General features: G+C 53.5%; 3 protein-coding genes across 13 annotated transcripts; 2 read left to right on the top strand and 1 right to left on the bottom strand.

The window, feature by feature from the left end:
* The first annotated feature begins 9,284 nt into the window (after positions 1-9,284).
* On the top strand, positions 9,285-48,436 carry Ccdc13 (coiled-coil domain containing 13). 10 transcript variants are annotated; one of them, XM_042281973.2, is made up of 17 exons: positions 9,296-9,395; positions 10,012-10,138; positions 13,521-13,744; positions 15,027-15,175; positions 17,330-17,472; positions 18,519-18,608; positions 23,149-23,265; positions 24,272-24,376; positions 27,157-27,318; positions 30,480-30,656; positions 31,366-31,572; positions 34,752-34,879; positions 36,303-36,386; positions 37,290-37,412; positions 45,597-45,748; positions 47,071-47,185; positions 47,875-48,436. In XM_042281973.2, exons 3-17 carry the CDS (start codon positions 13,527-13,529, stop codon positions 48,032-48,034), a joined length of 2,130 nt encoding a protein of 709 aa, XP_042137907.2. In that variant the 5' UTR covers positions 9,296-9,395; positions 10,012-10,138; positions 13,521-13,526; the 3' UTR covers positions 48,035-48,436. The 10 variants fall into 10 exon arrangements, with proteins under 10 accessions (XP_076433546.1, XP_076433544.1, XP_076433542.1 ...); XM_076577432.1 differs by having other exon boundaries at positions 9,298-9,395; positions 30,480-30,578; XM_076577430.1 differs by having other exon boundaries at positions 9,298-9,395; positions 30,480-30,578; positions 47,071-47,213.
* Positions 48,437-53,313: 4,877 nt separating this feature from the next.
* Hhatl (hedgehog acyltransferase like) lies at positions 53,314-61,499 on the top strand. 2 transcript variants are annotated; one of them, XM_006982899.3, is made up of 12 exons: positions 53,314-53,446; positions 54,906-55,024; positions 55,429-55,496; positions 55,902-56,015; positions 56,135-56,329; positions 56,588-56,797; positions 56,948-57,116; positions 57,445-57,589; positions 57,686-57,721; positions 60,481-60,682; positions 60,983-61,124; positions 61,281-61,499. In XM_006982899.3, the coding sequence occupies exons 2-12, from the start codon at positions 54,919-54,921 to the stop codon at positions 61,403-61,405; spliced, it is 1,512 nt and encodes a 503-aa protein (XP_006982961.3). In that variant the 5' UTR covers positions 53,314-53,446; positions 54,906-54,918; the 3' UTR covers positions 61,406-61,499. The 2 variants fall into 2 exon arrangements, with proteins under 2 accessions (XP_006982961.3, XP_006982958.3); XM_006982896.4 differs by having other exon boundaries at positions 53,364-53,446; positions 60,980-61,124.
* Positions 61,500-61,911: 412 nt separating this feature from the next.
* On the bottom strand, positions 61,912-67,205 carry Klhl40 (kelch like family member 40). The gene is made up of 6 exons (XM_006982901.4): positions 65,983-67,205; positions 64,993-65,153; positions 64,591-64,698; positions 64,315-64,500; positions 62,933-63,079; positions 61,912-62,154 (listed from the first exon to the last, which is right to left on the bottom strand). Exons 1-6 carry the CDS (start codon positions 67,132-67,134, stop codon positions 62,043-62,045), a joined length of 1,866 nt encoding a protein of 621 aa, XP_006982963.3. The 5' UTR covers positions 67,135-67,205; the 3' UTR covers positions 61,912-62,042.
* Positions 67,206-68,966: the final 1,761 nt, after the last annotated feature.

Here is a 68,966-nt window from a genome sequence, read left to right as displayed (position 1 = left end):
TTTGAGATCTTTGGCAGCAATTAACCATGCAGCTCACACACGATTGAGCTGGTATGATAATGAGTATTCAGAGACGGGTAATACCTGGGGGGCACTCACCAACCTAAGACAGAGCACCTGTGTGGCCTGGGCAGGCGTCTTCATGATGGGTAAGGTGACCTGCTGACGTCCCACGCAACCCAAGTCAGAAGCTCATTTTTAATAAAAGGGGGACCTGCATGGCCCTGCCCCCCCCCCCATTTTGGGTAACTGTTGCCTTGCTTGCGGACCTTGATCTTGATATCCTCTCAATGCTAATTCCCTGCCAGGTTCCACCCTCCTGAATGCCTAAGGGAAGTTCCTTGTCTGCATATCCTGAATAATGGGTGTTAACAGTTTAGATGCAAGATTGTAAAACATCAGTAGCGAACTTCTGCCCTCCGGGATTCTCCCATTGTGCTGTAAGCCTGTAATTAAGACCTCCTACCCGCTTCAAGAAATGACATTTGACATTTAAAATTTACATATATATATATATATAATTGAATGAATACTGTGAATGTAATCTATGAATACCACAAATATGATTAATATCATGAGTGTAAGTAATGAATATCATGAGTAATTTAAAAAATAAATTTAAAAAATTAAAAAAAAAATAGGAGCTGACAGAGGTAAGGACTTGCTGTGGTGGCCTCCTAAGGTTGGAGTGGAAGTAGTGGCTGTATTTAATAAGATTAGGCTGCAGCTTGCATGTCCTAATCAGGGACTGTATGATCTGGACCCAGCCAGCGCATGACGTGAGAGCCTGGACTAGCCACGTTTCTGTGGTCCTGTCTAGCTGCTGCTAGAACAAGTTTGAGAAAGTTCTCCGTTTTTTGGCTTCCTGCTTTAGTGGTGTGCTGCATTTTGAGAATTTGTTATTGAACACCTCGGCTCATGGTTCTGCCCCTCTGAGCCAGATAGGTGTGTCTTCTTCCTCTAAAGTGGGGACACTATCTAGGATCAGAGAAAATAGGAAGTTCAAGGGCTTAGCCTCGCATGGTATGCTTTAGTAACTCAGTACATGGCTGCTGTTACTATGATTGTACTGAGTATATGTTTAAAGATCACAGCAAACATGGCTGCCAGTGGAGGAAGCAGCTGGAGCATCTGGCTGGTGCAGAGCCCAGGGCGGGGATTGGAAGTCTCCCCAGAGAAACAGCATTCTGCTTTGGCCCTTCAGGGAGAAAATTCTCATCCCCATGTTGGGTATTAATGGAGTGTGGCGTGATTGTTTCAGGCCTTTCTTCCCAGTTACCTATCAGGGCACAAGGGTCTTTTTCATCCAAAGCACCTGGGATTAGTTTCTGGCTCAGTTAATGCTTGTTGAATTCATTAGAGTAAGTCTTATCAGGTTCCCGTTGTCTTCTGTCCATGGTTTTCCATGTCCATGGATTCATCCAACCACAGATGTGAAATACTTTATTTTTGTGTCAGTACTGAGCATGTGTGGATTTCCTTTTCCTGTGGGGCTCCTAAGGGTGTAGTGTAACAACTGTTACGCAGCACTTTGTTGCATTAGACAGTGTGAGGGACGTGGGGAAACCTGGAGAATGTGGAGGATGTGCAGCTCATGAGCAAACCCCCCACTGTTTTGTTTCAGAGACCTGAGCACCTGCCTGAAGGTTTGGGTGCCCACTGGGTGTTCCGGAACCCATCTGCCACTGCCGGGATGCCGTGTCTCAGCAACAGTGACATCTGGTGGCTAGAGTCGGTTCTGACCACATTTACAAGCTCCCTAATGGAGCACATCCGACATGGAGAGGCCTAGCTACTTGCTGACCGCAGTGGTCATGGAAACCATGCCCCTGTGTGTAGATGAGGGCCTGAAGCCCAGAGTCCCGGGATTCACAGTTCAGGTTCTGTCCCTATGTAGATCTGCAGCCCACTCCCTCATAGCTGCAAGGCCAAAACAAAGTCAAAGGGTCATGGAGTAGAAGGTGCTGCATATCAAGCAGCAGAGCCTAGGAACCATGTTCTCCATCCTGGATTTAGGAGAAAAGGAAGATAAATGAGTGCCATGAGGCCTGTGAACCTGGCCAAGCTCAGGAAGAACCAGCACTGCGTGTGTGCCTGAGTCCCGGGTTCCAGGACTCTGCTTTCCCCTCAGCCACCTGCGTGGGGCAGAGACAAAAGAGGAAAGTTACCGTGAGTGGGTCAGGCTGAGGCCATCCTCTCTCTCCAGTATTCTGGTCTGTTTCCTGTGTAACTGGATGACTAAAAGTTCATCTTCAGCAGAAGCTACTGTCTACCTTGCTGATGCCCGCTTCAGGTTTACATTTCTGTCAGCAACTCCTCCAGCTTCCACCATCTCCCCATGCTCTGAAACTTAGCCATGTCCTTCCTCCTGTTCTTCAGCGGGCCAGTCACCAGGCCCTGCCAGCTTGTCTCACATCTGTCCCCTCCACTCCCTGTTGCCTCCACTTTTAACGTAGGCCGGGAATCTGTTACTGTCCCCTTGTGCTAGTGAAGATTTGTAGCACGAATCTCAAAAGGTCTTATTAATAAAAACAAACCCGGAGCCAGGTACTAGCGTGAACACTGAAAGATCAGAGAAACAGAACCAGTCACAGGCACCTCACCTCGCCAGTTCCTCAGCTGATCCTGTTTCCTCAAACTAGAAGCCTCTGAGTCCTCATCCAAATGGATCTCAGCTGAACTGCTGCTCCAAGCCTAAAAGCTTGGTCTTCACGCCTTATATACCTTTCTGCTTCCTGCCATCACTTCCTGGGATTAAAGGCATGAGTCACCATGCCTGGCTGTTTCCAGTGTGGCCTTGAACTCATAGAGATCCAGACGGATCTCTACCTCCTGAATGCTAGGATTAAAGGCACGTGCTACCACTGCCTAAACCTATGTTTAATATAGTGGCTGTTCTCTGACCCCCAGATAAGTTTATTGGGGTGCACAATATATCAACCACAAAGATTCGTTTGTCTCAGCTCTCTAAGGGGGAGGCTGAAGAGATCCACACACAAACTGTCCGACTGGAAATGCAAGTCGAATGCCAGTAAGTGTGTAAGGCACTCGGGGCCCAGGCAGCAGAACAATTACCGAGATCAGGTTGTCTCCATGTGTGGCTGGGGATGTGGCCCAGTGGTGAAGCATTTGTACACTGTATTTGAGGCCCTGGGTTCAATGTCCAGCACCAAAAAGAAAGAAAAAAGCTACATAAAAACATTAAACAACAAAAACCCATGACATGAGCTGAGAATAAAATAGAGAAGTTTGGGAGGGAAATCGCAGTGTATTCCCAGTCCAGTCCAGTCCATTGTGCTAATGGCTAGGTGAAGGGCCAGGGTAGATCTCATCCAGCTGGGAGGTCACTGGGTCTTGTCAGAACACTGAGCAAGTCAACCTGTGATGACTGAGCTCTCCATATACACAAACACATTTTAGACGTCGCTCCATTGGTGGAATCAGATCTTCCTGTAACCAAACTGATGCACCACTAGAACAAAATGTTCCAGGGTCTAGAGAAAGCTGGGGGCCAGCGAAACTCGGATCCATCACAGGCTGAAGAGGCAGACCTTCCATCAAAAGGCTGGAGTCTGAAGAAATCGAACTTTTAATCCTCTGGGGCTCCTGAGTAAGAAGCTGAATAATCAGTAAGGCTTTAAAATCTGAGCCAAAAATGCCTCAAGGCTGTTGTCTCTGCTCCAAATCTGTGCTCACAGCACCTCTGTGGTGGCTCTTTGGGCCCGATTAGGGTCTGCTCCTGGGGAAAGAGCTCTGGATAGGGGTTCCAACACCCAAATGTAAGCTTTTGGCTCAGTGTCCTGTTTACATGCTGTGACTGGGACCCAAGAGATACCCAGGCCAGGGTAGATTGGATTTTGGACCTCCGGAGCTGAGGTGGAGCTGGATGGGTGGGTGCCTTGGCCTTTAAGCTTCAGTAGAACTCCCATGTGAAGTAGGACAGCTAGGGATGCAGTAGTGTAGACCGTGGGTGCTTCCCACACTACAAAGCTCTTCCACAGCTGGTTTGATAGCAATGGGAATACTGCTGTTTGAGAAAATGGAGGAAACCAGAGACATGGCTCAGTGGTTAAGAGCAATGGCTGCTCTTCCAGAGGACCCAGGTTCAATTCTAAGCACCTAGATGGCAGCTCACAACCATCTATAATTCCAATTCCAAGGGATCCAATGACCTCTTCTTGTCTCCTCCGGCACCAAACACTTAGTCACATAAAATAACTTAATTTAAAAAATAAAATGAAGTTTGTGACTTGGCTCATATCAGAGTCACTTTTCTGTTCATTTTAGTTTCTCATTAAGCAGAATGACTTTATGCTTATTATTTGTAGGAGGAATATAATTTCAGTGAGGGAAGCCTATTCGATGACCTTTTTATCTTCAAAAAGATAAATCACAAGAGCTGGGACGTTGGCTTAGTTGATAAAGCGCTTGCCTTGCAAACCTGAGGACCTCAGTTCAATGCCATGAACCCTTGTAGAAAAAGGCAAGTGTGGTCCTTATGCTTGTGATCCCAGTGCTGGAGAGGCAGGCAGGCAGACAGCCAGATTGGTGAACCTGGGGCCATCGAGAGGCCTTTCTGTTGCTGTGGAAAATGCTCTGACAAGCCAGTCAGGAGGAAGAGTTGATCTTAGCTCACAGTTCCAGGTTCAGTCCATCACTGCAGAGCACTCAAGAGCAACGAGATGAACGCATTCTTCCCTACTGCCCAGCTTACTGTTTCTATCCTTCTACAATTCAAACCCCTAACCCAGGTGTCACCCACAATTAAACAAGACAGTAGCCCACAGGCCACCGTAAATTAGACAGTCCCACTGAAACTCTCTTCCCAGGTGAGACTAGACTGTAACAATTGACAAAACTATCACATCCTGTCTCAAACCGGATGAATGGCTTCTGAGGATCAACCCCAAGGTTGGTGTCTGGCCTCCACAGGCATGCACACAAATAAGTTTGCTATGAGATTGCTTCTCCCAGAAATGTCAGAAGCTAAACCCATGAAGTCTCACCAACATGGCTGCCTAAGCATGAACTGATCAAAAGGATTTCAACAAACATGCTAACATGGAGAGGGAGAAGTTCACAAGGCCTCAACCCTGGACAAAGAACTACAGGCAACTACAGAATGCTGAGGCCAGGAGAAGTAGTCTCCTCAGAGAAGAGCACACATTGTTTGTCCACTATCAAGTGGTCAGTCCTGAAAACATACATACAAGTGGCATTATTCAATTAAAAAGAGGCCATAAATTTGAAAGGAAGCAGAGAAGGGTATGTGGAAAGGTTTGGAGGAAGGAAAAGAAAGAGGGAAAAGATGTAATCACTGACTCTGGCCTGACAACTGGGGAACCTGCATGGGACCGAACTAGGCCCTCTGAATGTGGGTGACAGTTGTGTGACTTGGACAATTTATGGGGCCACTGGCAGTGGCACCAGGACTTATCCTTCGTGCATGAACTGGCTTTTTGGAGCCCATTCCCCATGGAGGGATGCCTTGCTCAGCCTTGATGCAGCAGCTTGGTCCTGCCTGGCCTCGATATGGCCGACTTCCTTGACTCCCCCAGGGAGGCCTTACCCTCTCTGAGGACTGGATAGGAGGATGGGTGGAGGAAAATTGGAGGGTGGGTGGGAGCAGCGGGCAGGGGAGAGGGAACTGTGGTTGGTATCTAATGTGAAAAAAGAAATCTTAAATAAAAATAAATAAATAAATAAATAAAATGATAAAAAAAATCAAAAAATATTTTAAAAAGAGAAATGTTAAGTCATGTCCCAGTTGCAGAATATGAAGAGTCAATGGGAATATCAAATGTTTAAGATGTTCTGTTTTCTTTTTCTGTTTGGTTTTTTTTTTTTTTGGTTTGTTTGTTTGTTTTTTGTTTTTTTGTTTTGTTTTGTTTTGTTTTGTTTTTGGTTTTTCGAGACAGGGTTTCTCTGTGTAGCTTTGCGCCTTTTCTGGAACTCGCTTTGTAGCCCAGGCTGGCCTTGAACTCACAGAAATCTTCCTGGCTCTGCCTCCTGAGTGCTGGGATTAAAGACGTGCACCACCACTGCCCGGCAAGTTTTTTTTTTTTTTTTTTTTTTAATTAAAGTTTTTTTTTTATTATGTATCCAGTGTTCTGCCTGCATGTATGCCTCCATGCCAGAAGAGGGCACCAGATCTCATTGTAGATAGTTGCGAGCTACCATGAGGTTGCTGGGAATTGAACTCAGGACCTCTGAAAGAACAGCCAGTGCTCTTAACCTCTGAACCATCTCTCCAGCCCCTGTTTTCTTTCTTGTGTTTAATCTGAGTATTTTATGTTTCTGAAAATATGTTAAATAGTTGTGATGAAAGCATGCTACGTAATCAAGGGCCAGTGAGATGGCTCAGCAGGCAGAAGCGTCCGCTGCCAACCCTGATGACCTGAGTTCCACCAACTACAAATCGTCCTCCACGCATATGCATGGCATAGGTGCCCCCAACAAATAAATAAAATGTAACTTTAAAAGTTAAAACAGTCAAGCAGTATTCTACAAATACTGGTTAGCGAAACGGGGTGCCGGGACTGGAATAACAAAGTGAAGATGGATTCACATTCTCTTGGCTTCTTGAATGATAGAGCATCGAGTTTATAAACTACAGGACATTTTCAGGCTAAAGAAAATAAATGTTCCCGGTCTTGTGAGAATGGGTTAGTAGAGCGTCCTTATTGAAAGCAATCCTTAGGAGCTGCAGGGATGACTCTGGTTAAGAGCGCTGGCTGCTCTCACAGAGGACCTGCATTTCACTTCTAGCACCCATGTGGCAGCTCACAACTGTCTGTGGCTCAGGTTCCTGAGGACCTGATGCTCTCTCTGGCCTCTCTAGGCGCAGGCTCGCACACGGGGCACAGACACACACGCAAGAAAACACGCATACACATAAAATGATTCGGTAAAAAGCAATCCTTCAACACAAAATATTTTACACACACACACACACACATACACACACACACACACACACACACACACACACACACACACACACACTGTGGTGCTGGGGATGGAACCAGGGCCTCATACATGATAGGTAAACGTCTAGTACATCTACATCTCCAGCCCTTTCTCTCTCAGGACAGGTTTCCCTGTGTATGTAGCTCAAGCTTGGAACTCATTACAGAGCCCAGACTGGACTTGAATTTGTGAACCTCCTACCTGTTCCTCCAAAGTGCTGGGTTTGCAGACAAGTGCATCCATGCCCAGCTTGAAACTTTCTAATACATACCCTAGGAGCCAGATTGAAATTCTGTATCTTCTGATGCAACGTATTCTCATCTTCATGGAAACCTGACTTGCTTCTGGGGACATTGCTATTCAGAACCCTTGAGTGCATGTGGCTCCTATATCCCCATACCACAGGTTCCCTCGTGATTATGAAGTGAATGAGTGATTCATGCATGCTTCGTGACCCTGCTGCTTTGAGGTGCTGTCTACTGAACCCATTCTGCCTCTTGGCTGTCCTGCAGGTTTCCAGGTCTCAACCTCAGCTCAACACACAGGCAACTGAAGAGCAAAAGTCCTCTTAGTGTGTGCTTTCTGGTCACACATCTCAGCACATCTGCACTAGGAAAATGACCGAGGCACCACGGCCAGGAGAAGGCAGTGTGTAGTGGGTGTGGTTCCCTTGGAAGTTTAAATTTACCGAAATGTATGCTAAAGAAGTTGTGTGGAAGCCTGGAGATATGGCTCAGCAGCTAAGAAGAATTCCTGCTCTTCCAGGAGGCCCAATGTCTTCTGGCCTCCATGGGCACATGCACACAGGTTGCAAATACACATACACACACACACACACACACACACACACACACACACACACACACACACTGACAACGCAGCTTTATGAATGAGATGCTGCACACCTGTGCACACTGCTGCACTTCCAAGGGGTGGGCAGGGAGGTGCAGTGCTGTGAGGGCCAGTCCTGCACCTTCACGGGTAATGACGTGGACTCACTTTATGTGGTTAGGAAACAAAAGAAAAACAGCTTCGATACAGCTGAGGGCTTTCACGTTACGAAGGCTTGTGAGCGTATCTGGAGGCCTCCCTTGGATCATCTTCCCTGTGCTTTGCTTCCCTTCATGGCTCTGAAATACAGCAATGTCAAACTGGGAAGTGCACCGTCAAAAATATTTTATTTATTTATTTATTTTTTCGAGACAGGGTTTCTTTGTGTAGCTTTGCACCTTTCCTGGAACTCACTCTGTAGACCAGGCTGGCCTCGAGAACTCACAAAGATCCGCCTGCCTCTGCCTCCCGAGTGCTGGGATTAAGGTATGCGCTACCACCTCCCAGCTGTCAAAAATAATTTTTAAAAAATGTTTTCTTTTAAAAACAAAACCAAATTTCATTATTTTTAAAACTTCTAAAGATGCAAAATAAAATAAAATAAAACGCACTAAAATTCTTCCATGCAGATATAATCCCTCGTTTGTTGTTTCATGTATGAGTTTCCTTAGTGATGTGTGCACATTTGCATGGGTGCGAATGTGCATGGGGAAGACAGAGTTTGTCCTCAGTGTTTATCCTCAACTGCTCTCTGCCTGTCGTTAAGATAGGATTTCCAGTGAACTTGAAGCTTAGAGATTTGGCTAGACTTGCTAGGGTCACGTTGTTGTCATCCGTGATGTATCCCATAATCACTTCTAATATTCCTGTAGTTCTGTTCTGTGCACCATTTGAAAAAAAAAGGATTTTTTTTAGATTATTAATGTTTGGCCTGCTGCAATCATCATAACACAACCTTCCCACCTTGTTTCATATTTTCCAAGGATACTGTGGGTAACTACGCTTTCCAAAACCCTTGCAAGCCAGTAGGATATGCATCCTTGTGCAGAACTTTTTAAGAGACACTGCACACTCGTGGTGGTGCAGCTCGTCATCCAGCACTCAGTGGGGGCAGGAGGATCCAAAGTTCAACGTCATCCTAGGTTACAGAGTGAGTTTGAGGCCAGCCTGGAATGCATGAGACCTTGCCTTTAAAATAAAATAAAATAAAATAAAATAAAGTAAAATAAAATAAAATAAAATAATAAAATAAAATAAAAAATAAAATAAAATAAAATAATAAAATAAAATAAAATATAAAATAAATAAAATATAAAATAAAATTAAAAAAATAAAATAAAATAAATCCTTAAATAAAATACACTCCGGAAGAGTGAAAGCTTCAGGGGCGCGGTGCCCTCTTCCGTCCAGCTGGTGGGTGCAGTTTGGCAGCACCGTCCACTCAGTCCTTTAGGGGCTCTCCCGGCTCCCGTAGACGCAGGCGACCTGATTGGTTTCCCTGGTGACGGTTGCCGGGGCAGCGCGTGCCGGCGTCGGGAAGGGCGGAGGAAGCGCCAGCCGGCGGCCCTGAGGACAGATCTTGAAGCAGGGCCGCGGTAAGTGTTGTGGGGGCTGCAGAGGCCGGGAGCTTGGCGGGGACCGAACCGGTGGCGGAGAGTGGGAACCGAACCGGGAGCCGAGAGTAGGGGACCGAATTAGGGGACGAGAGTCGGGGGCCGAGTGGAAACCGAACCAGGACCCGAGAGTGGAGATCCGAACCGGAATCTGAGAGTAGGGAACCGAACCGGGGACCGAGAATGGGGAACCGAACCGGGGGACGAGAGTGGGGACCGAACCTAAGTAAGATCCGGGCCGCGGCCGCAGCGAGTTGCGGACTCCGGGTGGGAAGGGCTAGTGAGGCAGAGGACGGACCCTCGTCCTGTCTGGGTAAGACCAGGGCGCAGGTCTTCTGCAGCTACCACTCAGCACGCGGCCTCAGGCCTCACCCCACCCCACCCCTGCAAAGACGCTGCTGCCCTGCCTGGGCTCCAGAGGCCTCAGGCTATTACTGGGGATTTATTACTATGGGGGAGGGGTGAGTTGGGGGTCGGGTTTAACACACGATGGAAAGTGTCGCCATGGTGGGAAGTGCTACTCCGGTCTGCGGTTTCTGGACCCTGCCCAGGCACTTAACAGAACGTCTTTTCCTTCTCCCTTTGGTCTTTTGAGTAGCCCCGGCTGGTCCAAAACTTACTAGAAACCCCATGTTAGCTCCAAATTGACAACCATACTCACGTGTGAAGCCAGACTGGACTAAATACGAAGATCTTGTCTTCAAAAGGAAAACAGAACAAAGATTGTAAGGAATTATGGTTGTCTGTGGTTATCTAAGTATTTGTTACAATTACAAAGTATTATTATCTATAAAAGGCCAAATTCTTTCACTTTTTCTGGAAATATTAGTTAAGCACCCACCATGTCCCAAACACTGTTAGGTCCTGTACCACGTGGCCATGAACAAGGTGGATGAAAACGGCGTGGCCTGGGGCTGGAGAGATGGCTCAGAGGTTAAGAACCCTGGGTGTTCTTCAAGAGGTCCTGAGTTCAATTCCCAGCAACCACATGGTGGCTCAGAGCCATCTATAATGAGATCTGGTGCCCTCTCCTGGTGTACAGCCATACATGCAGGCAGAACACTGAATACATAATAAATAAATAAATCCCGTGTCCTGCCAGCCATGGTGGCACATGCCTGTAACTCTAGGATCTGAGAGGTTAACGCAGGCGGGTGCCATGAGTGCCGTGAGTTTGAGGCAAGCCTGATCTACACAGCAAGAGCCAGCACCAGCCACTGCAGGGCCCCATCTCAATTAAAAACAAATGTGCGTCCTCTGTAGTTTATATACTAGTGGGAGAAAACAGACAAGTGTGCTACGTGTCAGGTGACCTGGGAAGTGAGACCTGGCTTAGAGGCAGGGATGGTAGTTCATACTCACTAACAGCCTGACGAAATTCAGAACCATCTGGGAAATACGCCCGAGTGTATCTGTGAGGGAAGACCCGCCATCCCATGGAGTCCCAGACTGAATCAAAGGTAGGAGATTGATAGGGGGAGTGCAGTAACCACATTCCTCTCTCTGTCCTGATCTCTGTCCTTCCCCGCCATGGCTGCCTGTGTCCCAAGACTGTGAGCCAAACTAAATCATTACCCCCCCCCCAAGTGGCTTTTGTCACAGATTAGACACAGCAATGAGAAAGGTGATTAATACACAGTTGGGAAAGGGGTGCAGGTCATTAGGGAGGCCACCCCAGAGGACAGGCCCACTGGATCCAGAGATGCCCAGAAAGGAGCCAGGGAACAGCAAGTGTGCAAGGGTGTGAGCTGAGACACCCCTAGTGACCTCGTGGGAGTGGAGGGCAGAGCACACTGGGCCTGGCTTTGTGTGGAATGGACACGCTCCACTGGACAGTACAAGGCCACCCTGGCTAATGTGTCAAGAACAGACCGTGGTAGAGGGTGAGATAAGAACGGATAAGGCCTGAGCTATGAAACTGTGGTAGTAGCCCATTAGCTGATGGTTGTTGGTCTAGGCCCTAGACTCTGGGGGTTGAGGTAGAGAAAGTAGAAAGAGGTTTACCAGAGGAGACTCCGGAGGTCCCGCCACGGAGATGTCTGTCCACGCAGGCTAGTGGCACCATCACCACCAGCTGAGAAATGGAAGCAGCACCAATGTCCATCAACAGAAAATGGATGAAGAAGATGTACATAAGGCAACTTGAGAAAAATGAAACCGTGGCATTTGCAGGAAAATGGATAGAACTGGAAATTATTGTGTTAAACAAAATAAGCCAAGCTTAGGAAGATGAATATCTCCTTTCCTGTCATATGATTCCAGACTGTAATATCTGTGTCTGGGCTGCTGCCGTGAAAGTAGAAATGATCAAGAGCCTGGGAAGGGATCTAAAGGCACAGAGGAAAGAGGGGGACAGGAGACACAGGGCACAGAAGGGACTGTTGGGGGAGGGGGGGGTCAGAGGATCAGCAGGAAGGAGGTGAGTGGCCCCAGTGAAGCCCACTGTGGTTGAGATCTCGATTAGTTAAGATCCATTTTGGCTCACAAAGCTGAAGTACAAGGTTGAGGGGCCACATGATGGCCTTGTTGCCAGAGTCTAAAGTGACTGAAGACATGGCATGGTGAAAAACAGAGAGTATGTTTGCATACACGCATGTGTGTGTGAGTCTGTGTGTACGTTGTGCATGGATCGCAGTTTCTTAGAAAGGCAAACAGAATTGTATTACAGACCCAGCATTTTCACTTCAGGTATTTACCAAGAGAAATGATTGTCTCAGTGTGGATGTTCATAGCAGTTTGATTCTGGGATAAACTGGAAACTATTCAGACTTCCAAGTGGCAGGTAGAACTCTAGGCCAGTGTGGCGTCTAGACATTAAAATGCTACACAGGGGCGAAAAGGAATGGCCTGAAACATGACGCGGTGGGAGGGAATGTCTGAAAGGTGGCACTAGGAAAAAGAAAAAAACCACTGTGTGACTCTGGCCCTGTGAAATTCTGCAGAAGGCAGAACAAATCAGCAGAGCAGCTGGGGTGGGGACTGCAAGGGTGTGTGAGAGCAAGGGACCCGTGGGAGCTTTGGGTGTGACGGAGATGCCTTTCGTGGTAGCCGTGGCCTAGCTGAGGGTCATATCTGTCGGAAAGCAGAATAGCAGCTATGGTGTGGGGGATTGATGTGTGGGCCGGGATACGATTGTGGTGGCGTAGGGATAAGTGGAAAACTAAGGATGCCCTGGGCCCCTGCAGTAATTAACTGGCAGTAGGCAGTCAAGCAGGAGAAAAGGCCAGGTGAGTTATTTGACATGCCCGCATGCGGCACGTGCTGCTGGCTCTGAGTAGTAGATGAGCATCCAGGGCAGAGGGAGCCAGGGAATATAGACGTTTCGGGAGAGATGGATGGCCCCAGGAGATAGGAATTATCTCCTAGATTCTGTTTGGAGTTGGGAGGAGACTGAGACAGACAACATCTTGGGACAAACTCCTACTTTGATATTGATAGTGAAATTTCAGAGAGGAAACAGAAAACAAGGGTGGCTTTGGTTGTTGCGCCCTAAGGTAGATACGGTTCTTGTGTCGGTTTGAGCCCTCCCCTTGCCTGTGGGAAGGGAAGAACAGACATGGACGAGGATGCAGGCCAGACCGACCAACCGACTCTAAGGGGCTTGTCTTCTGAGCACCAGCAGGGGGTCACCTCAGCAGCACAGGTAGAAAGATTTGATGTATGTGCTTTGATGGATGTGAATTACACCTCAGACAAGTTGTTTGTGTGTTTATTTATTTTTGGCTTTTGACACGCAGGACCATATAGCCCAGGCTGGCCTTAAACTAATTCTCCTACTGAGATCCAAAGTCTGGGATTGTAGTCATGTGCCATCCACCCAGATCTGTCCCTCAGCTTTGAAAGATAGCTGGGGCCGATTTTCCAGAGATGGGGATCTAGCTGGTCTGAGGATGGGCCCAGACACCTTCTGTTTGGCAGCCCCTGTGAGAAGCTGATGTGCGTCCGGAGTTGGGAGGTGCTGACAGAAGGGCCAGGCAGTCTCTGCCCAGCCCTGGCTCTCGGTGACTGAGGTGAAGGATTCTGGGTGTCTCCTTGGACTCACTGATGGCTCTATGAGAACCTGGGCCTCAGATGGCACACGTCGCCACAGGCCTCCTCTGTCTTCAGGGCAGGATGGCAGCTGAGGAAGGCTCAGCAGACACTCTGCGGCTCCAGTTCAAGGCCATGCAGGAGCTGCAGCACAGGAGGTTACAGAAACAGATGGAGAAAAAGAAGGAGCAAGAGCTGAGCTGTAAAAGCAAAGTTGACCAGGAGGAGCTTGTGGAGATCCCAGACAGCCTCAGCCTCCTCGACACAGAGGAGCAGAACCTGAAAAACATCTTTGAGAAGAGGTAAGGACCTCCTCAGCGGCATGCAGGACGGTGGGGAGGGAGGGGAGGGAGGGGTGGTGGGGAGGGAGGGGAGGTGGGGAGGGGACGGTGGAGAGGGGGGACGGTGGGGGAGAGGGGGGAGGGGGGGGAGGGAGGGGACGGTGGAGAGGGAGGGATGGTAGGGAGGGAGGGGACGGTGGGGAGGGGCTGTGGGGAGGGAGGGGAGGTGGGGAGGGAAGGGATGGTGGAGAGGGAGGGGATGGTGGAGAGGGAGGGGAGGTGAGGAGGGAGGGGACGGTGGGGAGGGAGGGGACGGCGGGGAGGGAGGAGAGGTGGGGAGGGAGGGGACGGTGAGGAGGGAGGGGACGGTGGAGGGGGGCACGGGGAGGGAGGGGTGAAGTGGCCGCTGATATGGACAGCTGGCTCAACTGGACAAGCATTTGTCAGCTCATAGTGGTTTGGCACAGATAGCTGAGGCCTCTTGTAGCCGACAGGGCTCTGCTTTCTGGATGCGAGCCGCTGGGCCTGTGTGTGTGTGTGTGTGTGTGTGTGTGTGTGTGTGTGTGTGTGTGTGTGTGTGTGTGTATGCCAGATGGAGGACTGTAGACTCCTCAAGCTGTGGTTTATTGGTCGGGAGTTTCTTTCGGAGTCACCTTTAAAATCCATGTTTCTAAGGAAAGGGATGGAATTGATAGTTTGTAGTCATCCTGGTTCTGCCTGGCTTCCACCTCTGCCAGCATCCCACACACCCTGAGAGACGGCAGCATGTAAACACCACTCTGTTGTTTACAGCAGTGTGAGGCTGTGCAGATTCCTTACCTTTTTTTTTTTTTTTAAATCACTGGTAGGAAGGTTGGAAGATGTCCAGAATGTTCTCGGTGCTCTGGACTTGACAGTACCATGGGCACACAGACCCGCAGGCTGATGTGGCACCTCCGGCTGGCTTTGTACCAAAGACCAAAGCCACTGATGAGTTGTCTCTCTTCTAGTTTTGCTCAGAATCTATTTTTGCTGGCTTCAAACTGTACACACACAGATGCACCCGTACACGTGGACACACACGCTCACAAACACACACAATGAGGGTTTTTATAGAACCCATATGAAGAAATAAGCAACACTGTCCAAGCCTTCCTACATGGTGCATCCACACTTAATCAATTACTTTTCAGTCTTATTTTGTGCAGACAACTTTTTAGTGCCCCCAAGTGCCCAACCATGGTACTACAAGCCTAGCAAGAAGCAGGACGCTGGGCCCTGGTTAGTGCCTATGAGGAGCAGTTGGTCCACCTTTCCCATACAGGGTGCTGGAAGACGAAATCCAGCAGCTTCGTAGTGAACTCAGGGAGACAGTCGATGAGAACGGGCGGCTGTACAAACTGCTGAAGGAGAGAGACTTTGAGATCAAACACCTCAAGAAGAAAATAGAAGAGGACAGGTTTGCCTTCACAGGTAACTCCTCCACGGCTGTGCAGTCCCGGAGGGTGGGCCTGGCTGTCCTGTAACTCCTCCACGGCTGTGCAGTCCAGGAGGGTGGGCCTGGCTGTCCTGTAACTCCTCCACGGCTGTGCAGTCCAGGAGGGTGGGCCTGGCTGTCCTGTAACTCCTCCTCCACGGCTGTGCAGTCCAGGAGGGTGGGCCTGGCTGTCCTGTAACTCCTCCTCCACGGCTGTGCAGTCCAGGAGGGTGGGCCTGGCTGTCTTGCAGGCTCCAGAGAGCAGAGCAAGGGTCAGGTGGTCACAGTGGTCTATGGAGTTGCTGGCAGGTCTGTTTCTCCTTGGTGCCTGGCTTGGACGTTACCCGCACTGCTATATGCTGCAGAAGTCTGGGACCCAAACTCCCTCAGCAGCTGCCATGCTGACCCCAGCCCTGTAGGTCTGGGCTACACTTTGTTTCTGCTGGTGAAGATTTTGGCACCAGAGCTGTGAGAGACTGGTCCTGCAGGTCTTGGGGTAACCTTGGCCCCGTGAGTGTGTGCTAGGCACAGTCTCTGCAGTGATGCCTCTGACCTTAGCCATGTGAATTGTTGAGGACTCTAGTCCTGATGACACAGTGCTCCTGTAGACACATCAATCTTCCCAGATAGCTGTTGACGGAAAGCTAGTGCCATCCACCACAGGGAGCAGCAGGGCTGGCCCTGCTCTTTCCAGAGTCCCTCCCTGTCTCCCGGAACAGTTCTGACTCCCATCAGGAGGACCACAGCATCCTAAAGGCCATGGGTAGCTGGATGCACCCAGTCCCTCCATTCTTTGGCTTTTCCTGTTCGGAACAGAAAATACAGGAGTCAAGGCTCTGGTTTGTGAGGACAGACACTCAACTTTGCTTCCTGTTGCTCAGGGGCTGGGAGGTGGGGAACTGTGGTTAAACCAGTGAGCTCCAAGCAGAGCAGGAGATCCATGTCCACCAACAGGGCCTGGGGTGGTCCCTCCTCCCCAGCCTGTCCTGTGGTTCCATCTCCACCATCTGCCAGTGCAGACTTGGCAGCTTCGACTGACTCTCCCTGAGACTGCTCAGCTCCACTCTCCATGCTGAAATCATCATTCAGCCCTTGCTTTGAAGAGAGAAATCTGGCTGGTCCTTGTTTGTCTGGTTTTTTTCCCCTTCCCTCCCTCCCTCCCTTCCTTTTTTTTTCCTCCTGTCTCCCTCCCCTCATCTCCTCTCCCCTCTTTTCTTCCCCTCACATCTCTGTGTCGTTCAGGCTGTCCTGGAACTTGGCCTTCCTCAGCCTCCTAAATGCTTGAATTACTAGTGCACCACCAGGCACAGCTCCATTTCCTGTTTGCCTTAGAATTACACCAAGCACAGCATACACTCCAGTTAGAATTCCTTCATCCACTTGCCAAAGACTATGGAAACTAGCACCATCTAGGTCCCTTTGTGTCCTGCTTGCGTATTACAGCTTTGTGTTTTGTTTTTCCAGACAAAATCACATGTAGCACAGGCTATACTCTGTTTCTTTGTGTAGCTAACGCAGGCCTTGAACTCTTGATCCTTCTGTTTCATCTTCCGAGTGCAGGCATTGCAGACATGAGCTGCCACATCACTCCCATGTATGCTATACCACCTGTATGGAAGAGCCCGTGGTCAGTGCTGAGACTTCTGCTTGTAGCGATCACATATTTTCAAGACTGTCTTCACTCACCCCCTCTGCTGCCATGTCTGTCCCCAGGGTTGCAGCTTCAGAGGTGAGGCTGTCCTGGAGGAAGGACTCAGGAAGGCATGGAAAGGATGTTTGCCGTTCTCACGGGCTCTCTCCCTGCTCCTTCGGCTTCCTTGGACAGTCTTCTGGTGGCTAAAAGCAGATTTTTGTTGTTGTTGTTGAGTCCCATGAGGAAATTAGCTCCCAGGGAGACCATCCCTGGATCATTCCTGTTTCTTCTCTGGAAGCTGTCAGTTGTTTCTCTCTGGAAGCCTCCTCCACAGACTCTATTCCATGAGAAACGTGGGTGTTTACACTGTATCTTACCCCAAACTCAGCTGAAATGGAGTTTCTTTACCTGCTGGAGGCCATGACTTTCTAGACACCATGGTTGACTCTCTGAACAGCTGTGTAGATTTGAGGTGCAGGTTGTATTTTTAATGAACTTGCCATTCCTTTCATTTTAGGGGCAACTGGGATGGCTGGAGATCTAGTTGCTACCAAAATCGTTGAACTGTCCAAGAAGAACCGGGGGCTGATGGCAGAGTCCGAGAGCGCGAAGGCCAGAGTAAAGCAGCTGACTAATCGCATCCAGGAGCTGGAGCATGAAGTGAGGGTCTAGGCTGCTCTTCCTCGGGAGGGCACTCTAGAGAGAGGCCACACTTGGAGGGCACAGGGCACAGGGTTTGCAGTGAGGTCCCCAGTTCCTGCCACATCCAGAGAGAGGGGGTATGACAGGCAGCCAGGGGACGCTGGTGGCTGAGAAGAAGCCTGGCATGGTCTGGCTAGGGAGATGGACACAGAGCTTCCCTGTGAATCCTGAAGTTGCTACCATGCCCCTAACTGTGCCTGTCTCCCGTCCACCAAGTGGCCACAGTGGTGGTCCTGCTGCCAGGTTTCCTGAGAATTGAATGATGTGGTATTTCTAAACTGCTTAGAACGGAGCCTGGCACATAGAAAGCGCTAGATAAACATGTGCTCAGTCAGCTCCCAGAAACCCCTGCTCATCTGTAGCTACAGCCGGGAGCAAGGACCCTGCTCTTGTCTTCCCCTTTCTGCTGTCCCTCCCCCGGGGCAGCCAGTTGTTCTGGGTCCTCAGGAGTTGGGGAGGGATCCTTGGGCCGAGCGAGCCTTTGCAGCCTTTCCTGAGTCTGAAGTCTAGTCCCAGGCCCTGCATGCCCCACCCTGGTCCTCACACTTGGCACTGAACAAGATTTTCTTCATCCTGGGATGTATTTCTAGAGAATTGGCTCAGAGAATGGTGCCAAAGCGGAGCTGAGAGTTCTGCATCTGCATCTGAGGCAGCAGGAAGAGAGAGCAGCACTGGACCTGGCTTGAGCTTCTGAAACCTCAAAGCCCACCCGCCAGCGACACTCGAGGCCATACCTGCCAATTGCGCCACTTCCTATTAGCGTAGGGGGCCATTTTCATTCAAACCACCACAGAGAGTGTGGCTGCGCTGTGGTTATTATTAAGGTCTTAGCAGGTCCTTGGGCTGCTCCAGGGAGCAGGGCTGACCACCAGTCGACTGCTCCCATTCACATTCCTTCCATTAGTGATCCGCCAGTGAGCCAAGGGCCCCGACACCAGGGCGGTGGCCACACCCGCAGCAGCAGGTATTAACAACCAACTATTAATACCAGGTCTGCTTTTCAGCTGCAGATGGCACCAGCCAGGCCACCGGCCAAGGGGACCACTGACACAGAGGACAAGCCACTGAGGACCCAGACGGGAGACAGAGCCTTGGTACGAGTTCTCCTCTGTGCTGGGTCTGTAGGTAGCCGTCACCTGGGCCTCCCCTCCTGAGGGGGTTCTCGGGTACCCTGCCATGCCCTACCCATTGCTCAGCCAAGGGCTCTTCTCTGCCACTGTGGCCACCTCAGAGCGGCCCAAGGAAACAGCTCTGTCTATGCCCTGTGGCCAGGATGCCTGACAGAGGCAAGAGAAGGCCCATCCTGAGCTAGTTTCCATGGGATTGGGAGAACTGGTAGAGCCGGGGCCTCCAAGGCCTGGGGACACAAGACCGGGGGAGAAGGATGATCTACCTACTGCCTGCTCCCAGGTCGCCATCTCCTCCATCACTTCCTCACAGGGAGAGACCCACAAAGCCTTACCCAGCAGACAGGCTTGCTCCCAGCTCCTCAGAAAATCCTGTTCTTTTTCCCCTCTATTTTGTACGCATGTATATGTGTTTATGTGTGTGGGAATGCATGGGCGTGTGTACATGTGCATTTATACATGTGGAGGCCAGAGGACGACCTCAGAAATAGCATTCACTCCCGTGAGACGGGGTCTCTCACCAGTTAGTACGCGCTGGCTGGTTGAACTGTCCAGCTGGACTGGGGGGGGGGTCCTCCTGTCTCTGTCTCCCCAGCTCTGGGATTACAATGCCAGCTTCCCACGTGGGGCTCGGGACTGACTTCAGGTCCTCAACTGGGGTTTACCAGTTGAGTCATCTCCCTCTCCTGTGAGCCCCGTCCTTTGTAAGGCACCGCAGCCTTGGGGGCCTGTGCGGCTCTGCAGCCTTGGGGGCCTGTGCACACTGCAGCCTTGGAGGCCTGTGCACACTGCAGCCTTGGGGGCCTGTGCACACTGCAGCCTTGGGGGCCTGTGCACACTGCAGCCTTGGGGGCCTGTGCACACTGCAGCCTTGGGGGCCTGTGCACACTGCAGCCTTGGGGGCCTGTGCACACTGCAGCCTTGGGGGCCTGTGCACACTGCAGCCTTGGGGGCCTGTGCAGCTCTGCAGATTTACTCCCCAGACCCATTTTTTAGCTAGTGAACATGCCAGAAAATGTAGCCCACCCATGTGCCAGGCAGTGGTGGCGCACGCCTTTAATCCCAGCACTGGGGAGACAGAGGCAGGCGGATCTCGGTGAGTTCAAGGCTAACCTGATCTACAGAGTGAGTTCCAGGATAGCCAGAGCTACACAGAGTAACCCTGTCTCAAAAAAAAAAAAAAAAAAAAAAAAAAAAAAAAAAAAAAAAAGTAGGCCATGTGAATGTAGCTCCATGAAAAGGTAAGCTTGCCAGGGATGTAGAGCCCAAGTCAGACTAAACTGCATCCGAGTCTCCAGAATGTCCCAGCAGCCATGCCAGGGGCTTCTCAGGAAGCCAGACCAGCCGTGGCAGAGGGGGTCAAGCCCCAGGACTCCTGGCTCAGTGCTCCTTTTCCTGCCTCATGTCCCCTCTTGTCCATGCCTCAGGATCAGGCCACCACTTGCTGATCTTGAGAGAAATTCAGTCCTGGGTGTGCAGCGCCCCAAGGGGTGTAGGGATGAATGTGTAAACCAGTGTCGTTGCTGGGGAGGCACCACAGTGCTCTTTGTGGAGGTGGACGGTGTTCTTCACAACCCTTCCTGCCAAGGAACAGGCCAAGCTGTCCTTGACTCATCCAGGTCATCGAGGTCCCTTGACTTGAGTTACCCTGGGTAACATTGTCGTGTCCCTTGTTAGCCTGAGAGGATCATCTGCCTTGTCATAGTGATTCAGACCTGGCCTCTGTCCACAGAGGGTCTAAGAGGAAAAGGAGCAGCCATGCAGAGAGGTGTGACGGACCTTCAGAAACAGGCCCGGCCTGGGTTGGCAACAGGAGGTTACCCTCCATCTGTGGGCTAGCGGGTGGTGAAGGCTCCAGAACATTCTGCACAGCTGGCTTACCTGGATGCCAGCTCACCTGGATGCCAGTTGGATTGCCTTTGGTTTGAGCCCAGCGCTCAAAGGACACGCACCAATGTAAAATGGTTGGGGGCACCCGGGGGCGGGGGGCTCTTGATTGGCCACTGGAGCAGGGGTCGCAGATGGACTCTGTAGTCAACCTCAGGAGCCTGAGTCTCTGATAGAAGAGTATGCTAGGCTACAGATCTCATCTTCTCCAGGCTAGGAACTTTCCCTGCCGTCTTCTGCTCAGAGACAGAACAAAACCATGTCTGGATCATTGGACCCCAAGGGACAGCTGCACTGTAGAGGCCTGCATCTCACTGTGCATTCTGGCCCTAGTCCCCTCTGAAATACATTCCAGAGTGCCTTCCACTCTGCAAGAAGTGTCAGAAGATTGTGCTGTGAGCACTCAGCAATGCCTGTTCCCAGAGCACTGCGGCTGTTCCTTCCAAAGAGACAGTCTGTGATGGGGGCCAGGCCAAAGCCCAAGGTGACTGGGAGGGAGAATGGGCCCAGCTCCCTGGATGCCATCTGGTTCTAGTCCCCTTGTCAGCTGCCCACCCAAGCCAAGAGGCCTTGGCACACTTCCCACGTGCCTCCCACGCACCTGAGGCTAGCATGAAGCACTTGTGTGTGGTGAGGAGCTGAGGCCTGGAGTGGGCTTCACAGCCTGGCTCTAGCTCCAGATGTTTCCTGTGTGTTCTGCTCACGCTCTGAACACCCTTCCCAGATGCTGCCAGATCCCAGAGGTACAGGGACGCTCATGCATTCCTGCAGTGCCCAAAACAGGACTGTCAAGGCCCTAAGGTTCATGGCATGAAGCCCTGAGTACCAGGAGGGGGTGTTGCTTCTCAGGCAGGATGGATTTAAAGATAAGGATTAACAGAGAGAAGAAAAGGGGAGCGGCAGGCAGCCACAAGGGCAGAAAATGTATATTTTTTTCAAGGACCTGTTTGCATGTTGTGGGATTCTCCACTCTGCAAATATTGTTCACATTGGTTTTTCACTTTTATCCTGGTAGTGGCGTTGAATGCAGTCAGGACTACTGGACCCCATGGCCACTGGTTTTCAGTAGGCTGTCCCAAGTTCCACGGAAGTCCGTAGACTTGGTCTGCTTGGCCTCTCTTTCACGCTAACATTTACAGGAGTTTCCGTTGGTGCCTGCTAAAGAAAGAGGCCAACCATTGTAGCCACCATGCTTCCCCCAAACCCAGGCCCCTGGTCCACGGGGCAGGAGCAGGGGTTTCAGCATGGCCTGATGGCTACTTAGTTTGCTAACCAGCCTCACTGTTGCCACGACAACAGCATAGCAACATTGACAGCAGGAGCTCAGATTGGGAGACATGGCCAGGACAGCAGGAGGACCAGGGTTCTAATCCCACCACGCTATCCCCATCCCTGAGTATACCAGGGCAGCTTTGCTTCTCTCTGGACTGGATTTTCATCCCTGACAGAAGGAATTTGAATAGTTTGATCATGGAGGTCCCATGAATAATTACTGAGACAGAGATAGGCAGCATATATATTTTTAAATTATATTTATTAATTTATTTATTTTTATGTGTGTTGGTGTTTATCCTGCATTTGTATCTGTGTAAGGGTGTCAGATCCCCTGGAACTTGAGTTACAGACAGTTGTGAGCTGCCATGTAGGTGCTGGGAATTGAACCCTGGTCCTTTGGAAGAGCAGTCAGTGTTCTTAACCGCTGAGCCATCTCTCCAGTGCTGACAGGCAGTATTTTAATCATTTGTTTCCAACATTTGCCTCAACATCATATCATCATCATCATCATCATCATCATCATCATCATCATCATCGCCATCATCTTGGAGACAGGGTGTCCAAGCTGTGTAGCCCTGGCTGTCCTAGAACTTTTTATGTAGACCAGGCTGGCCTTGAACTCACAGAGATCCACCTGACTCTGCCTCTCTGGTGCTGGGGTGAAAGGCGTGCGCCACCACACCCAGGTCAGACATTATATTTGAAGAGGAACGATGGAAGCAGACGGCCCTGAGGTCCCCATGTGCCTTTCAGGGTGGCTGTTTCACGCCATGTCCATTAGTGCAAACACACAGCGCCCGCTCTGCTGGCAGTCATGGCCTGCACTGACAGCCCTCACTCCAGAAGAGGCCTTGAGTTGGGGAGTCATAACATGCCCGCCGAGCTGGTGTGGCTTCCTGAAGATGGAAGGAGATGCTCTTAGCATGAGCCTGTCTCTGGGGATAGCAGAGAGTGGCCACACCCAAGGAGTGTCTGGAAGGTGTGGAACCTGCTGCCTTCTCTAGATGCTCCAGCCTTGTCCATGCATGTGGTCGTGTGTGTGTGTGTGTGTGTGTGTGTGTGTGTGTGTGTGTGTGTATGTGTGCGTGTGTGTGCACGCGCGCAACACATGGAACAAGGAGCTCAGCCCTGAAGCTGAGCTCTAGTATTCAGTCCATGCTCCTGCCTGTACTAACCAGGTAATTGAGGCCCCTAACGCTTACCTCCTACCTCAGCTTTGCATCTCAAGGGGCTGGGGATTTCCTAAGGACTTGCCCAGTGCCTGGAACATACACGAACAGTAGCCCTGATTGTCATTAGTATGTAGGTGACAAGTAACTGCTTTCTCTCTGTCCTTCCCAACCAGCCGGAGACCCCAGAGGTGAAAGCTCTACAGGACAGGCTTGCAGCCACCAACCTGAAGATGAGTGACCTACGCAACCAGATCCAGTCTGCAAAGCAGGAACTCCGTATGGCCCAGAAGGTCTTCAGAGTCAGGGTGTGGGACTTCTTATGTGGCCAGGGTTGGTCCCAGGAAAATCCTGATGGCCCCTTCTTCCAAAGCCAGGGTGCTCACTCCTGCTCGTGCCCTGTCTGGGGACAGAGTGGCTGGCTATTTGGGGGCTTCCCACTACCCTGGGGGATACCCCAGGACTGAGATTAGCTCTGCCCATGGGGGAGAGGCCTGGGAACCTTCCCTGAACCTCCCGCAACCCTGCCCTGTGCCCTGGTAGACCCTAGATGTCCACTCAGTATGCTGCTTTGCCTGTGCCTCAAAAGGCTGCCTGGCCTTCCTGCCGCTCTCTGTGACCTGCAGTATAGAAAATGAACAGGGAATTTGTGCCCTAAAAGCTCTTTTCAGAGGAAAATGCTCAGGTGTAGCATGTGGGCCAGCTGGTCTGATCTGTTAGTGTTGACAGTGAATTCTCTGGCATGTATCCTCCTTGCTGGAACCACTCAGACTGGCCAAGAGTTCCAAAACAGTGTTCTGTTGTGGAGACAAGGGCCAGAGACGCAGCCTGCTGGGTGGGGATCAGCTTGGTGACATACGGAGGGTATTAGTTCTACCTCAAAGCCTTGAGGTAGGCCTAGCTTCATACAACTTTGGTGGCCATGATGCCGGGTGTTCCTTAAGCACATCAGCCTCATTTGATTCTTCTGTGTTTCCAAGACACTTGACAGTGGCTGCCACAAAGGGCCAGGCCCTGTGGCAGTGCGCTTCCTAAGCCAACCAGAATTCTGTGGTAACAGGCGAGAGGTGCAGGGAAGCAGGCAATGGTGGCTCTGGACAGGGCAGTGCTGGAGTGTCGCAGAGAAAGACAGAGCCGACCTGGGCCTTTGACAGCAGAGCTTTGAGGTGCTTAGAAGGCCACGCAGATGAAGCAGGCCCTCAGGAAGCCCGCCCCTCCCCTGAGTCCCATGCAGTGAGTGGCAAGAAGGTCCTGGGCAGCCCCTCTCCTGTCCACACTGAGCACCTTGCTTTATTTCAGGTTCTGGCCAATGAAGTTGGAGAAGATGTAAATATCCAGCAGCTCCTGGCCTCACCAGGGACCTGGAGGGGGAGGGCTCAACAAATTCTAGTTTTACAGAGTAAGGTGAGTGAGTCACCAGATGTCTCCTGGCCCTGAACAGAAGGCCTAAAATGCCCCCCAAAACACCGCCCTGACCCTCGTTAGAATCTGGAGCACACACCACCACCCCAGGCCTGTGGGTCAGAGCGTGCCCTTGCAGAGCCGAGGGCTTTGTATTCCCCTCCCCCTCCACACACACACACACACACACACACACACACACACACACACACACACACAGCCTGATTTTCATTTGTTAGTGCATGCGCATCACTTACATAATCCTTTTCACATGCCTGGTCCTGGCACTTAACCAGCAGTCTTGAGTTTGATTTCCTTCTCTGCAGGCATGTTTTTCCCAAGTTCGTGTAAATTTGCGTGACTGCTGTAATGGTAGGCTTTTTCCAGTTTCATCCCAGAGGCTCACAGTCCTTTGAAAGTTTTTGGTAACCAATAAAACAGCCTGGTCTCCCTTTTTGTTTTCTAAGTATTTTGGCACACACCAAAGGAAGTTAGAAGCAGCAGCTCCAGAGCTGACTGTCTTGAGTTCAGATGCCAGCACTCCCTCACCACCTGTGGACTGGCACACAAATGACTGCCTCTGCCTCAGTTTCCACATCCGTATAGTGGGGATAACAGCAGCATCTGCTCCCCAACCCTTGGGCTATTGGCAGAAATGACTGTCAGCATGTGGGGGGGGGCAGGTGGAGGTCCTCAGCACAGTGCCATCTTGGAGGGAGCGCTGGACAGTGGTTAGCTAAGGCTTACCCCCCTTCCCCCCCCCCCCCCCCGCCTCATTTTGCCTTTAGACTGAGAAGCTCATGGAAGGTGTGTAGGTGTGTGGTTCCCTCAGTTCCTCGAGCATGCCGCCTGCATTCCCGGGCACCGGGCCCACACCCTCCTGCCTTTTTCCTTAGTATCTTTTATGAAATCCATGAAGCCAGCATGAAGGGGAACAGCCACCCAAAACTTTGGGGTCATAGAGGCATGAGTTTGAGTTTCCTCACCTTTAAGTGCCCAGCACATATCAGCTCAAAAAATCCACTACCACTATTATTAAGCTGAATGTTGGATGTTTTCACTGTCAAATACATTTTAATGTCCTTATCTGCCTCCATACCACCTTGAACATGCATGACCTCATCTGATTCTTGGGGTAAGAAACACACACTAGAGAGAAGACTGCCTGTAGCCTGGTGCTGGGAAAGATTAGATTCTTACCCTGTAAAATGTATCAGAGGCCTCAGGGTAAGACCTAAAACTCTGAAAATGCTCTACGAAGAACAGACGAAGCCCAGGCCAGAGTGGGATCCGAAAGCTGGAGACACAGAGGCAGGAACTGATGGGGTCGGTCAGCAAATGAAAGAGCCCACAGAGTGAAGGCATCTCTGCCAGTTGATGCTCTGAAGATTAATATTCAGAGTATATAAACAACTCAAAAACTTTAACAAAAGAACAAGTAACTCAGTTTCTAAAATGTAACATGATTTCCACATACACTCTGAAATGCAAGTGGTTAGCAAATGTATGTTTGTGTGTGTGCACACATGTACAGAAGCCAGAGTGGACATGAGGTGTTTCTCTCCACTGTACTGGGGAGTGTCTCCTGCTAGACCCAGAGCTGAAGGACTCAGCTAGTCTAGCTAGCTGGCCTGTCCCAGGCTCCCCTGTCCCTGTGTCTCAGGGCTGGGATTATAGGCAGGCACTATATCCACTGAGCCATCTCCCCGGCCCCCACAAATACATGTTTTAAATAGTCGACATCCTGAGCCTTAGGGAAATACAAGTCAAAACTGCATTAAGATTCCGTCTCGTCTAGTTAGGAGCACAGTCATGAAGAAGACAACATATGCTGGTGAGGGCGTGGGAAAGGGGACATTAGACACTGCTGGGCACTGCATGTGGTGTAGCCACAAAACTGACGGTAGAGCCACGGTCTGACCTGGCTCTTCCACTCCTGGATACATACTCAGAGGTCCCAGAGACACCTGCTTACTGTGTGGTCTCAGTCTGGGTGCCCATCAGTACATAAAGTACAGGCTCAGTGCATGAAAGGAGGATGCAGCATGTATAAACTGGCATCTTAGCCAGAGAAAAAACAAAAGTGTGATATCTGCAGGAAAATGAATAGGATTTGAGACCATTATGTTAAGTAAAACAAGCCACAATCAGAGAAACAAATGTTTCATGTTTTGTCTCATAGAGGATTTTTAAAAAATGACCTGAAAGATGGACAATAAAGAGAAGAAAACCAGGGGAGGGGAAGAGAGTGGGTATGATTCAGACAAGGTCACAAATGTAAGGAAGTGTCACAGAGAAACCCACTGTTTCGTACAATTACTATGAGTTTTGAGATTTATAATAAAAATGAATATTTGATTTAAGAACAAAATCACCTGTGGCTTTTGTTAAAATATGGCTCCGGGCCTTTCCTGCCCCCGGAGCCCTGCATTTCGGTCTGGAGTGAACTCCAAGACTTGTCGTTCCAGGAGAACTTGGGGGGCTTGCTAGGCTCAGGTGGGTGCTGGGGTGCACTATGCAGAATGTACTTGAGGCAGAGGGTCCAGTAGCCTGGGCACAGTAACAAGGAAAACTTTTCTCGTTGACCCAGAATCCTCTCTTTTTCTAAACTAAACCTCTTGGACAGGTGCTTCTCCATTTGCAGATCTTCCCAGCCTGGGCCCAGCCTGGGCCACACCCCGGAAGAGTGGCTCCGTTTTCAGTCTGGCAGAATCTCCCAAGGCACCCAAGTGGCAGGACCCATGGTTGTGGACCGGTGGGACAGCCAGCTTTACTGTCCTCAGGTCCGAGAGCTTGAGAAGCAGCTGGGGCAGCGGCAGAACAAGACAGCGGCCTCCTCCAGCTCAGAGCTGCCTGTCAATCCAGACCCACGGAAGCTGACCGCACAAGAGAAAAACCTCCTGAGGATCCGCAGCCTGGAGAAGGACAAGCAGGAAAGCTGGGAGGTGAGGCGGCCCAGCCACGGGCTCCAGCACACAGCGGGGGGAGATCATAGCACCTACCGGGATGTGGCCATCCATCCCTACAGGCACAGACTTCCCCTTGTCAGCCAAGCTTGAGCTGCCTGGGTGGGGCCTCACTCTGGGTCCATTCAGTGAATGGTAGGTGGTGGGGCCATGGCAGTTTGAGGGGAGCTATACGTAAAACTTCCTGTGAAGGAACTGTGTAATGCAGGGGTGCCGAGTGTCATCGTCATTGTCCCTGTTGGGGTAAAATGCCTGTCAAAAGCGGTGTGAGGCAAGAAGGGCTGGCTTCAGCCTGCTGCTTGAGGTGAGTCCTTCCTGTCAGGGCAGGAAAGCATGGTGGCCAGAACAGGAAGCTGGGGAGATGAGTTGCTACTGTGTGGCTGGCTTCCTCCTTTTTCCCCCTTTTTATTCAGTCTGGGACCTCACCTATGGAATGTACTACCCACATTCGGGGGGGGGGGGTCTTTTCTCCTCTGCAGACATCCTCACAGGCATGCCCAGAGCGTGTCTTCAAGGTGAAATCCAGACACCTTGACAGTGATGGTGAGCCCTCACATTGGATCACACCCCCAATTGTGGAATATGGTGGGGCCTGAAGGAAGCCCTGCCAAGCTCTGAACAGGGTGGGTGGGCCAATGCTTCACCGCTGACTGGCAGACAGAGGCTTCCAACAGTGAGGCCTTCCATCCCCTCTCGCTGGGAAACTTCATCTGCCTGTGCCGGGGATGTCAGGGCCACACAGGCTCCTCCAGCCTTCTGCACTGTCGGGTATGAAGAGGGAAACAGGCCATCTGTAGGGTTGGGCACAGCTGGGTCCTGTTGAACCTTGTATGCCAGCATAATTACCAAGGCACTTTGAATTTGTGAAGAGACATGGTCCCCGACCTTCAGACAGGTAACATGGTTCGGGGGAAGGAGGTGGGACAGAGGGTGTGATAACCTGTCTTAGTTAGGATCTCTATCGCTGTGAAGAGACACCATGACCGTGGCAACTCTTATAAAGGAAAACATTTATTTAGGGCTGGCTTACAGTTCAGAGGTTCAGTCCGTTATCAGCACAGTAGGAAGCATGGCGGCATGCAGGCAGACATGGTGCTGGAGAAGGAGCTCAGAGTTACACATTTGATCCACAGACAGCAGGAAGTGACTGTGATACACTGGCCAGGCCCACTCCCGAGTGACACACCTCTAACAAGGCCACACCCACTCCCACAGGGCCACACTCACTCCCACAGGGCCACACCCACTCCCACAGGGCCACACCTACTCCCACAGGGCCACACCCACTCCCACAGGGCCACACCTACTCCCACAGGCCACACCCACTCCCACAGGGCCACACCCACTCCCACAGGGCCACACCTCCTAACAGTGCCACTCCCTATGGCCAAGCACTCAAACACATGGGTCTGTGGGGCCATATCTATTCAAACCAACACGAGGCAGAGTGACAATCCTCCTGAGATGTGACAAGGACTAACACCAAGGTAGGAAACTAACAGTGACAGGCTGGACACATGGGATGTGGAGGGTGACTCTTGGGGCCCAGAGACTGATGGACAGAAAAGGGAGATGTGGGAAGAATTTAAAGGACTTGTAGCCTGTGTGTGAGGAAGAGGGGCTGAGATTAGGGATGCTGGTGTGACCTGCTCCTAGCTGTGGTACACGCTCTCCATAGGAAGATGTTTAGAAAGAACACCCGAGTCACAGTGGCCATGGGAGGAGACAGGTCTAGGCCCATGTCCTCCTCTATTCAGGTAGTCCCAAGAGCCTGTGGAGCAACAGGCGAACAGTGTCCCGTGCCTGCCCAGAGCTGGGTAAGGCCACCACGTCCTACCATTCTTGTCTATGATCTTTAGCTAGGCTGACGTCTTTCCAGCGATAATGAATCCGAGAAGAAGCCATTTAGTGCCCCCCCCCACCCCAGCGACTCGCTCTGTGAAGGACATAGCTAACCTGACTCTGCCCCTCTGTGAGCACACGCAGGACTTTTACTCTCCCAGCGGCTCCCACTTCTTCTCAGCGGCACCTCCTTAGGGAGTCCTCCTCTGACTGCCTTCTGCTCGTGTCCGCTCCCCACATCCCAGTCTGTCCTGTGCTTGGGAGTCACTCCCTAGGAACAGACGTCTGCGCTCTGCTTCACTTCTGCTTTGCCCCAGCACCCTCACACCCGTCAGTCACACCCGTCACACCTGTCAGTCACACCTGTCACACCTGTCAGTCACACCTGTCAGTCACACCCTCACACCCGTCACAGCGCACACAGTAAGCCCACAGGAAACGTGAGAACGAGCAATGAGTGGCTCTGAAAATGCGTGAAGCGTGTGAACATCCAGTTTATAGTGGACAGAGCCAGGAGCAGCATGCAGCGGGGATTCCCATCCTCACACTAGGGACGTCGTCACAGAAGCCCTGCTAGCTGTGGGCCAGTGGTCACATAAACAGCACAAGTGAAGTGGGTGTGAGTCATGTTGCTTAAGAAATGGGTTTGGGGCTGGAGAAGTGGCTCAGGGGTTAACACTGGCTGCTCTTCCAGAGGTCCTGAGTTCAATTCCCAGCAACCACATGGTGGCTCACACCATCTGTAATGAGATCCGGTGCCCTCTTCTGGCCTGCAGGGGTATGTGTAGACAGAACACTGTATACATAATAAATAAATCTTTATTAAAAAAGAAGAAGGAGGAGGAGGAGGAGGAGGAGGAGGAGGAGGAGGAGGAGGAGGAGAAAAAATGTGTTTGATAGGCAGTGTGGCTAGTTCTAGTTATTTGCTATGTGCATGTGTGCATGCATGTTTATGAGTGTGCACATGTAGAGGCCAGAAGACAATTGCAGGAGTCATTTTCTACTCCTGTGTAGGTCCCAGAGATCCAGCTCAGGTTTTTATCTTCTGAGCCATCTTGCCAGTCCTAATGTTCATTTTATAAAACAGGAGAGGAGGTGTGCTGCCATCCCTTACAGCTGTCTGCCACGTGCCTGTCAGGAAAGGGGAATGGGTCTGCCTGGTCAGGCCCGCAGCTCCTTCCTTCACTTGATCCTGTGGCCTTTAACAGCTGCTCCCAACCACAGGCTCCTCAGTGAGTGGCATCTGGGTTGCCCTGAGCTATGGCAGAGGCTAGCCTCATCTCTTTCTCTAATTACAGAAGCTGGCCAGTGAGCGGGACACCCTCCAGACAGAGCTGGAGGAGCTGAAACGGAAGTTTGAGGGCATGCGGTCTCGCAACAAGGTGCTGTCCAGTGAGGTGAAGACCCTCAGGAGCCAGATGATGACCCTGGTGGAGAAGGGCAGGCATGATGATGAGCTGATTGATGCCCTCATGGTATGCAGGCAGCAGGTGGTGAGAGCAGAGCCACCCCAGATGGGCTTCCTACAGGGAGGCCCCGCCCCTGGGATGCAGCAGCCCAGAGAGCCCGAGGGAGATGGCTGTGACCCTGGTACCCTTGGCCTTGGGCCCCGGAGGAGATGGGACTCTATAATGGGGGTAAGATAGGATGCACTCCCCTCGGGGGACAGAGGACTGCAGGGCGAGCCTGCCTCCGTGGCCCCTCACTGACAGTCCTATGCCTGGGGAGTTCTGAGTCTCCATTTTCTCCTGAGGTGACACTGGCTGGCCTCTCCTGTCCTGTGTCAGACTGTGCTTCCTCTTTGCCCCAAAGCAAGGAGCCTCTGTCGTTAGAGTCTGTTTGGGGATATGTCCTAGGGACCAGGCCTCAAGTCAGGTGCTGACAGACTCCTCGCGAGGTGTGCCAGGTCTTCTGGTACCTAAAAAGCCACTTCTCCTAAATGACCTTCTTGGCCCCAGTCTCCCAGGAGGGAGTCTGAGGCCAGAAGGCATCAGAGTTGAGCCTTGAATCCCCAGGGAGGATATTCCTGGTTCTCTGTGGGATAGCTAGTGTCTCCCACGAGGGTGGTCTTGGCCTAGAGAAAGTCCGACGGCTCTGGGGAGGGAAGCCTACTGTCCCTGCCTGTCCTTCCCTGCCCAAAGTAGCCCAAGCCTGCCTCTACCTACCCTCTGGCTTGGCCCTCAGGACCAGCTAAAGCAGCTGCAGGACATTCTGGGCAGCCTGAGTGTGCAGGAGGAATCGAGGCGCACATCCCAGCACCACCTGGACCAGAAGGTCAACAGTGAGGCCCAACGGAGCAACAGCCTTGTGGCCCAGCTGCGGGCCATGGTGGCCGAGCGCGAGGCCAAAGTGCGGCAGTTGGAGCTGGAGATTGGGCAACTCAGTGTGCAGGTGAGCAGGGTGCCACCGGGGCTGGCCCGTCGGTGTCCAGGTAGTGCCTTCTGCCTCTTTACACTCATGTCAGCACTGGCCACGCTGCACCATCCTGGGTCCATGTGGACCACTTGCTTCTAGCAGCCTTCTGTCTAATTCTGCACACACTTTTCCTTCCTAAAACACAAGCCCCCATCTGTGGCCACGCCGCCCTGAACATGTATAATCTTGTCTAAAACACCAACCTGATCGTGTCCTTGCTCAGCTTAGAAGCCACCCCTGGCTTCCTGTCACCCTCAACTTCATCAGGGTCAAGAGGATCCAGACTCCTACCAGCTAATCCTTTCCCACCTGCAGCTGTGGCCCTCACCTTGGTCCATGTGGTAGCTGTCGCTCCAGCCAGTGCTCACACTGCAGTCAGTACGGTGGCCACACTTGTTTTTAATTAAAAATCTTTTCAATCTTTGGCAATGTCATACATGTATAAAAGAATTTGGGCTGTTTTCACGATCTCTGTTGCCCTCCCCCACCCCTCCCGCCCCCACTCTGACTCCCGCCCTCACCAACTCCTTATTCCCAACAGGTCCTCCTGCTTTCATGTCCCCCGTGTGTGTGTGTGTGTGTGTGTGTGTGTGTGTGTGTGTGTGTGTGTGTGTGACCACTGAGTTAATGGGGGGACATGGGATTAGTAACTGGAGCAAGGGCAACTGACCAGTGGCTACACCACTGGAGAAAATAAGCCCTCCCACCCCCAGCAACCACTGGCTGTCAGTAGTTCCTGAGAAGGGTGTGGTCTTACGGGACAGGCCCCATTTTGTGCAGGTCTTGTACAGGTCACCACAGCTCCTGAGTCCGTGAGCGCAGCAGCCAGGTCATGTCTATGGGACGGTGTTTCTTAGCTCTCTTCCCATCCCCCTTATGCTCCTCATGGTCCTCCTGTCCCTGTCCTTCAGTGCTCCCTGAGCCTTGGAGAGGGGAGCCCTCAGTCACTTGTTCTCAGCACTTGGACCAGTTGTAAGTCTGTAATCATCACTTACCACAACCAGCCGCTTCTCTGACCGCGGCTGAACCCGCACTGACCTATGGGTATCACACACTTAGAAGGCAGTTTGATTCCGTGTCCACTTAGCAAAAGAGCAGTGAATGATTCCTCCCTGTGGACCTCCCCATGGGCTTCTGCCCATGTCTGCAGTATCAGGCATGAATCCATCCTTGGGGCAGGCTTCAAATCCAGCCAAAAATCTGTAGGTGACCCCAGGAGAGCCGTGCCGCTGTGGCACCAGTGGGCACATCCTGCCAGGCAGGCTGGTGTTGTATCACAGCTAGGTGTGACCGTTGATGACTCTTCTTCCAAGCAATCTCCATAGCACCTCTGGGCACAATGAAAGCCAGCCAGCAGGGTGGACACACCCAGCTTTCCTCCAGCTTGATTTCTCTGTGTCCTACAACCACCGTGTGCAGTGACTTCAGTAGGCTCACCATCTAGTGCTGGTGGACAGCAAAGAGCAATGTTGACGGCCTGTGCGGCCTCCCTGATTAACACCTTGGAGGGAGGTGTCCCCTGCCTGGCATTGCAATTTTTATCTAGAACCTGTGGATTCTAGTAGCAGTATTGTCCACCCATGCAGCGTGCCTCTTTCACTACTTTTTTTTTAATTGTCTAGTTTAACTGGCTTGCAAAATAGTATTTTCCATGTGGCTTTTTCATACATCCTTGGTTCCAGTTACATCACCACCATCCCGTGCCCCATTCCTGCTTATACCACATTCCATTCAGATCTCAAGCACATGTTCCAGCTCCTACCCCCACTTGTCCTGTGTCTTCCTGTCACCCCTCCCCTTCTGCATTCTGGCACTCAGCTCCTTCAATGCCCCCACACTCCCTTTCTTCATCCTCTCCCATTGCCTCATCCTGGCTACCTGCCCTTTAGGATGCAAGGTCCATAAGCTCCTCCAGGAAGCCCTGGGCTCCCTGCTGGGTCCTGAGCCTCTCTTAGCTCCCCAGGTCTCCTCAAGCTAATCTCTCCTCACACTGTGTGCTCATGTTTTCCCCTGAACTTCCTTCAAAGGACACAGGCTACTGGGCCTTGGTACTGATGTGGGACCATGCTAAACTCCAGTAGATGACTGTCTGGGTCTGACCTGGGAGCCTGCCCAGGGCTGCTCATAGGTGCCTTCAGCACTTAGGGGTCCCTCCTATTGGGTTGCCGGTGAGAGAGAGGAGTTGGTGGCTTCTGGGAAAGGAGGAGTCTGGATCAGGCCCACAGGTCTCCCAGTGTGAGCAAAACCCCTTCAGACCTACTAGATGACGGAGGTGTGTCACACAGCAGCCCTGCCCATGTTTCCTTCTAGGGCCCCAGGTCCAGTCAGAGCTGCCAGAGCTCTGGCCTCTCTCAGCTCAGACTGGCCCAGGTTGTCTAGTCTGCTGTGCCCAGGGTAGCATGGCGCTGCAGGCTTGGCTGAGAGAGAGCTCTGGGCATGAGGCTCGTCGGGGACATTGCCTTGCAGTCCTCAGTCCTGGTGTACTGGGGAGGAATGCACTGAGCACTCTAGCATCATCACCTCCGGTCCTGTTCCTGGTACCCAAAAAAGGACAGATTCTATCTCAAGGTCGCCAGCCAGCTGGGAGCCAAGCTCCACTCACCAGATGCAATTGCACATTCCAGTTTTCTCAGAATTCCTGGGGACCTGCCATGCCAAGCTGTTAGAAGCCACATTCACTGCTGTCCTTTGATGGTAGCCCAACCTCCTGCTAAGGACCTTCTGGTACACACAAGAGGAAGAGGCCAAAAGAGGGAGGAGTCTGGGAAGCCCCACTTCCACACAGCCACTGGCCCTCCAGGCATCTGAAGTCAGGTGTGAGGATTGAGGATGACCCTGACCTCTACACTAGTGTGTGGGGCCACCTGACCAGGACAGCCGTCAGCTCCGACCCCTGTGGCTCTGGCCCACACTGTCCTCATCCCTCCCTGTGGCCCTGGCCTGCACTGGTCTCACTCTGGAGCCCCCATCTGAACAGAGGCATTGTGAGAGGTCATTGTTATGCAAGCAGTGCCTTCACCGCCCAGGCCAGCACTCACCCTGAAGAGAACCTTCTTTCATACCCCTGAAGCTGGGAACCAGCCAAGGCACCCTCCTGCCTTCCCCGGGCCCTGCACCAAAGCCCTGACATCCAACCCCACATCTGTTCCCTGCAGTATCTTCACAGTAAAGGAGGGGGTGAGGGGGCAAGCCCCACCCATGCCAGGTTCCCTGAGGACCAGACCCCGATAACCAACTCTCCGGCCTCGGCAGGCGATCATGTCGGCAGGCTAGGATCCTCTCGGTAAGGAAAACCCAGGATGGAGGGATTGTGTGCGACTGCGTATTATTCAGAGAAATGGGGTCTCCCTGCTTCCTCTTATGGAAAGGCCCTGAGTGCGGTTTTGTTTGGTTTTGTTTATTTTGAGACAGAATTATATAGCCCTGGCTGGCCTGGAACTCAATATGTAAATCAGGCTGGCCTTGAACTCACAGAAGTTTTTGTTTTTGACACAGGGTCTCAAGTACCCCAGGCAGGCCTTGAACTTGAGATGTAGCCAAGAATGACTCTGAACTCCTGATCCTCCTGTCTCTACCTCCCCAGTGCTAGGATCACAGATATGTGCCACACCACCCAGTTTATGCAATACTGAGGGCCAAAGTAGAGTCTTGTGCATTTTAGGCAATTGAACCACTCCAACACACACACCATACAAGCACACACCACACACACACACACACACACCACAAACATGTACACACCACACACATACACACACACACCAAATATATACACACCACACACACATACACACACACCACAAACATGTACACACCACACATACACACACCCACACACCACAAACATCCACATACCACATACAGTACATACATACACATTCACACACACCACAGCACACACACATACACCACAAACACACCCCACATAGCATACACACCACACCACACACACATACACACCACAAACATGTACACACCACACACATACACACACACCAAACATGTACACAACACACACACACACACACACACCACAAACATCCACATACCACATATAGTACATACATACACATTCACACACACCACAGCACACACACATACACCACAAACACACCCCACATAGCATACACACCACACCACACACACATACACACCACAAACATGTACACACCACACACACACACACCAAACATGTACACAACACACACACACACACACACACACACACCACAAACATCCACATACCACATACAGTACATACATATACCTACACACACACCACAGCACACACACATACACCACAAACACACCCCACATAGCACACACAATACACACCACACACACACATGACAACGATTGGCTGCCCTGCTGCTTTTCCATCTGAAACCCTCTCCTATTCTACTGGTTCCTCATTTCAGGAAGGAGCCGTCAGCTCTGGGTTTCATCACTTCAAGAACTTGCTGGTGGCCCCTTGTCTAGCCTCCCGCACCAGCCTCAGAGCATACTTACTCCTACATCTCTCAGATTCACTGCTGTTGGACTGCCTGGGGACTCTGTTTTATCTTCAACAAGGAAGGGCAGCCAATCCACAGGGAAGCCGTGAGGCCCACACGGCTTCCTCCACCAGCTCCCTCAATCCCTGTCCACTGTGAGGTCCAGCAGTGCCCACTTTTTCCCTGCTGATGTCCCCTTCTGCCTCCACACAGCTCTGTGACCAGCCTGGGCCACACACTGGTGGAATCTGCTCTCACGAGGCCATCCCTGCCTAGTCCCCATGGGACCTCACCCAGGTAGGAGTATAGAATCCCTTGGCTCAGGGAGCCTACCACCTTCCCTTGTTCAGCATCCTCAGCTCATTAAAGGATGGAGGATTGAGGCCAGGCAGAGCCAAGCATTCATCAAGGGTTACATAAGGCCAGAGCGGCCCAAGGCGGGGCCACCTGTTAGAGTAAACAGCGTCAGAGCTAGACCTTGGCCCTGACAGCCTTCTGGGCCTCTCTCCTGCTGCTAGGGAGTCAGCACAAGGTGCCTGCCTGGCCTGGCCCCACCCTCCGCAGCCTTCTCTAGGGGGAGCACCTCACATCATGTGGGTCCCCACCCTAAGTCACTGATAGCCCCTCAGCTCTCCAGCCCCCTCTTTGTGGATAAAGCCAGGCTCAGGGCTTCAGTGAACCCTTTGTTCTTTTTGTGGGCTCGTAGACAAAGGATGGTTTGTCCTGCTTCTGAGTCCTACCCACTGTCCACTGGAGACTCCTGCTGTCATGCAGGTCAGCTCAGGATCCAGGCCAGGCCTCCAGTGGGCCCACTCTCACTTGAGGTTTATCAAGTGGCTATAAAGCAAGTTGGTGTGTCTCTGGGCCACTGTCTCCCGTGAAGTACCTGTGACACTTCAGACCAGACATTGACTCACAGGGACCCCAGCCAAGGCAAGCCTCTTGGCACTGGCAGGGAGCCAGGCCCCAGAAGCCCTCTCCTGGGCCCCTGGGTCTCCATGGGGACTGATAGAGGTACCAATGCCACAGCAGCAGAGTGGGGACAAGTGACCTGGCCGAACCAGGTATGGTGGCTGGGTTTCCCCCACTCTGGCCATCCCAGAACCCTGAATGTCACAGTCCCTCCTGCCCTTGTATGAGGATATTTATGTCTTCAAACATGACATGACCTCTGCCCTCTGCCCTCCACTCTGGCCCCAGGTTCTTGGACTCCCCAGAACAGAAAGGCTGGCAGGCACAAGCTGCAGAAATGAAGGCCCTGTGGCAAGCTGCCGAGGTGGAGCGGGACCGCCTCAATGAGTTTGTCACTGTCCTGCAGAAGCGGTAACACATGGCACCCTGCCAGCTCTCTTAGGCCTGTGTGGGTCGGGACTGGGCTCTCTCAACCCACATGCCCCTCCAGGGCCCACAACTCTGGGTTCTGACATCATTGTAGAACTTATTCTCGGGGATAGCCCTGTTTTTGGGGTGCCCAGAGGACCTTTCCCATGGTACCTTTGGGGGACTGGCTCTGTAGTAAACAGACTTAATTCAGGGGTGATAAAGCTCTGTGATGTGTGGCCATTCTATCAGAGCTGCCAGAGGGTCTCATGGGAAAAAGTTACAGCTTAGCCTGATGCTGGCAGTTGCAAGGAACAGGAGGGTGGCAGGTGAGAAGCTGAGGCTTCTAAGAGGCAAAAAGGGAGTGTGCAGCTGAGGTGCCCAGCAGGTCCAGCTGCCTCCAGAGGGTTGCTGACAGACTCCACTCAGTCAATCAGTGCCCCTGCTCAAATGGCCTGTCTGGCAATAACTGAAGGTATCCAGGCCAGCACATGGGCCAGCCATGTGACTTCCTAAAAACTATAAAGGACATCACCAAGCTCCTGTCCTCATAGCAGTATCATGTATCAGTCAGGGCTCTTTGATGACAGATAATAGAAACCAGTTCTGCCTGAGCTCGGTGGAAAGGAGACCTGGAAAGTACTGGGAATGCAGAAGAGCAGAGCAGAAGGGCCTACGTAGGTGCAGGGGTCTGGATAGCATGTTTTCTGGGAGGTCTAGCTCCTTGTCCGCTCTCAAGAGAGGGCAGCCAGATTGGTACTCCAGGTACTCATAGAATTTGGGGAGGGGCTTGCTTCGAAGGGAGCCAGGGTGGCCAGTACAGAAGCAATGATGAGCTGGATGCAGGTTCTCAGGGACTGAGAACATCTACTGTCTCTATGATTGCATTCAGTGGCTGTTGAAAGGCAGCTGTGTCCTCCGTCTGGGGCTTTGGCCTCCATGTCACATGTCCGTGATTGGAGGGTGACCTGGTTTCCTGTAGCTGCAGAACAAGCCATCCTGACTCAGGGCCTTCAGGTACAATGGTTGGTCCTCTGTACCTCACTGGGAACCTCACTGTACCTCACTGGGAACTGCTGCACATGATGGCAGCTGGGGCACTCCCATGGCCTCTCTCCATCACAAGGGGACCGGGGAGACTCAATGCCCCTCCCCATTGCCTTTTCCTCCACCTGAAGTGGCCTTTCCCAGGGCCGTCACACACATGGCTGGGCCCAGAGTGGGACAGGCAGTCGCTGTGAGTCACGTGTACTCTGCCGGAGACCTCGTGCTCACTCTGCTGCCCTGTGTCATTTGGGGGCTCATCAGCCCAGATACGTTATCTTCACTTCCTGAGCATCATCCCAGGGCCTGAGTACTTCCCTAGCACTTGGCCCTGGCCTTCTTCCGCCTAGTTTGTCTCCCCTGCGCCCCTGTCCTCGCCTGGTTCCCAACCTCTGTTGTCCCCAGGAAGTTCCTGTGCTCAGCTGGGGTCCCCTTACCCCAGGGTACAGTCTGGAAGGGTCCTGACTGGCAGACGCCGTGGAAAGCTGGGTGAGCCAGCCTTACCTGTTCATTCCTTCTCCCTTCAGGCTTGGACCCAGCATTTGAGAAATAAGTTATCTCTTAGATTTTTATCCATTTCTCTCCTTTTAAAAGAGTTTTGGTTTTTATCTATTTAATTGTGTGTGCATGTACATGTGCAGGAGTGTGTGTGTGTGTGTGTGTGTGTGTGTGTGTGTGTGTGTGTGTGCGTGCGCGCGCACAGGCATGTAACGGGTTAGAGGAGGCTTTCCTCCCACCATGTGGATCTGGGGACCTGACTGAGGTTGTAAGGTTTGGCAACCTGTGCCTTTACCTGCTGAGTCACCTCAGTGGCCCTGGTTCTCTCCGGCTTTACCTGAGAGGGGAGGGGCTTCTCCCATACAAAAGTTGCTAAGACAAGGTTTCTCTGTGTAGCCTTGGCTGTCCTGGAACTCCGTGTGTAGCCCAGGCTGGCCTCAAACTCACAGAGATCCGCCTGCCTCTGCCTCCTGAGTGCTGGGATCAAACACATGTGTCACCACTGCCTGTCTGACATGCCTCTTTTTAAAACAATGTAGTTGGTTTTGGTGTTGTATTTGGTTTTGTGATAACAGCTCAGATATAGCCCAGGCTGGCCTTGAACTTGTGACCCACCTGCCTCTGCCTCATTCCTCCTGCCCCACACCATTGGGTATTTGCTCTGTCCCCACTTTTCCTATTTGCTATGATTGGTCTCTGTGCTTTTCCTCACTTCTTGCCCCTCATGCAGGATTAGCTGGGTTTTATCCCTTTCTTCACTCTGGGCCAGGACTGTGACGTAACACAAACCTTCCTCGACAGTCACCTCCAGTTTCCACTCTGCCTCTCACAGTCTGATGTTTCTCTCCTGCAAGTGAGTGTTTGAGCCGGAGTTCATGGCCTCTTGCCTCTCAGGAGTGTACGCTCTAGTCAGTGTAGACATGCACATGTTGGCTCTCAGAGTCTTTGTTTTTAAAATATTTTATGGTGCCTTTCTCTTGAATGAGAATGTAAGAGAAATTTAAGGCATAAGATTCTAAACAGATGGGACGACCATGAAACCTATTTCAGTAACTGTATTTTGTTGCTGCTGGTGGTGTTTAAAACCTGGTTTTCTTTGGTTGGGTTTTGGTTTTTTTTTTTTTTTTTTTTTTTTGGCCCAGGCTGGCTTCAGATTCACTATACAGGGGAGGCCGATCTTCAGCTCCTGGTCTCCCCGCCCCCCAGTGGCATTCCTTCTTGCTTGCCTTTTTTTATTGTTGTTGTTGTTTTTAACAATATTAAGCTTACTTAGTTCTTTCAAAGTTGTTCCATTATTGTTTATAGTTTTTCAGTGTGTGTGTGTGTGTGTGTGTGTGTGTGTGTGTGTGTGTGTATGAGGGGGCTGTCATTTGTCTGGGGACAGGGTGTGTTGCATTAACTTCTAATCCCAGAGCTGGTAAGGGTGTCTGAGGCTTGCTGGCTAGGCAGCTGAGTCTACTTGCTCACTTTCAGACGAGTGAGAAACCCTGTCTTGAAAAAGAGGTGGTGGTGCCTAAGGGTGGACAAGGCTGACCTCTGGGCCCTACACGGTCGTGCACATACATGCATACACACAAACCCTACACACAAATGCACATGTGCTCTGGGAAATCACACCATGCTTTGCCATTTTTCCACGATGCCAGCTATCTATTGAAGTCTGTGCGTGTAAGTGGAACCCACAGTTAACAGAACACGCACATTCCTGAAAAATAGGAGTGGAAAGCCCCTTTGTCCTGACGTGAGTCAGCCTCATTCCTGTTTCCCCTCCACGAGCAGAGTGACAGGAGCCTTGGATTTGTTTGTTTTTAAATTGTTAATTTGTTATAAATATTTAAATTGCACCATACATTATGCATAATCTCTGCTTATTCCACTCACTAATGCCCCATGGATCTTCTCTCCTCAAGGTGGATTCTTTTCACAGTTGCAGAGTTAATCACATGACTTCCCTAATTTATTTAACATTCCTCTATTTGAGTTACTGGTTTCTAGTTTGCAAATACTTTCTTGTGTTAAGATGTTTATTTCTGTCCTCATTTTACTTTGACATTTTTGTTTTGTCTGTCTGTTTTTGAGACAGGGTCTCACTATGCAGTCCTGGCTAGCCTAGAGTTCAAGATGTAGACCATGCTGGCCTCAGATTCATAGAGATCCTTCTCCCTGCCTCGAGTGCTGTGGTTAAAGGTGTGTGCCACGAAACCCAGAGGTGGCATTTTGTTTTGCTTTGTTATGGTGCTGGAGATGAACCCAGGGCCTTGAACTTGGTGGGCAGGGGCCCTACCACCCAGCTACACCCCAGCCTCTAGGAACGTTCAAGATTGTGAATAGGGGGTGACTTTTACCTATGTGTCTTCATCCTCCACCGCATGCTCACAGCCTTCCAGACAGTCCTGGTGCTGATGGTGCTGAGTCGCCCGACGCCAGAAGGTTGTGTTGTGGCTCTGACTGTAGCCATCCCAGTGGGTTTGAAGTTGTATCTCGGTGTGGTTCTGGTTTCCCCAGTAATGACGGATACTGAATGTTTCATGTGCTAGTGGTAATTAATATATCTTCTTGGAGGCATAGAATTTTTTGCCTGCTTTTTAATGGGGTTGTTTGTCTTGAATCCTGTTGCTGTTAAATTGCAGACATTCCTTTCTTTCCCTGGAATTCTTGTACTGTTTGAAGACAGCAAGTCTGGAGGGACTTACCATTGAATCACAAGAAACTAACTCACTTGAGCTTGCTAGAAGGCTGTGCAATAAAGACTCAGGGTTTTCCCATCCTATACACACACACACACACCACACACTTATATACACACACACACCGCACACTTATACACACACACACACACCGCACACTTATACACACACACTCACACACACACACCGCACACACTTACACACACACATACCGCACACTTATACACACACACACACCGCACACTTATACACACACACACACCGCACACTTATACACACACACACCGCACACTTATACACACACACACTTATACACACACACACCGCACACACTCACACACACAGCACACACACCACACACACTCACACACACACAGCACACACTTATACACACACACACCACACACACCACACACACCACTCACACACACACACCACACACTTATACACACACACATACCACACACACCACACACACACTTATACACACACACACCGCACACACACCGCACACACTCACTGCACACACCGCACACACTCACACACATACCACACACACTCACACACACACCACACACACACACCACACACACACCACACACACTCACACACACCACACACACACACTCACTGCACACACCACACACACACACACACTCACTGCACACACCACACACACACACACACTCACACACACACCACACACACATACACACCACACACACACACTCACTGCACACACACACACACACACACCACACACACACACACACACACCGCACACACTCACACACACACCACACACACATACACACCACACACACACACTCACTGCACACACACACACACACACACACACACACACACACACACACACACACACACACGGCCCAGTACTTTGCTATTCCCCAGTGGATCTGCCAGCCCTGGGAACAGTGTGGCCCGCGTGTGGAATCCTCACTGGGGCACTGGTAGCATCCGCAGACAGTCCCTGTTCACAAGCAGCTCTTCCTGTCACATAGCACCACCGCCTTCCTTACACTCCTCAGTTTCTTAATGGCATCTAGCCCATTCTTACGTGGGCTTGTGTCACAAGAAAGTCCTGTGAAGGCCATTCTGGATGACTGTAGAGGCCAGAGGTGCTGTGGACAGGAGGGCACACATGTCCTTCTCTCCACATAGGCTCAGGAGGAGGTATGTGAGTCCTCAGGGGTAGGTTTTTAGGGAGGCTGAGTTTGGAGCATGGGGTATCAGCCCCAAACACCATCACTACTCAGATGTGCATGGCTGCAGCCACCTTCTGGTGCCAGCAGGCCACCTGGGTGACATCCCCACAGGGCAGGGCTTTGGTCTTACTGCAAGCCTCTAGTGACATGGATAGGGACCAGAGAGATCTTGCTAACAGCATCCAGACTACGCTGTACATCATTTTCAGATCTTGACCCTCACCCACCCCATCCTGTTGTCCAGGACCTTAGTTCTAGCGTGTGCAGATAGGAACAGACAGGACCTTAGTTCTAGCGTGTGCAGATAGGAAGTTAGGACCTTAGTTCTAGCGTGTGCAGACAGGAACAGACAGGACTTTAGTTCTAGCGTGTGCAGATAGGAACAGACAGGACCTTAGTTCTAGCGTGTACAGATAGGAACAGTTAGGACCTTAGTTCTAGTGTGTGCAGATAGGAACAGGCAGGACCTTAGTTCTAGCGTGTACAGACAGGAACAGGCAGGACCTTAGTTCTAGCGTGTGCAGATAGGAACAGTTAGGACCTTAGTTCTAGTGTGTGCAGATAGGAACAGACAGGACCTTAGTTCTAACGTGTGCAGATAGGAACAGACAGGACCTTAGTTCTAGCGTGTGCAGATAGGAACAGACAGGACCTTAGTTCTAGCGTGTGCAGATAGGAACAGACAGGACCTTAGTTCTAACGTGTGCAGATAGGAACAGACAGGACCTTAGTTCTAGCGTGTGCAGATAGGAACAGACAGGACCTTAGTTCTAGCGTGTGCAGATAGGAACAGACAGGACCTTAGTTCTAGCATGTGCAGATAGGAACAGACAGGACCTTAGTTCTAGCGTGTGCAGATAGGAAGTTAGGACCTTAGTTCTAGCGTGTGCAGATAGGAACAGACAGGACCTTAGTTCTAGCGTGTGCAGATAGGAACAGGCAGGACCTTAGTTCTAGTGTGTGCAGATAGGAACAGACAGGACCTTAGTTCTAGTGTGTGCAGACAGGAACAGGCAGGACCTTAGTTCTAGTGTGTACAGATAGGAACAGACAGGACCTTAGTTCTAGCGTGTACAGATAGGAACAGGCAGGACCTTAGTTCTAGTGTGTGCAGATAGGAACAGTTAGGACCTTAGTTGTAGCGTGTGCAGATAGGAACAGGCAGGCCTGCTGCTGCCACTGGTTAGAGACTTGACTCTTGTCATTGTGTTGTCTGTGTTCTCATGGCACTGTTGGTTTCACCAACCCCATGACCTGCAGAGTAGCCGTGTTGGTTGGGTGGTTAGAGTAGCGATGCCCGGCAGAGCCAATGGAGATGGTTTAGGTCTGTAGCAGGACAGCTCAGCTCAGCTCAGCCATGCTGGGGCGTGAGCACAGCCCCACCCCTCCATCCATCATCTCCTTTGGCCCCTGAGCTGCTGTGATCGTGCCTTTGAAGATAAACGTTCAAGAAACGTGCTCCTTGTGGCTGCCTACCGCTTAAGGCAGCCTAGAGTTCTGTTCGGTCAGGTCGCCCTTCCAGGCCTGTGTTGTCTCCTCACCGATGCAGAAAGATCCTGCAGTTCCCTGCTGTCCACTGTGGACTTCCGGCCGCAGCTCTCAAAACTGCCACTATTTCTGTAAGCTTTTGCTTGGGTTGGATCTCAGAGATTCCTGACCTTCTGAGTTTTCATTGCCACAGAAATTCAAAGTGCTTTATGGAGCCACAGCACGGCCCACAGAGCAAGCTTCCATGTGAAATAATCACAGCAGGGTCTTCAAGGGCCTCCAGTTTGCAGCAGGCATAAAGAAAGCAATGTAAGAAGCCTATGACACTCACAAAAGTCCAGGGAAACAGGGAAGTAAGGATATGTCATTGCCTGTGTGTCTGAAGAGCCATCCAAATATGCCCCATAGAAGGCAGGATATGGTGTCTCTTCCTGTAAATACTTTGTAGTGAGTGCGTCATGGGCCCTAAAACCAGATTACTCTGGGTAATCATTCAGCCCATAAAAGCAGAGAAATTTTCCTACCTGGAGCCATTCAAGGGAGCTGTGGGGCTGAATCAGGCCAGAGCAGTTCAGAGCCAGCTTTGAGGATGGAGTGAAGCCAGCTGGGGGCATGGAGGCGGCTCTGGGGGGGCTTGGGAGGGGATTCTCCCCACCAGGGATTCTGGATAGGAGCCTGGGTCAGCTGATGCTTGGATTTCAACCTGTGGTGCCTGGAGTCTGCTGGCTTCAGATGCACAGAGCCGTGAGACACTAACTTTGTGTTGTCTTCAAGCAATTTTGTGCTGATTTTGCTTATTAACTTCTGCTGTTCTGTGGTGGGTGTGTTACTGTAGCAATGGAAACATATAAACTACCTGGTATCGACTCATCTGAGAGGAGGAGAGGTGACTGTGTGTGACAGGAAATAGTGAAATTAAATGAAATCCTCATTCAGCAGGATGGGAAGCTGAGACCTGCTCCTGAGCATCTGTGTGCTGTGGCAGAAAATTCTAGAAGCAGCAGCAAAACACCAGAGAGGTGGATGCTCCGAGGGCAGGAGTTGGGAGCAAAGGGGTGGGACACCTGCCAGGTTTGTGCCCTAAGCCTCAGAGAGTTTGAAATGCCTGTTCTGGTGTTACTGCCATGAGCATCAAGACAAGGGAGGTGAGCCACCACCTCTACAGTGTGTCCACCGCTGTGGGATCCCAGAATCGCACAGGGCAGCACCTGCCTGCAGGGTGTGAAGCCTTGTCTCTTGGCCAGGGTGGAGGAGAGGAGCGGCAAGCTTCTGGAAGCCGAGCAGAGGCTGCAGGAGGAGCGTCAGCGTGCTGTCCTGCTGGAGCAGCACCTGCAGAAGATGCGCCTGGAGCCCTCCAGGACCTCGGTGTCGCAGAGAGCTGCCAGGAGCAAGCCAGGTAGGAGCGCGGCGGAGACACAGCCTTAGGAGCGGCAGGCTCCTGTGCTCTTCATCAGTGAGTGTTGGGGGCTCTGCCTGCCCCTGCTGTGGGGGCTTCTTGTCCCATGTCCTGTCCTGGCTCCCGGAGACTCAGGGCCCAATGGGAGCCGTCTAGGAGCCTTGCTTGGAATGGCAGTACCCCGGCATGCCCTTGGCCACTGCTCCATATGCCACCTTCCAGAGCCTTTGCTTGGCCCTTGACTGAGCCTAATGGAGCCCTGATCAAAGCTGATCTCAGGCAGAATTGGTCTGCTGGGCCAACCACAGTGGGAGAGCGTATCACTAAGGCTTCTGTAAGGACTCGGGTGGATTTTCCATGGCCAGGAGGCCTAAGTCCCTTTCTTGCCCTTGCATAGGCAGCTTCTGTCTTGTAGTACAAGATGTCTGAAGAGCCCGTGTGGCTTCTGCCACTCAGTGGCCCACTGGGGAGCACAGCTCTCCTACCCTCGCACCTGCCCTGGAGGGCTGGCAGGCACAGGGGAGGGGAGGGGGGAGGTCAAGTGCACAGGGACCAGCAAGTGCCAGACAGCGGTGGAAACGCACTCCGCTCCGCTGGAAGGAACAGCAAGGAGACAGGAGGTGAGCGGCAGTGGGGGACACAGGAGGGGTCACGGGTTCTCAGAGATCAGTCACACAGTCACACAAAGAATCCTCTGTCCTCCCACTGCCAGGAAGCCAGCTCAGAGACTTCCATGGTTTACCCAAGGCCACACAGCAGGGGTGAAGCCCAGTTCTGCTAAGGCTGGGGACTTCCTGAGGCCTTTTTAGCTCAGGATATTTTGATCCCCTGACATCGTCATCCAAGGTCACAAATGGCTTTGTTGTCTTTCTCTGAGCACTCTGGCCACTGAGCCTAGTCAGCCATAGCTTCCTAATATAAAGCAGCTAGCCTGAATGGAAACCAGTAGAGGGACCAGGATTGGAGGGGAGGGGTGTGTCAGAACTGTAACAGCCTAGGCTTGGGCTCAGATCTGAGGCCAGCACTAAGGTCCCACTGTCTACTTTTGGTACAAGCAAGTGACAGGAATGTGGATAGCCAGGCGAGTACCACCTTGGCACAGGCAGGCAGAGCCAGGGCTGTGGCAGAAGGCAGAGCCAGATTTGGGGGTGTGGAGGGCCATCAGGGAGGCCTTCTAGAGAGAGACAGCTCTATCCTACACCCTGTAGGAGATGTGATGTCTCCACTCTCCATAAGCTGGAAAACAGGAAGTGGGCATGGTAGGGAGGGAGAGCTGGTATAATTTGGCCTCACTACAGAAGGTGGCTGCTGCCTCTCCACAGGGCCACCTGCCACCAGCGCCAAGCACAACCCAACTGGGAGCGCCAAGAAAGACTCATCCTCCACTCAGCTCTCCGATATGCCCATGGAATCCCAGATAGAGGAGCTGACCGCCAGGTGCTTCCTGCCCAGCCTTCCAGAAAGGGTAGAGACGCCCATAAGGAGGCTTCGTGGGCAGAGGGACCTTGTCTCTCTCCTTGCACCCAGGACTTCTACTTGTCCAGAAGGATGGTTTTGCTAGGACTAGGATTGGGGGGCTCCACAGTGCTCTGATGACCCCAGGGTCCCAAGAGAACCTCTATCAATACTGGGCTGTGCCCCCACTTTTCCCGCTAAAGAGGAACTGAGGGGCAAGGGTGTATCCCAGTCAGTAGAGGGCTGGCACAGCATTCACAAAGCCCTGGGTTCAGTCCCCAGTGTTGTGTACATAGGGCATGGTCGTACACACCTGTAATCCCAACATTCTAGCAATGGTAGAGGCAGAATCTGTCAGTTCAAGCTTACCCCTGGCTACTTACTGAGCTTGAGTCCAGCCTTGGATACATATGAGCCTATCTTTAAAAAAAAAAAAGGAGGGGGAAAAACAAAACAGGATAATGAGGGGTGGATAGGAATCTATGTAGTTGAGGCTACTTGGAGCATCTGGACCCAGAAAAAGATCCATGTGGTGTATGTCTCCTGGGGGTCCAGAGACGAAGGGGCAAATGGAAGGGAACCCTGAGCCTACACGCCAGCCTTTTCTCCAGGCCCTGGGCCCCGGAACATCCGCTGGCTCTGTGCAGTCAACCCCATTTCCCTCTGTCCAGGCTGGCCATCCAGATGGAAGAGAACGGAATCCTGAGAGATGCCCTGGGCAGTGCCCTGCGTGGGAAGGAGGAGGACTTCCGCATGTACCACCAGACCCTGGGCCAGGTGAAGGGGGTCTTCTTGCAGGCGCTGCGGCAGCAGAAAGCCAGCAAGCAGTAGGACACAGCTGCTCCCTCAACTCCTGGAGGGCAGGGCCTTAGAGGCCGGCCCCACTGGTGCAGGCTCCGCCCACGAGAGGCTCCGCCCATGAGAGGCTCCGCCCATGAGACTCCTCTCTGATACCAGCTGAGCTCAGACCTGCCCAGCAGGCAGGCTGAGGCTGAGGCTGCCTGGGCCAAGGAGGAGGCTGGCTGGCCTCAGCAGAGCGTTTCTTTCAGCACATCCTGTCCCTGGGTTGCTATCGGCTCTCCACACATAGATGAACCATCCAGACCTCCCCATAATCCCTCACTTGGGCCCTGCTATCCCCTTGGCCACCCCTCCGCCGCGCCCAGCCTCTCTGTGGACTGATGCACAGGGCGAAGCCTTGCGCTTGGTATAACAAGGCTACTTTCACAGTCACTACAGCTCTGGTTGAGTATGTTCCTGCCTCTGCTGGGGGAACCTGGTCTCTAGCAGGTAGGGCTTTACCGCTGTGGTCACAGACTTCCAAATAGAAGCTGAGCCAATCGGTCATTCTGGTGGTCCTGACTCTGAAGCCAGGGTCCCCAGCTGAGTGAATGCCCAGAGCTCTGGCTTGCCCCAAGGTTGCACATCTCCACCCCTAATGACTCCCGAGGTACAAGTGCTAGAGTCAGAAGGCGATCCAGGCAGAGCTGGATTGTAGGGTGCACAGGTGAGGCAGTGGGTCTTGGTACATGAATAGGGGTGGTACAGGAGGGGCCAGGACACCCTCATCTCAGTGACTGTAACTGTCTCATGGTCACCCCAGCCACAGCCGCACATGTTCACATACAGGCACACAAGCAGCCCCACGCAGAGGCACTGAGAGAGGGGGTAGACACACTCCCTCCCATGAAACACAACCATGTAGATAGCTGTACAAGACACACTGTGGCAATGTCCTCCCTGGAAAGCCTGTGTTCCCTGAGACCCTGTGTGCTCAGCTCTTTCTCAGGGGTCTGTGGAAAAATCCATGCTGCCCAGTGCACCCTGGACCTCCTGGATAACTGGACTCTGAGATCTCACAGCAAGATGCAACTGACTGAGGCCATTAGGATGAAGTGGCGATTTGGATACAGTCCCAAGAGTCTCGGGGAGGAAGTGTGTCCCCAGCTCTTATGACAAGCAGTGGGCAGAGAAGAGAGACAACAGGAAAGCTTTGCTGGGAGGAGACATGTCAATAAGAAGAGGGAGAGTCATGGTCGCCTTCTTCAGGCACTCAGATCTCTGAGGAATCTGGGCATGGGGATGTGGGTGCCATGCCTCAGCAGAACTTCTGGGAGTGAGCAGGCAAGGACCAGCCAGCCTCCCTCAGAAGCATGCAGGTATGGCCAGACCCTGTCCGGCTACTGCAGCAGTCTGTTGTGACCCCTAGCCTGGGCTGAGCTGAAGGAAGGAGCCCTGGGTTGTGCAGCCTGAGCCTTAGCTGGGAGCCAGGCAGGTCTGCATCTCACCTGACGACCTCCATGTCTTCATCTGTGAAATGGAACAGTAGCTAGAAACCTTGTTCAGAGGGCCATTCATAGGGTAAGACAGCCAGCTGACTTCCGTGCAAGGACAAGTGTCCGTGGACTGGTCTCACCCCATGTCTGTGAAAGAGTGGGAGGGGGCAAATCCTGCCACCAGGTGCTATAGTGAGTCCTGTTTGTACCCTGTGGGGTGAGCTAGCATCTTACAGGTTGGACTGCGTGGGCACTCCTAAAATATGCAAGCTCCTGCAGGCGCTGGATTTAAAGGCCAGTGTGTATGGTTTATAAAAGCTCCAGGCAACCTTGAACAGTTTGCTTGGGGCTTTGTGCCAGGTCCCATCCCCCACCTCTGCTGGCTGAGGCGGGCCAGATTCCCAGTGTCCCTCACTGTGGCTCCTTCAGCACTCACTGAGGTAGAGCTTAAGTGTGTATAGGGCAGTAACTAGCACACAGCAAGCACTCGGCTAAGGCTCACTCTTGGCAGTCTCCCTGTTCCGTCAATACACACTTCCTGAGCAGCATCCTCAGGTGCTGAGGTGAGGCAGATGAGCTCCCTGGGCACCAAGAATTCCCAGGCCAGATGGGGCGACAGGCTCCCAATGGGTTGCTGTACACAACATCAAGTAGTCATTGTCTTGCTAGGCCTGGGAAGGGCCTGAGGTGAAATGGACCCGGTCAGAGGGGTGTGGGGAAGAGGTGATGGGGCAGGCAGAGAGGAGGCTGTAGACAGGCATCCTCCCCAACCCCAGCAGAGCTTTTAGGTAAAGGGGCGCGGGGGGGGGGGGGGCAGACAGAAGCACTGAGGAAAGGTGGGGCTGTCAAGGGATGAGGGACTTGGGTCTTGAGGGCTCACTCAGCTAGGTCAGGTGAGGAGGAGGGCATCTTGGTCTGTCTGCATTAGTGCCTCCCTGGGTACAACCTGTCCCTGTGGCCCCTGAGGACGATCAGGCCATCCCTCAGCAGGGGGGGCAGGTAAGAAGGGAGGGCGCAGGTGCCTTGGAAGAGTAAAGAGCAGAGAAGCTGTGACCTTGGGGAGGGCCCTGGCCACCCCCAGGAGGTGCCGAGGGTCTGAAGCCCAGGTTCCTGCTCTGACGGGGACATCCAGTTCGTCATGGAAGTGGTCGGGCCACTGTCCCTATGAGGGCCTCTGGGACGTAACGGCTGAACAAGGCTGCAAGCTCGGTCTGGCCGACCCGACAACCTCCACTGTCCAGGACAGGGTGGTCTCCAGCGGAGTGCCCAAAAGCACCCTGTCTCACATCCTCGAGTCCCAGTGAGCCACCAGCTGGCCCTCAGCATAGGGCAGTTTCCTGTCACCCCCTCCACATGCCAGTGAGCCTTGCCACATGCAGTCTCTCCTGCCATCCCTGAGCCTCCGTATGTACCCGGCTCACATCACACTCACGTGTCACACCCAGATGCCACCCAGCACACGTGACCATGCACATCCAGAACACTGGGCCTACACTTTACCCTTAAGAAGCAGCACACAAAAGGCTGAATTGAAGAGCCTCTGAGGTCTGGTAAAATCGGGGTCCCTTCCCACAACTTCCCAGGGACCCTTGAGGCATCAGGAAGTAGCTCTCAGTCCTGTGGGTCTCAGCCCAGTGAGCTTCCTGTCCCTTGTTGTTGGGCCAGTGTCCCACCCTACAGCCCCTGGCACAGGTGGAGGGACTCACCTAGTCTCCTCCCCTCTGCCTTCCCACAAGCCACACCCCTACATGCTGCAGTATCAGGGTCACCAGGAGTGGGCCTCTGCAGGATGGGCCCTGCTTCCGCCTCTGGCTGCCTAGCACCTCTATGGGCAATGAGTTGTACACATGGATGGAGTCACTGGATCCCCAGGAGCACAGAGAGCGCATGCATAGCGTACCCACTTAAATAAAAATTGGAGACCAAAGCAGTGGCTTCAACCCTCCAGCCCTCTTGGCCTCTCCTGAGGGCACTGTGTTGTGTGACACTTCCTGGGAAGATGTCTACTCATTCCAGATAGGGAACGGACCAAAGTCCAGCTTGGTGAACCAATGCGTTCTATTGGGGTTGTGCCTAGTAGTGTGGGTGAGGGGTCACTTACAGGAGCAGGGATGACTCACAGACAGCTGCATCGCCGAATCCCACCCCAACATGGCGACAGCCCACAGAAGCTGAAAACCTGGAGCAGGTACCACACAGCCTGCAGGCCGCTGGGAGGTTGGGGTGTCCCTCCCAGGCATCCTGGTGGTTTGGAGGGTGTCTCTGCAGTCCTTGCTATTTTCATAAGTCGGGGAGGGAGGGACCTAGTGCTGTCTGGTCAGCTTCAAGGACTTGCTGAAGCTTCCTCGGTGTAAGGAGCCTCCCTGAAGGACGGGATGTTTCATCTCAGAGGAGACTGCTATACAACACACCAAGTGCATGGCCCACCCATGGTGGTCTCACCTGTCTGGGGTGGATGGACTGAGTTCTCGCCATGATGCTGTCTCTTCCGGAAGTTTCTGGAGGTGACGCTAACCACTGTCCACCTTACTCCTCAGTTTTCTCATCTGCCTGCTGGCAGTGGTCCTTGTGGACCGTGCGGACATTAAAAAGAACTTCTCTGCATGCATCCTGGCTCTGATTTACTACCCTGATAGCCACTGATTGTGCCACAGCGTGCTACCCTGGTGTCACCCACGCATGCCCAGACAGCCAGAGCCTGGCCCAACCCCTCCTCCCCCTCTGGTGCTCTCATCCCCTAGCATCAGGACCGCAGTCACATCCCCAGGCAGCCCCTCCACTGCAGCCAGTGCCACGGCTTCTGAGTTGGGCTCAGGAGAGGGTGTGTGGAGCCTCCCAGCTGTGTTCTCTGGGCCCTGTGTCTGCATTCCTGGGAGGAAGCTCGTGACCTAACTTCCCAGAGTTTATACAGGACCCTGCTGGGTGGAGACACATCTTTCTCCCTGTCTAGCCTCAGCTGAGCTGAGGATGGGAGCTGGACAACCGTCACAAAGCTCCCCGACCTTTCCTCAAGCCCTAGTGCACAAGAGCAGGCCTGGGTAGACAGGACCCACACACCTCACTCCCCCAGCTGTGGGGATCTCATCCCAGGGGAAGACTCGAGACTGGGCTTCTCCAGGGGCCCTGCCCAGCAGGCACTTCAGTTACCTAGGGATGTTACATTAGGGTTTCTCGCCTGCCATTAAGAGGACACTATCCATTCCAGGTGACCCTGATGGCACTCATCCACACAACTAGGTGTGAGCACAAGGCTGGGGTACTGGAGCCTCTCAGCCCCGTGGTCCTTGCCAGTTCCAATTCTATCAGAAAAGTCAGCCCTTCCCCTCCCCCTAAGCACCAATGCCTATCTATCCCAGGGTCTTGTCAGGATGAAGACACACAGCGGGGACTAGATGGGCCTGCCCTGGACAATCTAGAGGTCACAGGTAGGGGTGACATCCGGAGTTCACAGTTTGCAGGATTGCACACACACTGTACAGGTGCCAGGGACTGTATTGGGGGTGGGGCAGACTACTACTGCAGAGAGCCTGGAGAGCTTCCTGAAAGAAGAGGTCCTGGCACGGAGCACAAAGAGATGCACAGGCTTTCCTGGCCTGAGGAGAAGGAGGTCAGGTGAGGCTCAGGTGCCCCTATCTGAGCCTCTATCTCCAAAAACCCCTTCCCTCTCCCATCAGCCGCCCCATCCTCCCCGCCGCTCCCTGCGGCTCCCTGTGGCCAACAGTACTGCAGCACTCGGCTCTGCTCCACAAACGGTCTGCTCCACTCCAGGAAGGCCACCTCCTCCTCCCCCTTCCCCCTCTTGCTGTCACCACTCACCGCTCTAGCCTCCAGGGGGTGGGGACCCCAGAGCTGGACACACCCCACTGTGGCCCCACAGCTCAGCCAGCCCGACAGACTCACAGTCGGACGCAGGACCCCGGAGCCCCGAGGTGGGCAGTGTGCCAGGGTCCCTCGCAGCTTCTTCAAGGTCAGTGCAAGCTGGTCGTGCAGCCCTTCTGGGGCCCTTGAGGCCGGTGGGTCCCACCCCAGAGCCCTTCTCCTGGACCAAGAGCCCCAAAGGTGGGCTTCACTCCAGGTGCACCTGCGTGGGCTGGGGCACCCTGGGTCCACAGCCAGCACAGGTCCAGGGGTCCATCAGGAGGGGCCCCAGGCTGGGGGGCCAGCTGCCTGCTGAGGCCTCACTGGGGACACTCCCCACCGGCCATGGGGAGCTAAAATTGGAAAGTGGCGAGTGGGAGGCAGCTGACACAGCTATTTTGTGCTCTCTCTTCATCCGCTCCGGTTTCACTCTCCTGCTCCACTAACCTGATCCTATGCTTCCCTCCCCCACCCTACCGATGAAGAGGTGTCTCGGCCCTCCAGCCACAGTGCAGAGGCTGGCCAGGAGGGTCAGGGCCTGCGGCGAGCAGGGCCGGCAGTGGTGCCCACCGAGAGCACCTGCCCTTTAGAGAAGCTGGCTGGACGGCTTCACTGGGTCCCTGCCCCTTTCTGGCCCACACCCTCTGTCTGTATAACAAGTTGTGGGCTCTCAGAGCCCTGATTGCAGGGCCAAGGAAGATCATGGGTTGGGGAGACAGAGTGACTCTAGCCATCTCCAAAAGGGCATTACACTGTGTTCCTCTTTCACTCCGATCCAGGTCTGAACCCGCACAACCCCCGGGCAGGCTGCAGGTTGAAGAGGGTGGGAGGGGCGTAGGCAGTGGCCCAGGCCCCAGGGATGGCCCAGCAGGGTGGCAGGAGGACTAGGCTCATCCTGGGCACCCGACACCGGTCAGTACCTTGGACAGCAGCCAGCACCCTCCCAGTTCCTGCCTGACCCTGGCTGGCCCTGCTCGGGCTTCTCCAGGTTCTCAGATAGCACAGCCTCCAGCCAGCAGCCAGCGAGACTACACAGCACTTCAGGAGGGACAGTGGGTGAACACAGGCAGAGATCCGGGATAAGACAAACCGCCGGTCAGGGGCTTGGAGGAGGAAGGGGGTCAGGCAGAGCTGAGTGAGGCTGGAGGTCTGGTGCTGGGGGACGTCACAGGATCTCAGGAAGAAGGGACTTTGTGGGCAGGGCTTTGCTGGGGCTAAGGGAGGCTCACCGAGAGATGAGAGAACTGGCTGATGGACTAGAGACAGGGTCTCCCCCTGGGGAGGACCCCCAAGGTCGGGGAGGAGCCGTTTTGGACAAGTCCATCAGAGAGGTATGAAGGAGAGGAAGGTGGTGGGCTGTGTGAGGTCTGGACTTGGGGGACCTTCAAAGGAAGCAGAATCGGCAGCTGCAGAGGAAGGAAGGAGATGCTTGGGTGGGAAGAGCGACTGACACAAAGTCCCCCAGGGGTAAGAGGGGCAGAGTCTCCTCGGAGGACTCCACCACCCCAGAGAGTTCACCAGCTGAGGCTAGACATAGCTGGGGACCCTCACCCATGCTTTCCCTACAGTCCTGTCCAGGCCATGGGCATCAAGACAGCTCTGCCTGCAGCTGAGCTCGGGCTCTACTCCCTGGTGCTGAGCGGGTCCCTGGCTTACGCTGGCCGAGGTCTCCTGGAGGCATCGCAAGGTAATAAAGGTTGGGTCCTGGGACAGGGACCTGAAAAGCCTCAGAGTTCTGACCAACGGGACCAGAAACTTGGAGGCTGCAGACCCTGAGTATTCTCTAGGCCCTGGGTTTGGACACAGTCCTGAACACCATTTTAGGTACACACACACACACACACACACACACACACACACACACACACACACACACACACACACATAGAGTCCAGGGGAGAAGGGAGGATAGACAGAGTGTCTGACCCAGACATGCAGAACACCCAGTCCTGGGCCCTGAGAGTTCACCTCCCTCTCAGCCACTGCTTTCTGCCCAAGAGCCCTGCAGCTCTGAGGCCCTTTCCCCTCTCCTCTGGGTGGGGTGGAAGGCACACGAGAGGCCTCTACTCAGAGGTCACACTTTGTTCTCAGATGGGGCCCACAGGAAGGCCTTCCGGGAGTCTGTGCGACCTGGCTGGGAGTACCTGGGCCGGAAGATGGTAGGTCTCCCACACCTCTCAGATACCCAGACACATCTCACCTCACATCTTTCCCAGTTTCTAGTTCTCATGCCTTACGGCAAGGAGGGCTCTGCCTTGAACTTCAGGACCTTCATGCTCATTAGGAAATGGGTCCCCTAGGACAAAACGCTCACGTTGGCCCTCTGGACCTGCCTTCCAGAACGAGGCAACAGGGGTAGACTATCAGCCATGTGCCAAGTGCAGAGGGACAGACCTTTGAGGAGCAGGCCCCTCCTTAGGGCCCCTCCTCCATTCCTTCTTCCTGTGTTCCCGGGCACCTCCCTCAGGGTGAGGTGTCTGTCCTCAGAACCTGGGGCAGGAGCTCCTTACCCCCCCCCCCCACTGCCCGTCTGTACCTCACCTTCTCCTGCTCGGGTTACTCAGGATGTGGCTGACTTCGAGTGGGTGATGTGGTTCACCAGCTTCCGAAACATCATTGTCTTTGCTCTCTCGGGACACGTGCTGTTTGCCAAACTCTGCACCATGGTGGCCCCCCAGGTGAGCTGGGTCTGCGGTACTTAGCCTCCTCCTGCTTGCCCCTCCTTAGCCCCCCAGAGACTGCGGGAAATTCACCCCAAGGTCCAGGGAGGTTAACTGAGGCCTGCCCGTGTCCACAGCTCCGCTCCTGGATGTATGCTGTGTACGGAGTCCTGGCTGTGGTGGGCACAATGGGCCCATGGTACCTGTTGCTGCTTCTCGGCCACTGTGTGGGCCTCTATGTGGCCTCACTCTTGGGCCAGCCCTGGCTGTGCCTTGCCCTTGGTCTGGCCAGCCTGGCCTCCTTCAAGATGGACCCCCTGATCTCTTGGCAGGTACAGAGGATGGAGGGGTAGGATAAGACCCCAAAGGCCTTGTCTCTTGAGTATTCCCAAGCATTTCCTCAGTGTCTCCTCCTGTCTTGAGTAAGGCGGCTGCTTGCCCCACAGTCTGACCCTTGCTCTGTTGTGTTGCTGAGCTAAAGCCGGTCTTACCTGGCAGGACCAGGCCCAGCTCCTCCAGGAGGCTGGTAAGGGGCTCTCCCCAGAAGCATGGGCCCACTGGTGAGCCACAGGCTTGCTGTCTCCTTCCAGAGTGGGTTTGTAACAGGCACCTTTGATCTTCAAGACGTCCTGTTCCACGGAGGCAGCGGCTTCACGGTGCTTCGCTGCACCAGCTTCGCGCTGGAGAGCTGTGCCCACCCCGACCGCCGCTACTCCCTTGCTGACCTGCTCAAGTACAATTTCTACCTGCCCTTCTTCTTCTTCGGGCCCATCATGACCTTCGACCGCTTCCATGCTCAGGTAAGGGAATGCCGTGGGCTCACAGAGCACTCACGCCTGGGTCTCCTTTTCCTGACAAGGGTCCTGTCTCAGACATAGCTCCCCAAGCACGAGCACCCCATCCTCAGGCCACTTGTGGCTCCTCTCTCAGGCAGGGTTTTACCCCTCCAGGTGAGCCAGGAGCCAGTGAGGCCAGAAGGAGAGCTGTGGCGCATCCAGGCCCAGGCCGGACTCAGCGCGGCAGCCATCGTGGCTGTGGACATCTTCTTCCACTTCTTCTACATCCTCACCATTCCCAGCGACCTTAAGTTTGCCAGCCGCCTCCCAGACAGTGCCCTTGGTGGGTCCCCCATGGGATGGAGGCAGGGCCACCAGAAACACTCCCAAGCATGTAACACCCAGGGATACCAAGGCTTTGAAATGTGAAGGACTCACATTTGTTGCATCCCATAAAGCCCTTAGTCTCCCCAGCTGCAGGTGCCACTTGAGGGGTGTGGCTGGTTTCAGGGTCGGTGGGGCCTGGCACACACCTCCAGGGAGGTGCAGGGTCTATCTCTATGGGGGTAGGTGTGGGACAGAAACAAGCCTCTCTGTCCATGGAGGAGGCGAGGCTCAGGATATGGGGCGGCCAGTGCACGGATCCCCAGAGTGATGTCACCTGTCCCCAGCTGGCCTGGCCTACTCAAACCTGGTGTATGACTGGGTGAAGGCAGCGGTCCTCTTTGGTGTTGTCAACACTGTGGCGCGCCTGGACCACCTGGACCCTCCTCAGCCTCCTAAGTGCATCACCGCACTCTATGTCTTCGGGGAAACGTGAGTAAAGACACTGGCCCCCATCCTTCCTTAGCTTCGTCCCCACGCCCCAGGCTCTGCATCTGGCAAATCCATGCTCATATGCTCTCCCCACAGGCACTTCGACCGTGGCATCAATGACTGGCTTTGCAAGTGAGTTGGAGAATGAATGGTAGCAGCCTTCCTGCTAGGCAGTCAAACTGGCTGGGGCCACGGATTGTTTCAGAGATTGGCTCTGGGCCAGAGGAAGCAGGCGGCAGTGAGGAGGCTGTGCCAGCTGCCTGGGTGACAGACAGAGAGCTTTGGACTTTGTGGGGGCCCCAGAAATGGTGGGAGCAGAGACATACTGGCCGCTTGGTGGGAGGTCATGTTTAGTGGGGGTATCTAGGGAGCCCCAAATTCCTGCCTGCCACCTGGGAAGCTGGTCGGGACATTTCACACAGAAATGTCTAGTTGACATCCTGTGGAGACTTGGGGAAGTGTTTAGGCCTGAGGGTCCGGAGTCAAGAGAAGCCTGAAGGAACGATGGTCTTCCATCCACTGAGCGTTATGAGTTGGGCAAAGGGTCTCCTGGACTCGGTCTCAGAGAGCCTGGGTCCTAAGGAGGGGAGTGAGGTGAGGAGGACAGGGGCAGCAGCATTGGGCCCACAGGGACTCCGGCAGGGGCTGAAGAAGATCCAGAAAAGACGTGAAAAGATGTGGTCAGCAGAAGAGGACGTGCCTATGTGAACCCCTGGAAGCCAAAGGAGAGTGTGCGGGCATGGAGGCTCCTATGTGGGTGCTGCCACGAGCCAAGGAGGGCTGGTGCTGGCAGCGGGAGGCTCCCACCTGCCTCAAAGAGGCCGGCAGGGAGAGGAGCTGAGGGCTTGCAAGGGCAGCCTGGGCCTTCACGGGAGGCCAGAAGATCAGCTTCAGGGAGGAGTGGGACACGACTGGGCATTGGGGGTGATTGATAGAACCGGGTCCCGAGGACAGAGGTCGGCCCTGAAAAGCCGGAGGAGGAGAGAGGCAGCAGGAGAGAGCATGGGGGAAGAGGAGAACGGCCAGGTTAGTCACAGATGCTGAGGCAGGCAAGGGTGCCGGCTGAGAGACACAGGGTAAGGGCGGACATCACCTCTTGCAGGAGGCCAGGAGTGCAGTGTCCATTTCCAAGCAGGAAGATAAAGCTGACTGGAGAGAGCCCAGGAGGGACTGGGGGGAGAGCATTTAGAATCCATGAGGAAGGAAACCTCATGGCGTGCATTCATGTGTGTGTGTGTTGGGGGGGGGGGGCTGGAGTCTCCAGGTGGGTGAGCAGGAAGAAGCAAGAGATTGTGATGATGTGGTGGCTGTGAGCCTCCTGGGAGGGGTGGTCGAGATTCTATAAGATTCCGGGGGTGACCGGATGAAGGTTCACTGGGCAGAGTAGGAATTCAGAAGGATGAGAATTCAAACTGGGGTATGATCCTGGGAGTGTGCGGAGAAGATAAGGTGGACAAGCCTTGGAAATGAGGTCAGGGAGTGAAAAGCTGGTATTTGTTGAGCACCCATTGTGTGGCAGGCACTGTGTGTGGTAGGCACTGTGTGTGGCAGGCACTGTGTGTGGCAGGCACTGTGCGTGGCAGGCACTGTGTGTGGCAGGCACTGTGCGTGGCAGGCACTGTGCGTGGCAGGCACTGTGTGTGGCAGGCACTGTGTGTGGCAGGCACTGTGTGTGGCAGGCACTTGTGTGGCACAAATACAGTAATGCATGAGGCAAACCCATGGAGCTTACAGTCCATTGAGGAGAACGGGCCACAAGCAGGTGAAGAAACACACACACACACACACACACACACACACACACACACACACACACACACGAGTCTAAAGAGCAGAGTGTGGAAGGAAAATGGTGTAACAGGGCAGTGGCCCGCGGCTGGAAGTTTCTTTAGACTGGAGCCTGGGCGGGCCTCTGAGAGAACACGTTTGAACTCAGGCTTATATGAAGTCAGAGAAAAAAAAGTGTGGACTCTTGAAGTGTGAAACAGTTGTGTCTGAAGACCCGAAGGGCCAGCCTGGCAGGCCCAGCTCACGAGGGAAGGAGTGTGAAGTCAGGCAGGAGAAGGACACATACCATAAAGAGCTTCCTTTATTATTGGAGGGTGAATCGTAGACTGACGGGATCTGAGCCACAGTTTAAAACAAGATTTATTTTATTATTTTATGTATACGTGGGTGGGCCTTAATGCGTGCATGTGCACCACACACCGGTAGGTGTCTACAGAGGCCAGAAGAGGGCATTGGATCTCCTGGAACTGAAGTCACAGGCAGTTGTGAGCCACCTGATGTGGGTGCCGGGAAATGAACCCGGTCCTCTGGAAGAGCAGTACACACTCGACTGCTGAGACATTCCTCCAGCCCCAGGAGCTGCACCCTTAAAGCATTTGTAGAGAATGGAGTGGGGGTAAAAGGCAAAAGCAGGACTAGGAAGCCCCTGAAGGACAGCAGTGGTGACGCAGAGGGTCAAGACCCAGCAGAGCTGACAGGACCTGTGGCTTGTATGTTGGGGATGAGGGGAATCCAGAATCTTGACTACAACCTACAGCCCGACACCTGTCAGGTGATGAGCCTTGGCTGAGTTGGGGCTGGGAGCTGGCAGGAGTGGGGACGGGAGAAGCAGCCTCCAGAGTGAGACAGGAGCAGACTAGTGACGAGACCGAGCCTTGGGTCATTCACAGACCGTCCTGAAAATCTCGGGTCTGGATGAGACAGAACTAGGAACTAGACAAATCCAGCTGCAGATATGAAGGTCCAAGTCCGCCCCTCCACAGTTTGGAGCTGGGCAGAGGAGGTACAGGTGATTCCCAGAGGTTGATGTACCACATGCCGCCCTGCTGTGTGTCCTGTCTGTCCCCACACTCCTGCAGGCCCCTCTCCCATCTTTTCTGCAGGTATGTGTATGACCACATTGGTGGGGATCATTCTGCTGTGATCCCAGAGCTGGCTGCCTCCGTGGCCACGTTTGTCGTCACCACTCTGTGGCTTGGGCCTTGTGACATCGTCTACCTGTGGTCTGTCCTTAACTGCTTTGGCCTCAATTTCGAGCTCTGGGTGCAGAAGCTGGCAGAATGCGGACCATTGGCGCAAATCGAGGTGGGTAGGAAGGTCCAGGGCTGGGATTGGCTGGGATCAGCTAGGTCACAGGAGGTGGCGGCCCTGCTGCTTCCCGGAGTCATCCAGGCACGCCTGGTCCCTGGTCCAGAACTTTCTCCCTAAACCTCTCTTGTTCGCCAGGGCAGTGTTTCACCTAGTGGGAACTGGGTCTCCCTGGCTGCTGAGTGGGCAAGGCTTGGCTGCATGGTTCAGCTCTTACTGTTCCCCTGGGCCTGAGTGACCATGGCTGACCGTGTCCCTCTCTCCTGACCTTCTTGTCGACACATTCTTGGACAGCAGGCCCGGCTATCAGAGCAGATGTCTCGCAGGGTCCGGGCCCTCTGCGGGGCTCTAAACTTCTGGGCTATCATCATGTACAATCTTGTGAGTCTCAACAGCCTTGAGTTCACAGAGCTGGTTGCCCGACGCCTGATACTTACAGGTAAGGGATGTGCCCAGTCTCACACGAGGACAGGAACCTCTGGTCTACCCAACACGCACACAGCACCCTAGCACCCAAGGGACTCAGCAGGGGTTGGGGTAGGATGCAGAGTCTCCTGGATGGGAGGCTTCAGGGGCGTGGCTCCTCCTCCAACAGGCTTCCCCCAGACCACGCTGGCCGTCTTGTTTGTCACCTACTGTGGTGTCCAGCTGGTAAAGGAGCGTGAGCGAACCTTGGCTTTGGAGGAAGAGCAGAGGAAGGACAAGGAGAAGCTGGAGTAGGGGTGGGGACAGAGGACTGGGCTCTGCTCAGCTGCGTCTGGGCCCCAGGCCATGGGGCCTGACCAACAGAATAAAAGACTTTTCTACCATGGTATTCTACTGGCTTCTTGTCCATTCTGGGCTGATGGTTCCAGGCTTTGGGGGAAGGGCCATTCACAGGACATGATGGGGTGTCCTGTGAGGGCAGGGCCACCCACGTTGACAGCCCAACACTGGTATATTCAAGCCCCTAATCTTCAGCCCTCTAGACATTGGCTCTTTGTGGTGGCTAATTCTAGACCCTGGGTTAGATGCTCAGAAGGCAGTTTATTGCCCCTGGGCTTCCTAAGGGAGGTCTGGGTTAACACCAGAAGGTGCCAAAAACAGACACTCCCATATGATGGGCACAGACACTGAGTCCCTTAGGAGACGTAATGGGCACACACAGCCAACATGGGCAGAGCCAGAACACAGCCTGGGGTTCCTGCCTAGCTTTTCAGTCCTTGAGGAGACATGGAGAAATCCCTTCCATCACTTTCCTGACTGAAGTAGCCTCCTTGGCTCATACTGGCCTCTCCCAGCTCCTCTCTGGATCCCACAAGGCATTTGTTGTGAGGCCACAGGACAGGAAGGAGGCTCAGTTAGGGCCTTGCACTGGTCACATCTTGGTCAGGCGAAGCACGTTGAGGCGAACAGGGAGGAAAGTGGCGCCAGCCGCATAGGCGATCTCCCGAAGGACCCCCTCCCACTTCTTCTCGTCCTCATTGAATCTGAGGGGAAGGGAAAGTGGGTACAAGGATGGGAGCTTTATCAACTGAGGCCAGGCAGGGACCCTGCAAGGAGGGGTAGCTGGTGCCCTGGGCCCACCTCCAAGTATTTCTATTTCTAAACAGTCTTCACAAGCTTAAAAGTGGGATCCTCGCCAGGCAGTGGTGGCGCACACCTTTAATCCCAGCACTCGGGAGGCAGAGGCAGGCGGATCTCTGTGAGTTCGAGGCCAGCCTGGTCTACAGAGAAAGATCCAGGAGAGGCACCAAAACTACACAGAGAAACCCTGTCTCAAAAAAGTGAGATTCCCCACGAGATACCATAAGAAGACACCCAGCAGTGTAAAGTAGCCCCCTCCCAGGAAAAGCCACCCCAAGGTCCCCACATTCCTCAAAGTTCACTGCCCTCTGGGAAGACTTCCAGTCCCCAAATTCAAGTCTCTCCTCCTGAAGCTTCTGTACACTGAAGAAGTCCCTGAGATGATGGCCTTCTTCCCCACACCAGGAAGGGGTGTGGAAAAAGAAAAAAAGCTCTTGGAGCCTGGATCCAGCTAACTCCCACTCCTAAACAAAGCACCCCAGAAAACGGGGAGGACAGACTCTGGGTCTGTGCCTGAAGCTTAGGATTGGCTCCTGTCTGTGACCTACCGGTGCTCCACAGTGGGGCAGGCCACATGTCACTCTCCTCAAGGGCTTGTGAGAAGCCAGGGTGGAGCAGCTGTGTTTGCTGACCCTGCCTTGGGACACTCAGGATCCCCTCAGATCTTAAGGCTGGGCTCACCTCCATATGTCATTGAGTTCCGTGGGGACCAGCTCTCCAGACTCGGTCTCCAGAGTGGCAAAGCCACCCAGGGCGTAGAGAGTGCCAGCTAGGCTGACCAGGCTGAGCGAGCTGCGTTCCTGTGGGAAGGCCTCAAAGGAGGACCACCTAGGGGCAGGGGAGAGGAGAGTTATCTAGGGCTTCAGCGGCCACTGCTCCCACCTTCCAAGCATCCATCACCCCGGGAAATCCGAATTCCAGGTTGCAGCCCTTCGACCACCTACGATGCTTGGTCATCCCAGCCATGCCCCCATTCACTCTGACCTTTACTTCCCTCCCCTTCCCGGTCCCCCCCTTCCCCATCTCTTTGCCATTCCATTTACCCTGCATAGTGAATGGATAGCCCCACTATGTATATATACATATACATATACATATACATATACATATACATATATATATACATATACATATACATATATCCCTACACCTGTGAACTCAGCCCCCCAGTGCGGCTGGACTCAGGCCCAGGCTGTGGTTGCCTGCCACTGATGGCCCTGTTCCTTGGAATGCCCTCCATCCTTCTCCTCTGAGACATCCTGGTGGTTCTCCTGGTGTCTGCTCCCTGGCTTTCTCCCGCACACCCTGAATCTACATTTCCTGAACGGATCTTCAACTTGCTGCCTACCCCCCAGGGCTCCCCCAACAACTGGCCTCTTAGACTTACTCGGAAGCATGCATTTCACCCTCTTTCCCATCCAACACCCTCCCCAGCATTAACCTCGATGACTGGGAATGCAGCTCCTCTGCCTGCCCCACTCCTCAGAAGCCACGCTCGCTCCACTGCCTTTCCGTGGCCCTTTCCCTAACACATTCCCACCCGAGGAGTCTATTGCCCCTCGTCACGGCTGCAACCAGACCCGTCTCTGAGAAATGTCCTGTCCTGTGGCAGCCGGCGAGCCATGGAGCTTAAACTCCTAGGAGACATTTCACCTATCCCATCCCAGAACCCTCCCACATCCCTTCACCCACCAACCCCCATTCTCCTGAGCATGGCTCTTCCTCTAGGAGCCCCACCTTTGGGTGTTGGGTACCCACTAACCGCCATCTTAGCTGGATGGGTCCAGGTGGCTTCTCTCTCCTGAACTCCTGGCTCAGTGCTGCAGCCTCAGAGCCAGCCCATGTCCTGGCAGCAATCCCCAAAGGAGGAAACTGTCACCCCCACCCCACCTCACCCTGGGAGCCCTTCTGTAGACTCCTGCAGGGAAGCCTCAGAGGAGAGGGACGACTTCTATGCCAATGTCCCAAATCAACGTGAGGACCTGGGTCTATGACCCTCAGCAGGGCAGACAGGGCTGACTCAGGCGAGCAGCTGTGGAGGCGGGGGGGGGGGGACGACCTACTTGTTGTCGGCAATGCTGTACACCTCCGTGGAGCTGGTAAGTCCTGTGTCTGTCACCCCTGCAGCCACAAAGATGCGGCCGTCATGGACGGTGGCCCCGAAGAGTGAGCGGGCTGTCTGCATGGGCGCCAGCTCCTTCCACTCAAACTTCTTGGGGTCATAGACACACATCGTGCTTAAGCATTTCCTGTGGGCCGACAGGGTGAATGGAGAGAGGGGGCGGTGACAACTGCCTGTCCCCTCAGCCACACAGAGGCTCCACCAGCCTGAACCTCACCTGTCCTTGCCTTTGCCGCCAATGACGTAGACGAGGTCCATGTGGGAAAGCACCGCGTGGCCGTATACTGCATAGGGCAGTGAGTCCGATTCACCCCACTTGAATGACCTGGAGGGGACAGGAGAGACTGGAGCGCGGCTCAAGGCGACATCAAGTCTGGTTCTCGGCACCCACACCCACAACACACGTCAAATGCATTCAGTGCATCCCTGGCCCCCCCTCTTATGTCTTGGGCCTTTGCACTAGCCTGCCTGCCCCTCTGTCGAGGATCTATTTTCAGGTCTCCACCCAATGGTTGTGCACCTGTGCGGCCCCCGTGGCTGCTCCAGCGATCCCAGCCCCTCCCCAGGACCCTGCCCCACACCACCCTGTCCCCAAGGCAGCCTCACCCTGCCCACTTACAGCCTGTCATAGCACAGGACTGAGTCCAGGCTGTCCTCGCTGTCCTTGAGCTCCCGGCCACCGACCACGTAGATGGCGTTGAGAGCCTCCCCCAGGCCGAAGAGGCAGCGCGGTGAGGGGAGTGGCGGCATCCCCAGCCACTCAGAGTCCAAATGGTCAAACTGTGGGCAGGTGGCACCCTTGGGTCAGCCACACCAAACTCCTGTACTAACCTCCTGGCCCAGCTCAGCCAAATCCCATGGAGAGGAGTTTTCCCCTCTAAGATGGGGTCCTCCCGTGGCCTTGACTCTTTGGTGACCCTCTGCTCCAGGCTTCCCACCCCTTAAAATTTACAAGCTTTCCACCCCACCTTCTGCATCTGCCTGACCCCTGTGGTTACAGGCACAAGGACCCCGAATTGTGTGAATGGACACTTGATGTCTGTTCGGCTTCATCACGCAGGAAGAACAGTGAGTGTCCTATGTAAGAGGCCCAGAGAGAAGATGCTTCACACCGTAGCCAGCCTGGGGGAGCCTCTCCTGCTCCAACTGTGAGGACTGTGGCGGCCTGACAAGGCTCAAGACCACAGGGTCCCACACCACTGGGCCAGGCTGTCCCCTCACCCAGTCCCTCCTGAGCCCCAGTTTCTTGCCCTGGACACTGAAAGAAGAAGACAAGGTGCCTTCTGTGTGATACTGTGTTTCGCACCCTGTCCTGGCACTTCTGCCAAGGCCCGGCTCACTACTCTGTCTCTGACCGCCAACCCCCATGCAGCACCAGGGCCTCCGTCTCCCCAGATTGCTGCATACTGGGCCCCACGACCCCCAAACACAGTCACCAGACTTGCACAGCTCTTTGGAAACTGCCTTTGACTCTCCCCGCTTTAAATAAGTGGCTGCCAGTTAAAGGTCGTATATCTAAAGAGAGCGCTCAAGTAGACACACGCCCCTCCCACACTCCAAGGCCGCCTCCTAGTATCCAGACCCAGCACTCCCAGGGCTGGCCAATCACCTGCAGAAAGTAAGCACTCATAGGGTCCTCCTTGTTGTCCTCATTGTAGAAGAGGCCACCGGCCACGAAGACCTGGTTCTCCTTGGTCACCAGGCTGACGTGGTTCTTGGGGATCTGGGTGGACAGAGATGCACAGTAGCATTCGTTGGCGGCTGGGTCGTAGGCCACTGCACCCTCCTCGCTGATCATGAAGATGAGGTCTTGCAGGAACATGCCGAAGCGTAGGGTATCATTGAGGATCCCAGGCAGTACGCGTTCCTCATCGTCCTCAGCCTTGGCGTCTGCTGCGCCCTGGTTGGCCTCCTTGGCCTGGACGGTTTTCTCGCCCTTCTCCTTCTTCTTCTTGCGTAGTGTAGTGAGGCGGCCCTCATGTGCATCCTTCACCATCTGCACCTTGCGCAACAGCTCGGGCTGGGCGCGCACGAGTGGATGGCGCTCCACGCGGCTCTCCAGGAAGGCGCGAGGCAGCAGGCGGCAGCGAATGCTCTCAAAGACGGTAGGCAGTGCGCGCTGACGCTCCCCCTGTGCCTCGGCATCGCCGCTGCCGGCCCAGCGCATCACCGCCTCGAACACCGCCTCCTCCTTTTCCACATTGAGGCCGTCGCTGGAGATGATGGCGATCAGTTCATCAGCCGAGAGCCCCAGGAAGTCGCTGTCGCGCGCCACCAGCGGGAAGCGCGAGCAGATGAAGTCGCGCGCTGCCACCGCCAGGCGCGCACAATCTAGTAGGAGGCCGAGGCGGAAGACAGCCAGGCAATTGGCCAAGCACAGGCGCTTCTGAAGGAACGACACGCAGATGGTGAAGATGGACGGGATCTGGAATCGGTGCGCCGCGGCGAAGAGGTCCTGCACGCTTGCCTCGTCCAGCGCGATCTCCGATGTGTACAGATAGTGCAGCACCTGGGACACCACGTCGGGCGACACCTCCTCCAGGCGCAGCTCGCGTGCGCCGTCGGGCTCTGCCAGGAAGCGCGCGCGAAAGTAGGGGCTGCAGGCGGCCAGTACCAGGCGGTGGCACGGGAACTCGCGCTCGCCCACGCGCACCACGCAGTCCAGGAACTTGCCGTGGTCCAGCATGTCCTTGAGGCCGTCCTGAAGGAGCGTCTGCTGGTACAGCCGCTGCTCCTCAGCCTGCTCCAAGCCCAGCGTCATAGTGCGGCTCCCTAGACCGCAGCAAGCCTGTGTGTCAGGGGCTGCTCTGCACACCTCTGTTGTCCTGTGGGTCAGGCACTGACTGCGCAGCTGTCTGTGCTGGGCTATATATAGAGGATGCCCGGACCCTGTAAGAGGAGCCACTTGGCCTCCTGCACATGACGCACCGGGGACAGCTGGGCAGAGGCCCTTTCCCTGAGCAGCCTTGACTCAGCGCTGGGGCTCATGGGGTGAGGGTGGGGTCTGGGCTCTTCCAGAACTGGAAGTCTCTCGGCCCTATTTGCCACCAGAACCCAGGGAAGCCTTGCCTCTGGATTCCTTAGTATAGACATGCCACTGCACATGACGGCAACTCTGGCCCCGGGCTGAAGTCCACAGAGCCTCTCTTCCAGGACCCTGCCTTCCAGGCTTGTGTGCTCACAGCCGTCCTCACAGAGCGTATCTCACGTGACTACTCCTGGTTACAGTACCTATGAGTTTCCTGCTCGGTGAACGTGGCCTTGGCAATCACTGTTTAGAAACCTTGGTGCCCACTTTCAAAATAAGAATGGGTTTCCTCTCTGCCCCAGCTCAGAGACTTTGCCTTTTCTTAAAGAAACCCGTTAAGTCAATAAGGGTAGGTGTTTCTCCATTGAGCCTCAGTTTCCCCTCCCATTCAATGAGGGAGAAGCGCTAGAATCCAAGGGCCTCAGCTCAGCTCTGCTGAGGGCCAGAGACCCCGGGGCAGCATGCGCCAAGGAGCACTCAGAGGTGTCAGGCCTGCCGGGAAACTAGTGTCTTAGGATGCTGCTATTCTGGGTGTTTAGACCTTCAAATTCTTAATATTCTAGGGAATGACATTCAGAATTGTGAAGTCTAAATAGTGGCATTTCCCACAGTCTGTATAGTGCTCAGGGACTTTGCCTGTCTGTCTGTCTGTCTGTGCCCATTGTCCTTCGTCCACTTTAGGCTTATAGTGTTCCTGCCTGGCCTTGGGCCCCTGCAAGCCTGTTTGTGATTTGAGGAGTTGGGCTGAGACTAGGCACAGCCAATCTCAATGCCCACCTTGCTCTGGACTCCCGTCCACCTCCCAGCCCACACACTTGGGCTTTAGCCTCTGAGATGAACGCATTCCCCGAGCTCCAAAGGCTGCAGCTGTGGGTTAAATTTAGCCCTGGGACATTGGTAGGAGGTGTAATGGAGCACTCCCCCCACCATGCCTCTGAGTCACTTGTTTTTAACCTTGAGCTTGTGGGGGGATAGGAGAAAAGACGGGGGGGGGGGGACTGAGTCACCTCCCCTTTTATGATTCCAGAACCATCACTGCCTGTCCCTCATGAGTAGCGCAGCTGACAGTCCCCCAGTCCTATAGGGACACGTACTTGGTCGGGCTCCGGAGGTGGGCTGCCCACCTTTCTGCAACGTCAAGGGCTGTCTTGGGGCAGGCTGGGAGGTCTCCATCCAGCTCTGGACAGTGGGGCATTTCTAGACAACGGGGCAGTCATCTGCTGGGTTGTACAACTGCCACACGCCTGAGCCAGAGCAGACACACCCATCTCTGACAACTTGAAGAACCCTCCCCAAGTGAGTAAAAATGTCTGTGATCACAGCCTCACTTTCCAAAGTCCTGAATAGAAGACACTGACTGAAAAATTAATTTACAGCCACCAGATGACTTAATGCCGTATTTTGGTTTATGGCAGATTGTACGGTGCTCAGTCCCTACCGGGCTTCCCAGGAAAACATTGGAGCATGGCTCACCGTCCATCCAGAGCCTGTGTGGACTGTAGGTCACACAGCTTGTGGGTGGTTGAGTCAGTTGTGAACACTGCCCCTATGGAGCCTACGTCTGC

This window comes from Peromyscus maniculatus, chromosome 7 (genome assembly GCF_049852395.1).
Source record: "Peromyscus maniculatus bairdii isolate BWxNUB_F1_BW_parent chromosome 7, HU_Pman_BW_mat_3.1, whole genome shotgun sequence".
In the NCBI taxonomy this organism is placed as follows: Eukaryota; Metazoa; Chordata; class Mammalia; order Rodentia; family Cricetidae; genus Peromyscus; species Peromyscus maniculatus.
The sequence above is the reverse complement of the archived record's forward strand: the minus strand, read 5'-3'. Positions and strand labels throughout refer to the sequence as shown.

Bases quoted from the DNA above. Each gene is read 5' to 3' on its own strand.
- Hhatl (XM_006982896.4), top strand. From the start codon at position 54,919: ATGGGCATCAAGACAGCTCTGCCTGCAGCTGAGCTCGGGCTCTACTCC. The intron at 55,497-55,901 runs GTAGGTCTCCCA...CGGGTTACTCAG, and splicing joins AGTACCTGGGCCGGAAGATG to GATGTGGCTGACTTCGAGTG. The intron at 56,016-56,134 runs GTGAGCTGGGTC...CCGTGTCCACAG, and splicing joins GCACCATGGTGGCCCCCCAG to CTCCGCTCCTGGATGTATGC.
- Klhl40 (XM_006982901.4), bottom strand. From the start codon at position 67,134: ATGACGCTGGGCTTGGAGCAGGCTGAGGAGCAGCGGCTGTACCAGCAG. The intron at 65,154-65,982 runs GTGATTGGCCAG...ACCTGCCCACAG, and splicing joins TGAGTGCTTACTTTCTGCAG to TTTGACCATTTGGACTCTGA. The intron at 62,155-62,932 runs GTGAGCCCAGCC...CCTTCCCCTCAG, and splicing joins GAACTCAATGACATATGGAG to ATTCAATGAGGACGAGAAGA.
- Ccdc13 (XM_076577425.1), top strand. From the start codon at position 13,527: ATGGCAGCTGAGGAAGGCTCAGCAGACACTCTGCGGCTCCAGTTCAAG. The intron at 34,880-36,302 runs GTAAGGAAAACC...GCCTCCACACAG, and splicing joins GGCAGGCTAGGATCCTCTCG to CTCTGTGACCAGCCTGGGCC. The intron at 47,214-47,874 runs GTAGAGACGCCC...CCCTCTGTCCAG, and splicing joins TGCCCAGCCTTCCAGAAAGG to GCTGGCCATCCAGATGGAAG.